General features: G+C 42.7%; 3 protein-coding genes across 4 annotated transcripts; 1 reads left to right on the top strand and 2 right to left on the bottom strand.

Annotated features, from left to right (window-relative positions):
* Positions 1-6,773: 6,773 nt before the first annotated feature.
* Positions 6,774-16,603, bottom strand: fam180a (family with sequence similarity 180 member A; the record flags this gene model as incomplete). The annotated part of the gene is made up of 3 exons (XM_083999875.1): positions 16,415-16,603; positions 7,384-7,481; positions 6,774-7,103 (listed from the first exon to the last, which is right to left on the bottom strand). The coding sequence occupies exons 1-3, from the start codon at positions 16,500-16,502 to the stop codon at positions 6,774-6,776; spliced, it is 516 nt and encodes a 171-aa protein (XP_083856001.1). The 5' UTR covers positions 16,503-16,603.
* A 6,433-nt stretch (positions 16,604-23,036) lies between these two features.
* Positions 23,037-26,503, top strand: LOC311006526 (dead end protein 1-like; the record flags this gene model as incomplete). Its single annotated transcript, XM_083999373.1, has 6 exons — positions 23,037-23,051; positions 23,715-23,820; positions 24,904-25,229; positions 25,442-25,574; positions 26,109-26,315; positions 26,424-26,503. 6 exons carry the CDS (start codon positions 23,037-23,039, stop codon positions 26,501-26,503), a joined length of 867 nt encoding a protein of 288 aa, XP_083855499.1.
* Positions 26,504-55,411: 28,908 nt separating this feature from the next.
* mtpn (myotrophin) lies at positions 55,412-70,531 on the bottom strand. Of its 2 annotated transcripts, XM_083999706.1 has the most exons (5): positions 70,152-70,531; positions 65,612-65,725; positions 64,629-64,712; positions 56,706-56,822; positions 55,412-56,088 (listed from the first exon to the last, which is right to left on the bottom strand). In XM_083999706.1, exons 1-4 carry the CDS (start codon positions 70,221-70,223, stop codon positions 56,736-56,738), a joined length of 357 nt encoding a protein of 118 aa, XP_083855832.1. In that variant the 5' UTR covers positions 70,224-70,531; the 3' UTR covers positions 55,412-56,088; positions 56,706-56,735. The 2 variants fall into 2 exon arrangements, with proteins under 2 accessions (XP_083855832.1, XP_083855831.1); XM_083999705.1 differs by having other exon boundaries at positions 55,412-56,822.
* Between the last annotated feature and the right edge of the window lie 1,558 nt (positions 70,532-72,089).

Genomic DNA, 72,089 nt, shown 5'->3' on the forward strand with positions numbered 1-72,089 from the left:
CAAAGTGTCTGTCTGCTGTGTGGCGGGTGTAGCTTTGCTGTCCAAGCTCCAAAGTGAAAGCATCTGCAGAGCCGCTTTGTGACTACACACATCTGTTTCTGCAAATCAGACTGTTGTAAACTGCAACTGGAGGGCAATGAATCTCTGTCGTCCTTGTTTTCTTATCATTTATTCCTCATAAACATATTTCCTTTCTGGAGACGCAAACAACACAACAAAACAAATTGTTGGGACAGCGTAAATACGGGGAAGTGATGACACGCTGTATCTCAACATTGGATATTCAAGGTGAGGACAAAGACATTTGCTTGCAGTTTATTACACCTCCAGAGTGTGTACAGATGATATACAAATCAGACGGCGAGGAGAAATGAGAGTGTAAGCAAAGTGTGAGTTAAGGGTTACGGCTCCCAGGGGCCTCGTGCACTTCTTCACAGTCAGTTTGACATCAAACACATAAAGGGCCAGGCAGGCAGGCAGGCAGGCAGCGTCTGGTGATGCAGCTACAGCTCGAGTCCTCACACAAACACGCGCGCACACACCCACACACAGAGGCAAACACACTGAGTTGCTCTCTGAAACACAAACACTGCTATTCCCCAATGTGGCGCTTTTGTTTCCTGAGCGTGTTGATGCTACAGCGCAGCATCCATTATAACCGAACCAAAATGGCTACAGTTAAAACAAAGCTGGCAGACCGATGAGCCTCGGAGTCACTTAATGATTAATTCTTATCTAAACAGGGGAATCTGCCAGAGAGCTGTACTGTACTGTGCTGTGCTGTGCTGCGCTGCGCCGAGTTCAATTCATTTACAGTCGAGTGTGTGACTCTCAGCCACCTGCTGTTGCTGTATCACTTACCGCCGATCGTGGGGTTCAACGGAAGCGAGGCTCGAGTATCAACAAACATTCATTTTCTGCAGCGGAAATCAAACGCTCCACTGTGTTTACGCGACGGATTATACCCACGAGCCGGCCTCTCAAGCCTAGGCTGTTTGCTCATTACTCAAAAACAGACTGGATCTGGTTCCACGGAGTCCCGCCAGGGTCTATCTTTGGCCCACACTTAGTTCTGAAATCAGTGTTAAGGATACGTTTTGCAGAGCTATATTAGGAGGAATTCTGGCTGTGGATTTTCTGCAGCCCACAATTCTGAATATCAGAGCGCTATGAAACTTTATACAAGGGTTTATGTCAAGAGCACGCCTGTTAATGTGGCCAACGGAGCTAACACATAGGGATTGGGTTACAAGGAATAAGGAATAAAACGGCTTAGTGGTTATGTGATGCAGTGTTGGGGATCATCGGTCTTTCAGTTACAGGGCGGTTGGGGTCAGCGAAACTTTGAACTACAGTGATTTAAGTCCCTTCTCTCGTCCACATCTGACGTTACATTTCATTAGCAAGGCTTGTATTTGAGCCTGTCGGGAGACATTTGGCTGAATCTGTTGTAGCTCGAGACAACACACACATCTGAAGCACAATATGATCCTCTGCTGTCGTTTTTCTGCCTGTTAATCCTACATGTCTTCAATAAATAACAAGGCAAAAGAACTATGCGGGGAACATGAGATGGAAAATACCATTTGTCACAGCCAACATGTCCAGTAACAGTGACGAGTTAAAATGTGAATTTACTGCTGCCCTGGCTTCCTGCCAAGTGGGTACAATGCTGTTTACTGCAAGAAGGAGGACAGGCCGACGGGATACCTCCAATTTTGTACTGCCTACTATATAACACTGCTTTAAGGGATAGTTCAGCTTTTTTGAAGTGGGGTTGTATGAGGTACAAATGGCCATTAAGTATAATATCTGCAGTAGAAAGGTCTCTGCCCCCCCACATTGAGAAATACCGGCGCATTGTTCTGCACCGAGGGAATGAATGGGAATGAGGGGAATTAATCTGCCTATTTTCACCATACAACCCCACTTCAAAAAAGCTGAACTATCCCTTTACACCAGATTTTAAAGCAGCATTAATCGATTTACTTTTGGCCACTTGCAGGCAGCAGGAGGAACTCTTTAGAATAAGAGGCCAAAAAGGCTACAAAAGCAGAGGAAACTGAAAAAGCTTGTTGACAACTCTCTGTGGGGTTTGAGTCATTTAACCCATTATTAATATCAGAATATTGACAAGTGCAGCTTTAAAATAATCCCCATGTTGACTGACTGGATGATTAAGACAAGTCGTTTCCTCTAAATGAAAGAGATTTTGTGAGAGTCTGTGAGATAAGGCGCTGACATAATCTCACCGAGGACATCGTCCACACACAGCAGCGTTATCAATCACTCAAGACACGGTCATTATCAGGCTTCCACGGACCGCCGCTGGCAGCTCCACCTGTGGAAGGGCGGCACCGAGCCAAATCAAATTACAGACCCGAGGAACTCTGCAGAAAAACACCATACCACAACTCCCATGTGAATCCTGCACCTCCTTATATATAACAATGTCCGATAAGCATTCGGGAGGATAAGAGAGCACTGTCCTGTAGCCCATGGCCTGACAACTTTTTCCCATTGCCTTATCAAAAACTGTTATTACTCCCAACAAATCGATTTGGTGGGAAAGCTAAAAAAAAAAAATATCTCAGAGCTGGTATTGTTGTGAGAACTGACCTAAAGGAGATTAAATAAACAGGGTATTGATGAAAACATTGACGATTTGAATTCTTCCAGGACAAAAACAGTCCAGACTAGACTGTTTTCCTCCCTTTCATTCACACTTTTGGGATTTGTCTCAAAGCTGAAATACAGTGTCGATTCGTGGAGGCTGCAGAGAGCAGGCTGACTGCCCTCGCTCACACTGTGTAATTGGCTCCCTGACACAGCAAGATATTCCACTCCCTCACAAAAAATACATCCCACCTCCGTCCATCCATCCATCCATCTATCCATCCATCCCCTCTGCTGCTTGGCTCAGCTACTATTATTCACGCTACATTAGCCACATTAGAATAACAGGGCTTCAAGAATGACCATAACTTGCTTCTAAAGTTGTGGTTTCAACCGATGAACTGCTATAATGATAAATCCATAACCTCTAAAAAAGAAAAAAGAAAAATCCAGATACCAGACCAGTGAGGGGTGCTGTCAGTTAAACTGGCATTAGTGATGCCAAGAAAAGCTGCAAACTGGAATGACACTGGCTGATGGGTACACGCTACACCTCTTCCTGTTTGTGGCTGCAGCTCATAAATCACCTCCGAACCCGCAAATCTTACATCTGGAGCTGTTGAGTCACAGCTCTTCATGCTGTGTGTTTCGTTTCTGCTTATAATGACAGTGATTTGGTCTCATAACGAAAAAAAGCCCTTGTTTCCTTATGAAAGCTACATTTTTCCACATGTACATTTCGTGTCAGGAGATCTTCAAAGAGGAGAGTCTGCCATGTACGGGCTGTTGCTGATTTCTGCCAGAGGAATGTTTTTAATGGTGTGGTCGCGGTGTTTGATGCCCGGGTTTGAAATCCTGAATTATTTTCTCATAATATCCGGGGAGAACGTGCCAAGTTATACTGCAAGTCATCTGATGGAAACACACAGGCAAAATCCATCATGGCAGGTTGCCGTGCGCTCGTTTCTGAACCACATGGCCGAGGTATTGAGTTGTTTAATTTGCAGCAGAGACGGCGAGTACGCATGTGACACATTGTGACGTCCCACCGGTCCCTTTCTGTCGGTATAGAGTCAAGATCTGAAGCCTGAAAAGATGCCTGACATCTGTGGTTGTGGTGGTGGTGGTGGGGAAACGCATATGCAGCTGATAAGCTCGAGTTAAAACAACTGGGTGTTCAGCTGGAGGTCATCATGAAATATTTCCACCAGGAGAGACACATTCCAGCGCTGACAAGATTCAGCTCCAATTAAACCACCTCAAACACAAACACACGCCAGACATGAGAAGAAGGAGAAAAATGAAATCAAATTAGAAACGCCACGCTCGCTGTTGCCCTTCGTGTCGGTGCAACGTAAATACATTGTAATGAGTTCAAGAGGTCTTAACGAAATCTTACAGCATCCACACATGCACATGGCCTGGAGCTGGAACCAGACAGTATTATGATTTACACGAACTGTACTGTTACTTTAAGTCCCCTTGGAGCTGTTATTCCTCCCGATATCTGCACAAAATCCATAACAAACCATGACTCATAACATGAGTGGGAATCAAACAGCAGAGTTTGGAAATGCTGCCACCTAGTGACATGAGAGTGAGGCTGATGATTGATGATAAGCACAGGTTTTAGACACAGATGCTTGGTGCAAAGCTACATTACAAATATATTGTTCCATAAGAAAAACAGCTATGGTGGAAAGGTCAGGTAGATTACAGGAAACAGACACTTGAATGGTCTCCCTGCAGATGGAAATCCTGCTTGTTTGTCATATTATTAGATGGAGAGCATTTTATGTTGTGTAGCTCATTATATAATGATTCAAGGCTTTTATGTTCTGCAAGGCTGGATGTATAACCACAGCAGCTGCACCTTATTGGCTTCCTGTATTCACACTAGTAATTATTAACTATGAATCATTCCATATTAATTATGTTTGTCCTAGACGTTACATTTATTGCATGCATTTTTATCATGGTCTGCTTGCAATGTATGTATTGTCTGAAGGCTATTATTGATTATTATCACCTAATTAACCTTTTCATCTCAGGTTATATTGCAGGGTATGATATTACTGGATGTTCTCATGCGGAGATGATGCAGTTATACAGTTCATACTGTAAAAAAAAACAGTAATGAGCTGAGATGAAGATTTAGAGGTGATTTAAAGTTGTAGAAGCTGTGAGGTTTTAGATGAAGAGCCCTGACGCAGCAGTTCTGTCTGCAGCCACTTGGTGCTGCTCTGTCAACATGCTTCACACAGCAGAGGGCTTATTATCACACGCCATTTACTGTAGGGCTGATATACCTTAAAAAAAAGGGATAAAATATTGGAGAGTCATTTTTCATGAAGGACACTGATACTCCACGATCACAGAGGAGGAGATGGAGATAAAGAGAAGCAGCACGATTCAATTAGTGAGTCATTTTTGAAAACTTTGAGACACTGATTTCTTTGCTAGTTGATTGTAGGTATAGAACAAAAAAAAATGTAGGAAAATATTCACAAGATCTGACCTTTACACACATAAATTGTTTCATACCAAAGGCAACAGTCATACAATATAATACTCACCCTACACTAAGCAGGCATCCAAATCTGAGAGTTTGACGAAGGTTTTCAACGTGGGAACTCTTGAACGGACGTCAGTGTTGTCGGACTCGATGCATCACTTTGCTGGAAACGACAAACAGTGGGTGATCAAGCCTCCCAAAGCTAATTGACTTAAGGAGGGAAAACAACACAGACCAGACTTGTACTTTATATCTACTCTAAGATAAGTGAACGGCTTGAAGGCCTATTACAGCGGGTATCTGATTCCCAGAAATGAGGATGGGGTGTGGGGGGGTGGGGCTCCTATCAGACATTTCACAATTCACTCAAATGAGCAATCAGACGTATTGAAGTGCACGCATTCTTAAATATAAATCTATGGTTTTCATTCAAAGGGCCTTAAACGAGCTAAGCAAGCTTTTTAAAAGGCTGAGCAAACAATTTAACGCCTAAAGGTGCTTGATGACAGCAAACACAGTCAGCACAAGGGGTTTGGGGGGGGTGGGTGGGTAGGTAGGGGGGAGATGGAGCAAGCAACCTGACGCACTGTTTATACACTGATTCCGCATATTTCTCCTTCGTAAAAGTAGGTCAAAGATCATTACACAAATTGAACAACGGCGATTTCCACACTTGCAGCATCAAGAGCTCACTTTGTGCAAGAATGCCAGTTTATTACACTTGATGAAGATGTCAAGCTTGGATGCTTTTGTTGGTGTTTATCCAATTTCCACACAATGAGCAAAAATAAGCAAAAATCAAAAGACATGACGTTCCAGTTACAATCAGGTCAAAGAGGAAAAGAGAAAAGATTTACCCACCTCCGGGGGCCGAGAGGAGCTGTAACATTAATAACGCAGTTAAATCAAATTGTTTCAAGCCTGCAGATCTATTGTAGGTAAGAAAATAAACACACAGGAAGTGGAGCAAGTGCTGAAAAAAATAAAAATTTATTTGCAGATGGTGGTGAGGAAATGATTCCAGAAAACAAACAAATGAATAATCTTCAGATCTTAAATCAGGGGTCATTTCTTAGTGGCTGCAGAGCCAGTGAGCCGTTAATGTAGTAAATTGATCTTCGTGTTATACCCACCAAAAAGTAGTGGAGTGTAAAACTGGAAAAGCTTCAAGGGACAACAAGGAGTTTTGGAAAAGCGAAGTGTTTTCACACTACATTTATGAGCCTCCGCGCGCACCGTAAAATTCTTTGACTGGCGCAAGACAGACTCATGTTTTCATTCATCAAGAATTAAAGTCAGAGGTTCAAAGACGATCAGATACTGTCGTAGTCCCGACCATAAACGGCGATTTGGCGGTGTTATTCTCATGACTAAGGACACGCTGGTCGGCTCGCCCAGCATTTCCGCCACCACTAATAATAACAAAATAACGATAGAGACAAAACGATATATTTATCGAAAATTGGCCCATTAACAAGTGTGGGTAACGTAGATTCATCCACATTAATATGAGACTTTTTTTATTGTCGCGGAATTTTTCGCTCTGCCGATGGAGAAACTCCTCGTTGTCCCTTTTAGTCATGAACTGTGTTAAAATGTAATCTGGACAACTGTAAACAAAATATCATCTTCTGACTCTTCCTCAGGACGGGTTGAGGTCCTTCTGCACGGCTCTGAACAGCTGGACGGCCGCGTCCGTCCACGCCTCTCTCTGATGCTGGCTGCTGATGCCGGCCAGCGTCTGGGCGGCGTACACCAGGGTCAGCACCGTCCGCTCAAAGTCCTGCCAGCTCAGAGGCCGCCGGCGCCGGGCGAGCTCGGCCGTCAGGCGGCGGATGTCCGAGAGGCTCTTGGGCAGGACGTCCTCGCAGATAACCTCCAGCTTCTCCACGTTCCTCAGGGAGGCCAGCTCCTCGTCTGGGATCAGCATGGCGTGTTCATCACCTTCTATCTGCATCCCAGCCAGCAGAATCTGGGAGATAGAACCGGCAAAACATCATCTATAATCTACCAAAGAGCTATTTACTTCACCCCATGAATCATGAGACATTTCTTCACTGTCAGCAACACATATTTCTGCAAATGATTAGCAGGGGAGCACAGTGTTTTCATTTCTGTTTAACCAGCAGTTTAAATGTGTGATTTGGATGGCTCCTCTGCACATTCCCATCATATTTAAATTGGTTTCCAGTGTAGAATCACTGTGTCATGAACTACTTGAACTCTGCTGAACTCACAGTCCCCAAACTTACCTCAAAAAGCAGCTTGACGTCATCCACCGAGCGCTGGAACGTGGGGTTGATCAGCGAGTACGTCCCACGCTTTATTCTATAGGCTGACGGATACAGAGCTGGAACACATGAGAGGAGGAAATCGGATTAGAGGATCTCCCTGCTCTCCCAGAAATTAGGCACCGCTATTATCCAACGTATGCATGATGTGGGTGGGCCAGAGGTTAAGTAAACACAGATTCATTACTGCTCAAATATTGTGGAGGTGGGAGAGGATCTGGCTCCAGCTGCGCGAAACGGTAATTGGTCTTCGACCTGCTCCTACTGTATATTTACAAGGGGCAGTGGCCGGTGCATACAGAGGTGAAAGATACCCAGAGATACCAGAGGAGAAGTCTAATGTGTCGGGCAAACCCAGGAGGCCCCCCGTAATCAGAGGTGTGCAGATACAGGGAGCTGGAATGAGACCCCTCGCTCCCAGCAGGAGGGAACAGTCTCTGCTTCCTCATCTCTATGATAAAACACCATGGAATTCATATTTTACCGCAGGTGATAAACCAGAGGCCATTCCTCATGGTAACACACCTCTTATTCAGAGGTGGAAAGTAACTGAGTATATTTACTCAAATAATGCACTTCTGTACAATTTTAACCCTCCTGTTGTCCTTCTGTTTCATTCCTCCATCCTTCCTTCTTTCCACAATCCTTTTCCCCTCCCTTCCTTACCTCCGTCCTTACTTTTTCTTGATCCAATTGACCTGATCTGTGCCCTATACCTCCATCTTTCTTTCCTTCCTTCTTTCCCTTCTCCTTTCCTTGAACGAATCTGTTCCCTCCCTCCATCTTTCTTTACTTCCTTTTTCCCTTCCTTCTTTCCACAATCCTTTTCCCTCCCTTCCTTCCTTCCTTGAATGAATCTGTTCCCTCCCTCCATATTTCTTTCCTTCCCTTTTCCTTTCCCCCGTCCTTACTTCTTCCTTCCTTTTTGACCCAATCTGTTCCCTCCCTCCTTCTATCTTTCCTTCCTTTTCCCCTTCCTTCTTTCCTCCCATCTTTCCCTTTGTCCTTCCTTCTTCCTTGACCCAGGAGGACAACAAGAGGGTTAAGGTCATGGCTCTTTACTATGTATATATCTTCTTATACTTTTACATTTGAACAGGGAAAAAAAATCTGCACATCTCTAGCTGCTTACTGCAAACCAATCAATACAGTTAAAGATAAGCCCACAGCCTATAGAGTTTACCTTTAAAGCTGCGTTGAGGCTGTAAACACAACACCGTGTTACCTATCTTCACATCCAGCGCTTGTTTGGTGTCATGTTTCTTCCATTAGCTCTGTAGAGCACTTCACCAACTCCTTATTTCCTCCTGAAAACATCGGCCTGCTGCGTCTGCAAATGAGCTTAATTAAAGCAGCGCAAGCGAACCGATGTGCGGGGCCATAAAAACCAAAACAATTAGCTTAAAGACACTAAAATGCTCTGTAGATTAGAGGGGAACTGCACGCTTGGGTTTTTAATCCTCCGTAGGGTTCGTCACTACGGTACCTACAGTCATTTCAACCACTGTTAATTAAAAAAGTTTCCTGCAGCTTTAATGTATAGTGAAGTTTCACCCAATGGCTTTTTACTTAAAGGAATTTTTACACCAGATGCCTCTCGACTATACTGTAGTGTCAAAATATTTTTTTTTACAACTAAACATGGGACGATTTCACCTCAAATATCACCAGGAGTTGAAAGGAAAGAATAAAGAGCGAGTTGTTGGGTGCAATAATCCAAGTTAAATTTCATTCTCACAAATCACCTAAAGTCTGAGTTCATAAGTTTAATGTTCTCAGTCCACCTGGTCCACATCATTTGTTCTTTTTGGACTTTAAGGGAAAATAATAGCCTTTCCATGAGATAGCCTAGATTTTGTTTATTATTCCTATTCATTCTTCAATGTTGGGCGGCTCTCATTTGAGCAATCTCCTCATCAGAGCCCTTTTACTTGTATTTGTATCATGAAATCTGCATCAGATCTAAAAACGCATGGCCCATTTAACACACTGAAACTCTGTATATTCAGCACATGAGAACCTACAGAAATGAGACACAAAAGCATAAAGACAAATTTTGGCATTAACTTATCTTTTGTTTCTTGGGCCTACAATGCAAAAGTATGATAAAGGTTAAACCGGCGGGACAAAGCTGTGTCAAAAGGAATGATTTATAACCTCTAACACCTTATTTTCATTTTCATTTTTCCATAACAGCCATGTGTGATAGTGAGCAGATATTCTCACTGGTAATGGAAAGTCATTTGGAGGTCAAGTGAAAAAATAAAGAAATAAAGAAATGGGGGTTATACAAGGATGCAGAGAAACCTAATTCACGTTTTCCCCTATAATACCACTATTGCTGCCCAGACTGTTTAAATATGTTCACATAATGATTTCCTCTTATTGTCTGAGACTCCAAGAGCAGTTTGGTGGCACCACTTCAGGAGAGTGAAGTGAAAAGCAAATTTGATTAGAGCTGAAATGGGATTCACAGCATAATGGAGTAAGGTAAAACTTCCTCTGAGCTTCTCCAGAAATCTTGCTCCTTTTCTTTTTTCCACTGCTTCACTTACTCTGTTGCCATCCAGCGCTTGGCTCGGCCCATCAGCCAACACACAGATCACACACACACGTATATACAGATCTTAATGAGGTATATAGTATAAACACTGGGCTTCATCCGAGTTTGGATCAAATCCTCTCTCTACCCTACAGCGGCATCTACACAGCGCTGCCTCGCCAATTCTGCAGTAATGATCGGCACCGTTGCCCACCGCCTCGCTGGCCAGATACATTTAGCTTTATAGCATTTGTGAGGCCAGCCAAAGCCACATGCACTGGCTGATCTCCCCATGTACCTGCCTCCTGCTTGGGTGACTGCCAGTCTCAGCTCTGGCTTCTCCTTTGCAATCCAGCCACCATTCAGAACGTAAAGAAAATCTGCAGCTCAGTGTTCCTGTGTTGCAATAATGAAGCCAACTCATTTGGTATATCTGTGTAATCCCCGGCATATTATCTCAAACCTTTCACCTCATTAACCCGGACACATCCAAAGAGGGCCAAAGAGAGGATTTCTTTTTTTGAATACAAAAGACCAGGAGGCCACGGGTCTCTCAAAGCATCAAGTGAAGAAGATCATCACATGGGTTTGATCCAAAATTGGCCACGATGACGTACCGATGTGAGGGCGCCAACCCATCGCTCAGAGAGAGAACAGTGCGTGAGCTGGATGCTGAAAATGTCTAAAAGAATACATTCGTCAAAGTAACGTTAAACGAAATGAAATTTATATTCGGTGGAAAATCCTCTGCAGCCAATTTTCGTCAGTGCTGACACAGGGAAGACTGTGCAATATGAGCCAGTCAAAGATCGACCTCTTGACCTCCAAAACCGCTTCATTGGTTGCTTCATTTAGGGTTATTATCCTGCTTAACACTGAAACTTCCAGTGAATCTGAAGACGAAGACTATCCCTGTGTTCCTCTGCATTCACCCTGTTGCTTCCATCAGTGGTGAAACCATCAATAAATGCCAGTGTGCCGGTCCCATTGGCAGCCGAACATGCCCAGGCCTTAAGAAATATGTTTGACAGATGAAGTGGCAGCGTTGGGTCACGAGTTGTTTCTTTTTCTCCTCACTTTTCCTCTTTCCGTCATTTTGACAGATGTTAATTTTTTTTCCTTCATTTCGTTGGCTCAAAGACCTTTGTTCCAGAACTCCTCTGGTTTCTGTTTGTGGGTTTCTGGTCTTTCTTTTGTTGTTGGTGTTGAGGTTTACCAGCCAGTTTGCATCATGCGGTAAATTTTCTGAGGTTCTGGTCATAAAGTCTTGTCTTTCATGTCAACAAAAAAACATCCTTTCTTATTGACTCTTCAGGCAGTTGTAAAACACCACTCAAATTCTTTTATTCTCATCCAGATGAATAATGCTCCTGCTAGTTTCCTTGTGCCCAATCCCTTTCCCAACTGTTGATTGTGGTGAACCAGCTACCTTTGCCATTTTGAGCCTTATCATAATCCATGTTGCACCTACTCCACCTCAGTCAGCCTGAACCTATACGTCAACTCTTTTTGTGCATGAACTAACACGCCCAGCTGCCTGAGAAACATTCAGCAGCCAAGTGTCCAATTATTTCTGAACCCTTACAGTTTGAGCGCCGTGTGTTAAACGGGTTATATCTCAGTCCCTCATTTGCTTCCATACTGCTGTAAACCTACTCAAATTAAAGCAGACTTGGCACTTTACTTCAAATTGAGCTGCTGCACGGAGCCAGGAGAACAAAAAAATGAGTGCAACTGTCCAAATTCTTACAGTCTGGGCTGTATTTCTTACAGAAAGCTGAAGCAAGTGAATGTTAGCAGCCTTAATCCTCACTACACTCTGCTGGGACACTGGTGAACGGCTTCTGAGCAGCTGCATCATCATCTGGTGTGGGAACTGTAATGCAGCTGATGGCACGACCCTGGGAAAGATGAGTGAGGACAGCAGGGAGAATCATCAGAGGGACTCTTCTTCTTCTCGCCCTGCCCACGGATTGTTCGTCCTCTCCGCCGGCCGAGAGCCGATGTAAGAGCATCAAAGCTAAAACACCTCCAGGATGTATAACAGCTTTTATGCCAGGCTGTTCAGCAGCCGAGTACTGGTCTCAAAGACATCACATAAACTTAAATACACAAATCACAACTTCACCTTCGCACTCTGGATATTTTAGCTTCTTTATGGTACATCATTTGTTTGTTTTCTAACACCAACTATAGCATCATTCTAGCTGGGAGAAGTTCTCTCATTTGCGTTATGTGGCTAAAACAACAAATAGGCTACATGTGAATATACTGAATGTACCATTTCAGACAGAGGCTGTTGGTTTAATTACCTTCAATTTAACACTTTTACCAAGTTTTCTTTTATGTATTCAAATACACTTAAAGGGGAATTTCCGGTTTTTACAATCTGGACCTTATTTCTAGCATAAAATACAATCATTTACTCACCCAGATAACTTTGGTGTCATTACAAGTCCTTCCGACGAAATTAGATCCAGCCGAGAGCCGTGCATATCCATATGATGCAAGTCTACAGGACAGCGGAATGCAGCCTCTAAATAACACATTATCTGCCGCGAAACTCGTTCATTTTACCAATATTTTGTTATGATACGCTAGTGCTATTCCCCTCTGAGTCCGTGGTTACCTGTTATCAACATCCGGGGTCTGTAGGTTGACCTACTAACCTCTGACCTGGATGATGTCATCTATGAGCGCCGCACGGCTCATTCTGATAATAACGATTCCACTTTGGCATTCGGGTCAATTTTTAGCGTAACTAGCAAGAGCTTTAGTAAGTCCAGGTTTTGGAGAGGAAGCCTGTGGAAGCTGAACTTCCAACGTCCAGCTGGTCATTTTGTTCTGACAATTCGGAAACACGCAGATACATACGAACCATAGTACCAGTTAGCAGTAGCAACTTTCAGGTAAACAATCTGCGCTGCGCGGCGAAATGAACGGGTTTCGCGGCAGATAATGTGTTATTTAGAGTCTGGATTCCGCTGCCCTGTATTCTTGCATTCTGTGGATACGCGGCTCTCGGCTGGATCTCATTTCGTCGGAAGGACTCGTAATGATACCAAAGTTATCTGGGTGAGTAAATTATTGTATTTTATGCTAGAAATAAGGTCCAGATTGTAAAAAACTGAAATTTCCCTTTAATATTCTGACTGTATCTCAGTATGGCAACATACAGTGCACCATAAATGGACGCAATTTTGACTATGTAACAGAAGAAGAGGAACTCATGAAACTGGCAACTGTAGATGGACACGTTGTTGGGGCCTAATTTCCATGTTGCACAACATCTAAGTCCATTTAAAAAAAGGAGATAGCATTTGGACAACAATCACGCACCTAAGTTATGATCGTTATTACGGATAAGTGCACAATGGAAATGTTTGATTTGGGACGACACTACCCTGTTGAGTATCTGATTTGAGACAGCACTGGTCTGAAATTAAGCATCCACGTTTGTTTGGTTTTTAGTCGCCTGCATATTTCTTTAGCCACATCTGATATATCAGATTTCATTAGTCCTTTAACACTTGGGTGCTGACCTAACCTCTTTTTATAAGTTGGACAGTAGTAATAACAATGCTGATTTGACAACAATGCAGCATCAGCTCGGTAGAATGAGATCGCTTCCTATTAGCTCTTGAAATATAAGCAACAGACAAACATTAGCATTAACTTAAACCTTCATCCAATGGCTGCAACTGATTTCCCATATGCAGAGTAGAAAAGATTTGTTACGTTGAGTATTTCAAATTAAACTTTTAACACGTTAATGGAAGGAGACAATTAATTTCTACATTTCATCTGATTGATCTTTCTCTCTTTTTTCGGGGGTTTAATATTTGATGTAGAGATTCTTCTTCTTCGCAGCTTCCTTGCTCTCCCCACTGCTCGCTCAAAGCCTGTTCATCCGTCTTGTTTCCCCTCCCTCCTCCCATGCTCCAAACAATCAGCACAGGCTTCCCCCCAGTGTCATTATGCACAGGCAGGGAACTTGTAATCTCCCGCTAACTGCTTGCAAGGAGATGAGGGAACAACAAAGATCCATTAATTAGGCGGGGTAAATGGTACTCCTGGCTAAAGGGATGTCTTGATGAGAAAGAGAGAGAGACAGAGAAAGAGAGAGGGAGGAAGAGAGAGGGGAAAACAAACAAAAAACAAAATGGACGCATGGATCCCTCCGGCGTATGGCGAAAGGGGGCGAAAAGGACACAAGAGAGAATAAAATCTTTTCCCAGATAGCTCAACTGATGCTTAGCTTTTCACTGTGCCTACAAACGATTCTTTAAATCAAAAACAAATTACAATATTCTCACAATTCAGATACAAAATCTACCATATAAACACAGACTCCACCATCAATACTCCCACTCTGAAACCCAATCTATGAGCCACTAAGCTGTAATAAAAGGTGCTTAGTATTTCCAAGGGAGGACGAGTTAGGGTTGGACACTGTGGATATTGGACTACTGGAGACACTAGAGATGCTGGAGAAAGGTCACATTGACTGTTTGCAATTTTTATGGGTTCACAGTCGCCCTCCAGGGAGAATATCTCACAGTGACTAAAGAGGGATCCTCGAACTTCACCCATTACCAACAATTGACTTGTTTTTATTTTTTGCACCCTTGCAAATTACCTAGATAAAAAAAGTTTTCAAGGCTCTCTGGCAGTGGTGTCATATATACGTGGTATGAAAACTGCAGCATTTGCCAGAGGATATGTAATGATGTAGTTTCGTGAAAGATTTTGGACTGAAACAAGTGTTTTTTTTTTAGGGGGGGGGGATTGTGTCGGAGATCGGTCAGTAAATTCAACACTTGTGTCACAGTATCGCGCCCAGAGAAACATTTGATTGGTTATGTCACATGAGTAATTGCCTATCAATACAGACAAGCTCAGGTTCACTTAAAGTCCTTTAACCTAAAAAGTTTTCTTTTATTCTTTCAAACAAAGGCATAAAATACTAAAATATTGTTCCAGGTTGCTGGAGGACTATTATTGCTGGCAGATTTTATATTTGTTTTGGACATTTCTTGCTTTTATTCTACAGCAGTGTGGAGCAGGAGAGAAATGCAGGGACAGAGAGAAGGGGAATGACATGCAGTAAAACGTCCAGCTGGCCGGGAATCAAACCGGAGACTTGCTGCTCAGAAAATGGTATTGTATTATTTTGATTGGGAAAGTTTCTGAAGCAGTTTGAGAAACACTGTTGCTATATGACAGACAAAAAAAAAATCCAACATTATATTTTCATATTCGCATACTTTTGTAACACTTTCTTTTCCATTTTTGTCACAGTAATAATACAGACAGTCTGCTCACTTCCACTGCTGCCTCATTGGTATTCATGTTGTAGCTTTGGCACCGTGTTGACCCAACTGGCCCGCCGTACTAATAGGACTGACTAATATTTTTTATATTAACACCAGGTCAAACAATTACATGTAACACAAGACGGATCAGCTGTGGTGACGAGCCCTCAGATAATTAGTACTTAACTCTGCAGCTCCCCTCAGCTCCATGATGTTTTCTACCACCCGACAGCTTCTTGTTCTTCTTGTTTTGGTTGTATTAACCGTTCTCTCATCAATACCAGTGTCTAGCTGCAGAAGACAGATCAATAATAACCGACCATACTATACATACCTATATTAACCTACCACACACAACCTCTTCACACCAATACAGCAGATAGCGACTATAGCTGCTACACAGTGGAGCATTTAGCAGCTAAATGAGACGAGATGTTTCCTAGTGCTAGTAAAGTAAAGTCTGGACATGGGGTGCCAGAACCACATAAGGATCTTAATGTTGCTAATGAATACTTATGTTCCACTTATAGCTGCTTCAACTGCTCCAATGTGGCCAAGAAAAGACAAACCAAACCAACAAAAGAACCAAAGAAACCCACAAAAACCCTCAACTTTGAATATAACATACCAATAGGGCACTTAACATGGAAACAATAGTCAAATTAACAGAAATATTTGACACTTTGATTTCCAACTGTGCCTTAGTGTTTCTAAAAATCCTTTCTGTGGGCCTGCTCCTGTCACAGGTTTAAGCATCATATGACTTCTCCCCCAAACCAAAAAAGAAACAACAGTGAAGCTATGCACGTGTTCAGAAAGGAATTTCCTCAGCTGGTGCATCCAGTATCAACAGGCGGCTTTTCGCTGGAAAATGATCTGTTGATGCCTTTCATGTCGCAATGTTCCCAATATCTCTGGAAGATAAACACATTCTTCCACGGCAGCAGCACAGACGCGCCCCGAGATTAAACCGTCACGATTGTTTACTTTCCATTTTCTAATTGGGTTGTGTATATTTTAAAAATGACATTTGCGGAAATAAGAGAGATATTTTTAAGTACAGGAATGATGTTGACAGTGTTGGCCTGTGGAAAGATAAAGTTAAGTGGAGCAGATGTGGTTCAGGTCCACCTACCTCTCCTGTGGTGGTGCTGAGTGGCTGCCAGGTGGACGGACAGGTAAACAACGGTGAGTAAAGCCGACCACTGTGTCATGTTGACCATCCTCACACACACACACACACACACACAAACACACAACAGGTTCACTCACTCACACTGCCCGACACACACTCCCCTTCCCGTCAAGCTCCGTCTCTGTTGCGGTCACAGTCATGAGTCGAACATCGCGGAGGTGGGTGAAAACTGTCGGGCTGTGGAGTGTCGGCATCTCACTCATGCAATAGTTTCAACATGCAGGATCATTCCTTCATTCACTGTGTTCATCTTCCTGCTCCCCTCCTCTCTCCCTCCCTCCCTCACTCCATCCTCTCTCCTTTGCTTTCTTTTTCCTTTTTTCCCCCCCACTCTCTGTGTGTGTGTGTGTTCTCGTCTCAGGCCAAGCCGTCTGGTGCTCTCATCTGGAAATCATCAGGATTTGGGGAGGGCCTGCCCTCTTGGCTGGACTCTCCTCACAGCTACTGCCTGACTGCTCCACTGGCTGACTGTTTCACTGAATCTCCAACTGAGTGGATAACTAGAGCTCTGAACAACCGACCGACTGACTGACTGGATGTGCATAAAGGCCAGAACCACGAGCCAGAACCAAAACCAGTGCTGGCACAACAGCAGAACAGTCTCTTCTGGTGGCTTGATGAGGCGTCTTTATCGGCTTAAAGGATAATTCTGGTTTTCTTTGTACCCGTTGGGTTTATTTTGGTGCCGTTTACCATAATTTGCATCGCATAAGTGCTGCTTGTCAGATGCTAAGATTTGAGAATGCAGCAATATTGGTACAAAAGAGTCGAACCGGCGCCAAGAAACGAGCCGACCGACAGGTTGTAAACAAACAAACCAACAGTTTAGCCAGATTATCTGCATCTTCACTTTGAGGGAAACTAAAGCTGCCAATAATCCTTCACTATACAAGGAAATCGATGTGTACACACAGCTATGTTAAACACTGTTGGACCTGCCAGTCCTACTATAAACTGTCACTTCCTGAATATTTTTCCAGAGAATTTGGCTGAATTTCAGTGACTTAGGTAGAGTTTATATCCAACAGTAAAAGATATTTGATCTACATTTTATAGGTTAGACTCAATAAATTTAAATGCTGCTACTTTTGCCCAATATAATAATAATGAAAGCATAAAGAATTTCCCCATAAGATTTAATCCCACGCAGAATGTAGAGAGGCAATATATAAAATATGACAAGATTGTACCATTTGTAGCTGAATATCACAAAGGACCACATTCATATTGGACCCATAGTTAATATGCTTCTTAAATACATAAACACAACTTCATTTTTATAGTGTTTTAGCTGCCAAATATCAACCATGATTTATATAATCATATTCTCTCCTTCATCTTAACTATCCATTAGCAGCCATGTGGAGACATTATAGAAAGAAATTATATAAAAAGATGTTGGCATCATGAGCACCACTGCTGTACACGTCATCATTACACAATCCTGTCTTCAATCTCTCGGCACCATCTGTGTGATATATGATAATACAGGGATCTTATATATTTATTTGCCTGCAGCTACTTTTTGATTTGTTTTGTTGTCGAGCTCAGAACTTCCTCTCTACTTATTTTGTATATGATGGTCTCTTATTGCCAATTACAGCAGTATAAAGCCACAGATCAACTGATGCCTCAGGCTGTGTATTTTCCTTTCCCTTGTAGTTTTATTTTGCATTTATTGTGTGAATACGATGGACTCTTATGCTCTGTACTTTTTAAATGTCTTTTAATGCTTTTTTAAATCTGCGCCCTTATAAGTATTGGGTCTATCTAATTGAAGTCAAAGTCAGATTTCGCCAGTGGAGACAATACAGTTTTGTATCGATACACCTATCATCTTTGTGTCTTGTTTGAAAACTGCGAAACCCAATTTCCAGATATCATCCCATATCAATTTTTTTTGTCAAGAAGTCGAGTATTTCTGTTGCTGTGTGTAACGGGACCTAGACATTTTGGATAACACTTTCACCACTGTTGTCTGCATCTAATCTGACGTTTGTGTCAAACCTGGAGTTTCTGATAGTTCTGCATTCATGGAACAAAGTCCTGACTGAAAAGACAGAAACCCAAAGTGAGAAAGACGCAGACAAACAGTCAACGACGACGCGAGGACCACTCGAAGCGTCTCGACTCAAGGCTGTCGAGCCTCATTCTTTCTCGACTTAACGCGCTCGCCTCTTACGCTCCTTGTTGTCACTGAGTATGTACGATAGACAGACACTCAGTCCCTGTTGTGTTGCCAAGGCGTATAAGGGAATGTGGAGGTGCACTGGCTTTCATATGGCTTGCTGTCTTGGCTCAGCCTCTGAGGTTGCATCTGTTGAAATAAAATCCAGATTGTGTGAAATAAAAAAAAAGGAGAGACACTCATACCCAATCAGTAGATTAGAGAGCAACAATTAATTATTCAAACAGAAGCTGCAGATACCAAACTTAATGTTTATTCTCACAGTGTAACACTGATAAGAGCCCACTTTTTCTTATCAGCACTATGCCGCAGGAATAAACAATGAACTGTGCTATCTGTTGTTGTTGTCGTCCACTTCTTCTTTTTTTTGTATTTTTGGGAAAAAGAAAACCACTAGCTTTTGTCAACCAAATATTCCCTGTTGTCAAGTGGGTCCACATCTTGCATCATAAACGGTGGCACGAGACGAGTGGCGCTTTCATTTCATTTCAGGCGGTGATAAAAAATGTTGAGTGGACACGTGGGAGCCCTAACTCTCTATCTGGATACTCTCCGAACAATTCAATGTCTCTGTGTGGGGGAAAAAGTTGCTGCATTCATGTTCTCTGTTTTTATTCTCTAAAAATGTGATGGTAGTAAAAAAACAACAACAACAAAGAAAAAACTAAAAGTGAGGAGCAGGAGAGAGGAAATCTTTAAGAGATAACAAAACAAAACATGGCCGCTCTGTCTGCTTGATGAGGAAACATAAAAGATAATCTTGTTAATCTAGTGACATTTAAAGGTTTGATTAATCTACACAGAGCTGCATGGCTTTAATTTATGGATTTTCCTTTCTGTCGCCATATGTTTGATTAAATATCTGTGCGTATAGCAGATGGGCACACAAGGTATAATGCCCTTCTCTCTCTCTCTCTCTCTCTTTGTTTTGCAGCCTGTGTAACATAAAACACATTTGCATGGATGAAGAAGCTGCAGGCACACCTCGGTAGACGAGCTGTAATTCTTGCCTTGTGTGAGTAACACGTAAGGTGAATGCAGATGGGATCTGAGTGGCAAAAAGCACAAGCCAAATAATAAAAAAAAACTTGTCTTTGTGTTTGCCTGCAGGTGCAGAGATCCAGCTACTGTAAAACAAGAAAAATGCTACCAACCCCTTGAGTGTGTGAGGTTATAAACACACAGATGCACTGGGCTCCAAGAAAAGAAAAAAGAAAAAAAAACATTTTCCTGTTGTAACCATGAGGGGGCAGTGTTACGACACACACTTATCCTGAGTGATCCACAACAAGTGAGCACAACTTATTCAAGATCCTGCAGTGATTCTTTTCTCTTTTGGTGATGCTGTGTGAATTTAGAAATAATTGAATTCTATTCAGATAAGGTCTGGCAATGTGAACGCAGCCACTTAAACACAGATCAAAAGCTTGTTTGGGTTCAGACCAGGTGGGGGCCCTCGAGACATACTTTGGTTTAATTGCTTCTGTGCTGTAAATCACTAACAAATGCCTCAAATATGCAAATTGACATGAGGCAGGACACTGTACATCTGAACTTGCTTTATAGTCAAATTGCCATCACATGCAAAAAGTCTGCAGCTGTAGTTTTATCCCACAATGCTGCGAGTGGGAATAATACTGTAGGTAAACACCTGACCTGATTGTGCAAATACAGAAATGCTGAGATTTGTATTGCTTTGGTTTTGTATTTCCTCCCAGCCGAAGAACTGTGACTCGTTGTTTTAAGGAATGTCTTAAAGTTAAAGCCACGTTATAATATACTGATTATTGTCTTTGACAGACTGCAGCAACTTAAGTCTGCTGCAGACTCTATATAAAACACTTCCATCCTGGAGGATAGCCTTTAGCTATAAGCTGCGAGTCGTATGTTCAGTGCTCTTTCTATACTGCAGTCTGTGTTGAGCCAAGCCAAGACATTTAAGAGGTTAGGCCTCAGAGTTTTTAATTATTCTTAATCCCCAACCAAAGCTCTGCTGAAAAGCTGTCTGCCTTCCTCATGTGTTTCATCATGAATGAGAGTCTGTTCTTGTTTCCACAAGGTTGCAAAGAGGTAAACATGAAACAAAAATACCAAGGCAAGACAAAAAAAAAAAAAAAATCATGCAAATGAATGAAGGGGAGGGATGCAAAAGAGAATAGTTTGCAGTATCATGAGGTACATGATGACTTCTTTGTCCTTCAGAAAGCTGGCCCTAAGTGAGAAATCTGTGAGAAAAGTTTGCAAACAGTTAGGAAATGAACCCTTTGCAAGTTTAAACCCAACTCCGTCTATTGATTGACCATAGTTAGTGGCAGCATGGCAGCCGTCGCAGCGAGCGAGGCCAGTGTGAGAATAGGCTGTCTAGCACATCTCTTCCTCGCTGGCAGGAGGCACATCACGCATCAAAACAACTCAACAAAATACTGAGTGTGTGAGTGTTCAACCACAATGCCTAATCACCATACCTCAAGCAGAATAATTACCTCAACTGTCCATCACACCTCTGCAAACAATTTCATCAAGGCTCATCTGAATAAAAGCACAGTCACAGCGGCCCAGCTCCGAGTCTTTAAATGAAGCTGGCATGTCTTGGACAGCCGCATTATCATGCTTGGCCCTGGTGGGTGCCGAGTGTCTCCAATCCCCCCTACCAAAAAAAAAAGACTATCTACTCGTCTGCCTGAAATCTACACTACAGCCTGCAGAGGAGACAGCTACAGCAGCATTCTGGTCTGAAATTGAATAGGCCACCTGTCTCATTACTGAGGCATCTAGTATTTATTACCACACAATATCGTAATCAGTCATCAGAGTAAATAATGCTCTGTAACTTGTGAAATTAATAAGTTGTGTTTGTAAAGCCCATTTAGCTAATTTCCTCTTTTGCTCTCCTGTTTATGCTTTTTGACCAATTCATTTATAATGACCCGGTTTACACAGTCTACATGTCAGCTACTGATATAATGTGCAAATGAAGATAAATAACTTTCTTCCCACTGTAAAATTACGGTCACATTCAGCAGCAAGAATAAATACTTTCAGTAAATATCCCAAATTGAGAAACACATGGACCTTGTCTTCACTGCATTTTATTGAACGAAAGCGCTCTGCTCAAAGCCCCTTACTAACTTCTGTTGCTTTCAACCCAATCACATCAAAAGGAGATGACATTTGCCCAGTAGTCATGGATATGCAAACTTGACAACTTGAGCTTGGAGCCCACTGCAGGTTGATTTCCCAGCTGAGCGAAGCTGGCAATTGGACCAAAACCCTCAGGTCCTATATAGGAATAACCTGCATCGCAATTTTGTTATGCTCAAAGTTAGAAGTTGGAAATATTAGGCCACTAAAACAACGTAAAAAAACTGAAACTGTGGTTCCTGCATCTGTAACTAATCTTTAGATCAAGTCTAATCTAAATCGCTATAATCCGTCAGTTGATGGCTAGATGTGCTGATATAATATTACTATTGAAGGCTCGATACAAGTTTTATCAATATAAGCTGTAGCCTACCTCATTAGATTGGTTAGTCTCTGTAATATAGATAAGTTCATGTTGCACTAATGATAAGCGGAATAATAGCTACTATTCATCAATAACCACAAATATTTCACCAGAAGAACCAAAATGGTGGCTTTGATCTTACCTGTAGAAGGTTCTATTGGTCCGGTTGTGCGTCATTTCCTCCATTTCTTGGTTTCTTTTAGTCTGCAAGAGCCCACAGATCACATAAATCTGACTTTTTAACGTGAAAGTCTACCAAATTATAAATATCGTCATGAAAATCCATGACTGACGAAAGAAACTGTTTAATCAAGCTGTCTCTGCTTTTTTCTTCCTTATTTTCTTCCTTCGATGGTGTTTGATGGCAGTTGGCATCCAAACTGTTGCATTACTGTCACCAACAGGTTATTTCACTCACTTTATTCACATTTCTCTATATTATTCCTGCTACTATCATTTTCATTAGTTTAATTGGCACAAAATGGCGACCTAGCTAGCCTACCTGTAACGATTGGATCCGATTTCACTGTTTCACTCCGGGAAGTCCTTTATTGGCTTGGTATGTTTCCGGTTCAGTTATTACGAAGCATATGATTGGCTGAGTGTCACGCACAGGTCACGCTCATCTCTGGCCTTTACGCGAACTTTTCCAGTCGGGACTCTTCGGCTGTCTGTCTCCTCCCCCTCCTCCTTCCTTCGGAACATATCGGGTGTTTCCGCTAGTCAGAGCAGGTTGGGGGAAGGGGGCGGCTGCAGGTGCGTCGTGAGAGACCATTCCTCCGCGTTTATATACTTTTTAACAGGTGAACTACATTTATCCTGCCTTTGCACAGGCGACACCGGCAAAAATATTCACTGTTACCGCCAGAATGGACGTGTCGGGGGTGAGTAGGCTACAGTTAAGCACGGTGCATTTTCGTACTTTTCACTCAGACAAACCTACAGTAAATAAACCCACTCCAGCAAAGTAGCCGGAGAAACGGTAGATGCAAACATTTGTTTATTACGACTTACCACTGCAAATGAAACCGTGTTTGCATTTTTTTTTTTTTTTTTACATTCCAACCCAACCTGTGTAATTACTGCAAAACAAAAACAACAACAAAAACAATCAACGTATCTGCTACGCATCAACTGTAATGCTGCATCAGTGAAGTGACGCTCAATATCTGTGTTTTAACTGAGGCTATAATAATAAGAAAAAAATATATTTTGGAAGAAGTCTTTACAAGAAATAAAAACTTCTCAGCTGTGTTGGGACTAGGATGATTTTTTAATGATCTCCCCTGCCTTTGAGAACAATGTTTCACAGAGTACAGATGAGGCTGGGATACACAAAAACCACATTGAACAAGACGTGGATAAAATACTGATATATAAACCCAACTGTTGTTAGAATGAGCTATTTGAGTTTACATAATTTGGAATAAATGGGTGAAAACAGGGCGAAGAACCGCTGGTTTTATTTGTTCATCTGTGCTGTTATTATTTGCCAGAGCGTTGTTGTCACTGAGGAGATGATGTTCCCACATTGTCTTTGCTGTCAGGTGCTGAATCTTGAGCGAGTGAAGGCGCTGGAAATCTGGCTGAAAACAACCAACACAAAACTGACTCAAGTCAACGGCCAGAGGAAGTACGGAGGCCCGCCTGAGGGTGAGGCAGGCTGCAGCAGCTCAGCTCCAACACAACTGTCTTTACACAACAGTAGCTACTACACTACAATGACATCAGGAGGGAAGTTAGGAGTGCAATTAAAGTTGTATGTTTAATTATTAGTTATTTATAATATAATTAATAAATGAGTTCATTAGTAGCAGAAAATAGTGACATTTACAGTCTTGTTAATTAGAGAGAAGCTGCAAATGATCTTCATGCTTACAGAGCAGGAGAAAAAAACAACCTCCAATATGTAATATCTAAGAAATTTAGTAATTCGTATTATTACTATTATTATAAATACATTAAATCATGTCAAAGTGATGCTGTAAAAGTGAGACATTTAAGTACAACTGCTGTGCTTGTTGCAACAAAAGAGTTTCAGTGTGAAAAACTAATTAATAATGGAAAGAGGCAAATGTTAAGTTTCAGTAAGTTCTTACCTTTGAAAATAAAATGCCGTCATCGTCCTTGACCACAATGTTCCTGTGGTTATCACAAAGTTGGTGTACACACCATGTGAGGGAAAGGGAACATGAATTTTAATCTCTTCGCCATGAATGGAGTGAATAAAGTGAGAGTGAATGAACAGTATCTTTTCAACTGATTCCTCTTGAGTGACTTGAAGCAACAGAAAGTGTTAACACAGCTTTTTAAATTTTTAAGCAATCTTACACAACATAAAAGGTCATGTCAGTTCATTTGTCTTGTATGATTGCAAGTTATTTACAGTAATAAAGACTTTTTAAAAGATAAGATTCTACATAGTCTATACAATTAACAATCTTGACCTCTGCACATGTGTTTTTAATGTGGATTTGTCAGTTAAACTGCATCAAAATCCAGAATAAATGAATAAATATTTACAGCAGTCTGTTCTGTGTGAGATTTTGAGGCCAAAATGAACGTTTTGTGTCCAGAATTGAGTTGAGACTTGTTAGTAAAAGCAGTTAATTGTTGGTTATCATGTCTTCAGCCTCAAATTTTATATCAATGTTTGTGCAAGTAAAATGTTTCACGTGATCTGATGAGAGTGTGATAGATGCAGCGGATGATCAGGTGACATCCCTCTGTCCTCAGGATGGGACGGTCCCACCCCGGGAGCCCGCTGCGAGGTCTTCATCAGCCAGATCCCACGGGACGCCTACGAGGACCTGCTGATCCCCCTGTTCGGCTCCGTGGGGCCGCTCTGGGAGTTCAGGCTGATGATGAACTTCAGCGGGCAGAACCGCGGCTTCGCCTACGCCAAATACAGCTCGTCGGCGGTGGCTGCCAAAGCCGTCCGCCTGCTGCACGGCCACGTGCTGGGGCCCGGCTTCCGCCTCAGCGTGTGCCACAGCACGGAGAAGAGAAACCTCTGCATCGAAGGCCTCCCTGCCACCACAATGCAGGGACACCTCTTCCAGGTAGAGTGGCAGCATGACATGAACATGAACATACATACACTAGTAAAACTAAGCCAGTCTGATGCAACAGTTCTGTAATAAATCATCCCTTCATGATGCTTTTTATGTTCTGGCTGAGTCAATTTCACAAAGAGCCGGCTTAAATCACAGTAAGACGTCTAAAACCACCTGTTGCGTGATGCTCTAGTCTTGAGCTGATGATGCTTTTCCAGGTGCTGCGTGTGCTGGCCGAGGGCGTGGAGAGAGTGTCGCTGAAGACCGGGCTCGGTATAGAGGGGGTGTCGGCTATAGTGGGCTTCTCGTCTCACCACGCTGCCTCTATGGCCAAAAAGATCCTGGTGGAAGGTAACGGAGCTCCTCATCACTCTTTAAAGGTCCAGTGTGTAATAATGGGCAAGGTTTATTGGCAAAATCTGAATATACTACCCATGAATACATTAGTATAAGTGTATAATCGCTATAAAATAGAATATGTTTGGTTTTTGTAGCTATATAATTCTTCTTTTATATATAATAGCAAGGGTCTTGCTTTAGAGAGTGTCGCGATCTTGCGCCGCCATGTTTGTACGGCAGCCTGAATGAAAAATCCAGCCAGCCAGAGAGCACGTTTCACAAGTTTTGCGTTCATAAATAAACCAACGAAGAGGAAGGAGGAGGAAACAGCAGATATATCGTAAATGGTTTAGATCTTCACCTTATGAGTGAAAAGTGAAGGATGAGTGCGAGCGAGTGAGCGCTGCAAACTAGACTCTGAACACTGGATATCACGGTTTTACCCGCATATTACACACTGGACCTTTAATCCTCCTACCTTTTATTTTGTGTAACTTCCTGAAAGCTTATGGTTTGTCCTTCCCTTGTCTTTTTCTTTCTTCCCAGCATTCAAGAAACAGTTTGCGCTGGCCGTCTCCGTCAAGTGGCAGTCGACGGTGAAGCCGAGCCAGGACAAGCCGCAGAAATCCTCGAAGAGCCTCCTGGCGACGCCCCTGAAGCAGCCGCGCCACATCCCGATCCCTCCCCAGCCCTCTGTCCTCCCCGCCCGGCCTCCACGCCGTCCATCCGCTCCCCCCGGGTTCCTGCAGTTCAGTGGGAGCCCACGGCGACCTCACCCTCCCTGCTCCTCCACCTTTCCCTCTTCCTCTCCCTCCTCCTCCTCCCCCTCCCAGGGACGTCTACTGTCTGCTGCTCCCACAGTGATGCTCCTGCCTGAGGCCGGCGAGGTGACGGGGGTCGGTCCAGCTCCTCCACAGTCATTCTTTTCCTTCTATCACTAAATCACTGTGACAAAAAATATGAAACTTTATTCTGAATAATGTTCTGCAGATTTCTAACGGTTTGTTCTCGGCGTGAGTTGTTAAAGTAAATGTGTTAATATGCATGTTATGTTTTATATTCAAATAAAAACACTCAGTTGTTTCTTCTTCTTCTAAATGACTGTGTTGTTTGAATGCAGCATCACTGAGTGGGCAAATACACTTGGAGTCTTTTTTTCATGATCACAGCTCATTTTTATTCCTCTGTTTTTCTCTACGGTGAACACTTCTCCTCAGTGCTTATCGGCCCGTTTTTTGGAGGCCTCTGAAATCTAAGAGTAAAAGCATCCATTTTTCACTATTTGTTTTCCATGAATCACCTTTCATTCAGTTTTCAATGTATGGCATTTGAAACCCACAATGCGCTGAAAGAGCTCCTTTTTCTTGTCGGTGCTGGTAGCAGTCAGGGCTCCAGCACTACTGGAAGCTTCATGATGAATAGAAGCTGCCATCATTCTTCCCTGCTTTTGAAACTGCTGGTGGAGGAAAAAATAGGACATTGTAGTGGTATTGGGGACACGAGTCTCTCTTGACAAAAAACAGATTCTCTCTCAAGCCCCAGAGGGTTTAAGCTGGAGTCAGATCGCATCAGACTCAGTTTCTGAATAATGAGCATCAGGTGTGTTCAGGTTTAAAGATACAGGCATCACCTGTTGATTCATTTGGGAACAATATATGTAAAAGATAAGATATTATAATAATTATACACTGCCCGTCACACACTCTAATATTTTGTTGGGCCGCCTTTGGCTATGATTACAGCATGCATTTGCTGTGGCATCGTTTCAATAAGCTTCTGCAATGTCACAACATTTATTTCCGTCCAGAGTTGCATTAATTTTTCAAAGATTCTCATTGAGGTTAAGGTCTGGACTCTGTGGTCACATTGGACCACATTTCTTCCTTCAAGATGATGTTTCCTCACTATCCTTCCAGTTTTTAATAATGCGTTGGACAGTTCCAGTCCAATTTTAGTAGTCTCAGTGATCTCCTTAGATGTTTTATTTGCTTGATGCCAATAATTTGACCCTTCTGAAACAGATTATACATCTTCTCCACGACCACAGGATGTGTCTTCTAAGAAATGAGACTGCATCAGTTAGGGTTAAATAAGTTGTTTCCAGATGAAACATAATCATCCAAGCAGTAATTATCCAATGGGAAGCTCTTACCTATTAGCTTAGTTAAACCCAAGTGGGGACTTTTTGGACAGACAGTGTATTAATCCCTTTGCTTCAGTTGATGCAGTAGTGTCTGTTATTCATACAGTATCTTCCCGTTTCCTGCAAATCAAAAACATTTAAACTGACATCTTAATTTGACTCCACAACCGTAACATCACACAGTCCCACCTGTGGTCCTCTGACTCCATCTCCTTGTGCTTATAAAACCTGGTTCTGACTCAGGAAGAAGTTCTCGATTGCAGGCCCAACTTTTTTAGCAGGGAGTGGAGGCTGTTGTTCGAAGCCTCGGGTCAAAATACTGAAGGTGTGTTTTGAAAGTGAAGATTTAAATCACGCTCCCTCAATGTTCATAATGCATGACACGTTGGGTATTCATTGATGTGGGGAAAAAGCTAAGCAGCACTAATTGCTTGACTTTTTACCTAAATCAAAATTTACCAAGGCCTTTAAGGCTTTTTAAGGGATTCTGAAAAACTTAGAAAGTTGAGGCTGTTTAGAGCTAATGATGATGTTTTATTGATGATCAGCCACAGCTGGTGAGGATTTAGTGTTCAGCTCTAGGGTAGGTACTCCAGCGAGGTACATCCTTGAAAAGCGGCTGGGTTAGAACCCCAGCTGCCACTAACTTCTGCCTAATAACTAGAATAATGATAGATATATATACTTCATTTCCTGTGTAATCACTGCGCCGCTCATACTTGACGTGCGTCGGCGGGATCCTGCGACGTTAATGGAAGGCGCGCATGGAGTCGTGATGAGAGCAACGAACACGTGGGCAGAGCGGTAACATCTGTCACCGTGATCATGACCGATGCATGAATTGGATTCTGCGATTTCCAGTTGCCATCATCAGCTGCCTCGTGAGTAATGATGAGGGTGTGTATGCCGGGGACCCATCATCAGCGCCTCCGCATTAACACACCCCAGAGAGGGAGTTGTCACGACTCGAGCCAGAGGCGCCAAAAGCACACACACTGAAAGCTATGAGATATGTTTCCTTTTGTTTGTGATGTTTTATATTCAAGAGGTTGGCAGCAGGAGGACAGTAATGTGATCCAGGTTCTGCTTGTTTTGGTGTTATCTTTTTACCTTTTCTCTTGGGTATATGTGAACACAATTTTGATACGGCACTGTAAGTATCAGAAATATGTCGGGAGAGCAGACCGGAGATAGTTCTGCTTTCATCTCGGTTCAGTTTCATGACATGGGGTGGGTAGGGTAGAGATACTTCACTGATTAAAACTTGACATCTTGTCGGTCAGAGACTTTGAAAGCTTTTGGTGGAAAAATTCTTTGCCTTGGTTTTTGATGTTTAATTCAGACAGATCTTCCATATCCTCAAAGGGACATGGAGGAAAATACTGGTCAATATGCACGCACACCTAAGGCCTTTATAAATTATATATGCATATTTAAATGTATCCATCATTCATATCAAACAGGTTATTCAACTTATTGGAGGGGTGAGTACCAGAAGTCAATTTTAAAAGTCGATGAAGGAGAGTGCAAAAGTTCCATGCATTTAGGTAGAGACGCAAAATGATATTGTGCAGATGAGTGCAAGGAAGAGGACAGACAAGATGTAAACAAGAGGAAGTACTGGGCTTCCTGGTGAGTTCTAAACTCAGTTGGAGTCTGAGCTGTTAAGCTATTCAAGCAAACAAATATAGAATGCAAAAACAGTTTCCCCATGTCCTTTCTCGGGCCCTGGAAAGATCTGCATGCATGCCATGAAAAATAAAACAGGCATTTTATTTTGGTAACGCACAAGACTTGAGACAGTGCATCTGCATCGTTCTTTATCCGACACCTGTGCCTCTCGTGGCAGCTAGCCTCCTCCTCAGCCTCGGGGGACAAAAAACTTCCCTGCACCTGGTTCACAGAACAAAGCTGCTGCCCTGTGAGACATCATGAATGAAAGATGGAGAGCACAGGACCCAGGATGAACCCTGCCAAATGAGGTCAGCTCCAGGTCTGTGTGGAGGGGGGCTGGGGGTTGATGTTGTGTATTTTTATTTGTGTGAGCTGGGAGACAGAGGCGGGAGGTGAGTTTGGGGCAGTGGGTTGAGGTGTTCGCTCTTGCCCCCCCCCCCCCCCCCCCCCCTCCCCTCCACCCCCGAGCCCTGAAATGGAGAGCTGTGCAACACATCAAAGCATCTGCAGAACCAGGCTGTGGACAGCTAATGGCAGGATCAGACTGTGGCTGTCTGCTGACGGTGCAGTATTTCAGTGGGAACAGGTGCCTGGCACTAAATAAGCCTGACAAAGGAGGGCGAGGAGGAAGAAGAAAATGCATCAGTGTCATTTCCTAACTTTCTCCATTAGGATACTGGCAAGAGGTTACACAGTTGTGCTTGTACCATTGTGAATTACCACAGATAAGACAAGAAACTGTTCAGATGTTGCTGTGTGCATGTGTGGGAATCAGTCTGTGGCAGTTCAAGGAGATGTTACCAAGACGAGTCAGTTTCCTGTATCTGTGTCACGTGGGTTTCACCACTATACCCTGCCTCTTTAGGAGACAAGCAGCAGGTCTTGAGTCTGTGGACAGATCATGGTCGATTCTTTCGCCTCATACTCACTAAAGTTTTCACAAGCCACATCTCTTCCAAACATTTCGACACTAAAATAGCAAATTTCAGACGGACAAAACAGGGTAAAATGAACTTTGTTCAAGTAGTGTATGTCACTGTCTCAACAACACACAGATTTGGCACAGATCTCAGAGGTAACGTCAACTAACAACCGCACTTGTTTTCGTAATGATAAATATGACTGTTAGCTGTGTAAATATTAAATGTTATCATAAGAAAATATACTTTATTTACGGTAACTATTTTGATATTTTACTGTAATGGAGCTACACCGTGCTACAACATTTCACTTTTAGCAAATGGCTCCAAACAAAAGTGTGAAATGGCTAATTTAAGATAACGTCAAGTGCAAGATGACAAAACCCATTTGTTACATCTGCTAGCGAAACCATTACCAAGTAGCAGCCGATTTAGCTATTTTACAGTGTATTACCATTAACAGTTAGCCTATAGCACCAATCTCAAGGACAAATTGCGAGTTCAGCACCAATAATTTCTTGTCCAGGGTTGTGTCCAGCTTTGGAAAGCTACGCCAATATTGACTTGGGTTCTTGTATTAGCTACTTATTGCTATCACATTAACAGTCAGTCCTGTCATTTTCTGATATGAGTCACTGTAGCATCCAGCCTGCCATGATACTCTGTTACTACTACTCAGTTGGGTGTAAACAGTATAATGCTAATGTTGGCAATGTAGCAATAGAAAAACTTTAATGTTATAGTTTTAGTGTTAAGGATTTTTAGCAGTCGTGGTCAATGGTAATCCCAAAGTTTATGAATGAAACTTTGTGAGAAGAGGACAAAAGGTGATGTCGATGTACATGTGATATGCATAAATGTACCGCAGGGGATTGTTGTCAGAGCAGAATGAATGATACAAATATCCATCACATGCTCTCACTCGAAATCCAATTTCAGCAGGCAACCTTATCAATATTATTGATAAGAAGGCATGTTTCATTAAAAACATATCAAACTAGAATGTCAGTTAGTGCACACATGCACCAAGGCCAAACAATCCTACATGCCTGACAGCTCCAGGTTTTACATAAAGATCCATACATTAGAAATTGAGTAGAAATTGACAAATATGTCAAAAAAGGCGGATCTCTCACTGATGAAGAGGATCATTAAAAAAGGTCCTCGATCTTCCCCTTTGACTCTAGGGCACAGAAATTTAATGAGTTTGCCACTGGGCCACGCCCCATCTCTGTGAAAAGTTTGGCACAAATTGGTTCTGTACTTCCCCTATAATCTCTCTGACATTCAATCAAACAAACAGTCAAGAGTGAAAACATAACCTCCATGTCAGAGTCAATAAGGTGGATTTGTGGCGACCTATCAATTTTTACGTTGTCGATAATATATAAACAACAAGAGGGACGTGACTGGATGGAGACTTCATCTTCACATCAGATTTCATGTAACGTATATATGGAGGGATGGATGGAGCTCAGCATGAACCTGCCTTTCGATCTTCATTGTGTTTCTGTCTTTGTGACTGTCACACAGCCACAAAGGAAACCAAATCCAAATCTCTCCCTTGTTAAAATCTCACACTTCTCTCACCCCCCCTCCCCTCCCCAATCCTCTCAAAGCTGTCTACCGCAGTGCAAAGTGCCTTGTTAGATCAGATCTGTTGCCGGCTCTTCCTGCAATACCCCCGACTCACAAAGTCTGGATTATACAATTAAACTCTACATTTTTGCATTTCAAAGCTTAAGCTCTTCATCAAAGTGCAAACAACACACGCAGCTCAGTTTCATGAAAATAAGAGGACTTAAAACACGCCTACACACGGCACAACATGTGCACATGTGACGAAACATACACCCTCATCAGAAATGCAAACGACTGGCTATTAGTTTGTGACAGTTGTGTGTCCATGAGCCATCCCTCTCCTCTCTGTTTTTTCTTCTCAGGATGTTTACCGTTAATGCGATTCATCCCTCTCCTCTGCTGTCTCATTCATTCGTCTCATTAGCTGTACCGCTGCAAAGTCAGCCTCTCAAAGCTTTCTCCATCAAGGGCTTTTCCTTTTCGGAGCAGACTCGCTCTGCTCGCTTTGCTCACTCCCTCACATCCTCAGGACCAGTCAGTGACAGCAAATAGCCCCGGATCTGCCTCGCTACTCAGCTACAGCTCTGCCTTTAAAAAAAGCGAGGAGCTCCCGTTGTTATGTCCAAAAGTTAGGTCTTGATTCCCGTTGCGGTAAATGCCTTTTTTCCTCTCGGGCTTGTTAAGGGGGAAAACTGGGACCACCCAATGGAGCAGTTACATGTCCAAATGTCATAAACCAACAGTTACATCTTTACTCTGGACTCAGACTTTGCCAATGAATCAGTGAGAGCTAAGAAGACTTTTCAGTGTATTTGCAAAGACAAATTTCACTTGGTTTGTTTGGGGCGACTGGGGCTCAGTAGGGAGACATGATCCACTAATTGGACATGTTGGTGGTTTCAACCTCTGGCTCCTCCTGTCCAGATGTCTAAGTGTCTTTTGCAGAGATACTGAACCCCAAATTGCCCCTGATGGCTGCGCTACTGGTGTCTACAAGTGTGAGTATGAATGAATTAACTCTGAGTGGTTGATAAGAGCAGAGAAGTGCAGTGGAGTCCATGTATTGTTTCAGTCAGTTGCTGTGTTTGCGCTGCAGTGGCTCTTTGCATGTAAAGGCTGCAGGATGCTTTGAACAAAAACCCCTGTAAGATTGCTGCACAGCATGTGAAACCCCTTCTCCACATTTATATAAAGTCAAAAATGGGGAACTTTTCTACTGTTTTCTGAGGCTGAGAATCGGAGAAGCCAGTTCATTTCACACTGTTTTTCCAGATGTGCAGAAGTGAGAAGCAGATGACGTCTCCTGCTTTTCACTCTTTATTCATTTCCTTCCCTCACCACCTCTGAGTTCGATACCACGAGTGCCCGTTAGGAGACTGCGCCTCTTTTTGACTGCAGGAATTTTTCCTTGGAACCAGGAACTATGTGCATTTTGACCACAGGAATCAGGGTCTAAATTTAGTTTGGGGGGCCCAAATAAGTCCATAGTCAGAGGGTTTGTACTCTCCAAGGGTTTGAGAACTTTGAGATGTGTGGTCTACAGTGCCGAACATTCCTGCAGCATTTCATTTCACTCACCATGTTTAAAAGCCTGCAGCTGCATAAAAACCTTTTGTTTTATTCAAAACAGTTTTTTTTTCTTCACTTTTTTTTAATCGTGATTTGAAACATAGTCCCAGAAGAAAGCGTGCAATAGCTGGACCAACGATGAGATCATATCTTGATATAATGATAATTGAAATCGGCAACCTGCATTTACCTCTATTGCTTTTCTATATGTCATTTGCCTGATTTACCTGGGCAATGGGCCACGGAAAACTTGAAGGTCTTAAAGGAAAGTACCTGGAACTTAATGTTCAGTTCAGTTCAGTTCAGTTCAGTTTATTAGGTCCTGAAGGGAATTCCACAGGCATTTCGTCTCCGTGATGCACCTAAAGACAGAACTGGCAACATGGGGAAGACACACGAGATAACATACTGATAAACACGGGTAATCACAAAGGTGGAGAAACAGGAGGGAAGGTGATAAAAAAAAATCAACCCTAAGAAAGACGATGTAACATGAATGTGAGCCTCACACCTCCACATCAGCATGAGAGAGAAGAAGTGAATCTTCTGAAGAAGCAGTGGTAAGTCTCTGCTGATGCCCCCTCACTGTCTCAGGATGTACAATACAAAGCCGCATCAAGTCTAATGAATGTGGTGCCACTGCTCTTGTGGTTTGGGTGTAATTACAGCTGCTACCATATTCTTAAGTGAATGTTTTTGGCTCTGAGGTATCAGCAAAGTGATAACATGGAGGGGGGGAAATGCTGGAGATCAGGATGCCCTCAAGTGCTCTCTACTCTCTACTTCTTAAACAGTCTGTACGCTGTCTCCATGATGTCGTCTCCTCAAAACACTGATGATCCAAAATGATTTTAAGTGCAGTCGTGAGGCTTAAGCTTCCTCATTCTGAATTTGCGCCTTCAGCATTTTACTTTTCCGTTTACTTGTGGAGAAAATGGCAGCAGAACAAAGGAAACGACTTTACACACTCCCCAAAAATTGGACTTTATTCAATCAAAATCCTCAAACTGTTGAAGCCACATATTTTATTTTCAGGATAATCTTTTGGATTCATTTTAATCTCTCCGTGCCCCAACTTCACGTACTAACCCAGACTGTGAAAAAAAAAGCCCTGCCCTAGATGTCTCTCCTCCCCAGCAGTCATTTCTGTTATTTATCTCCTCCTGCTCTCTATCTGTCCATCTTGCCTACTCATAACTTATTCCATTATGTCTCTCCGATTTCCTCCCGCTCTGATTCCCCGAGCCCCTCCCTCCTTTTTTTTTTTTTTTTGCTGTCTTTGTCTCTTTTTTTTCTTTCGTTTTCCTGACACTTTCCGCCTCCTTTAATCCTTCCTCTCGGTGTTAAGATGTGAGGTTTCTCACACTTGTAGCCTCAAGGTCAGTTTTCTGCTATCATCACAGACAACTCCTGGGTGGCAGTGACCCGGCCTTGAGCGCAGCCGTGTGGTTACACTCAGCAACACGCCGCGGATGCACATGCAGGTCAGGACTCCTGCCTATTATTCAGTTTTTTTTTCGGGGTGTGCATGCGTCAGTCCTGTTTGTTTATTTGTTAATCATCATTTGTCCTCTAACTGTCACACCTCCCACCTTCCCCTTGAGGTTGCGTTCAGGGCCCCTGCGGCAATGACTGTTCTGACCCCGGCACCCGGGCTACAGTCATCATCAGCACCACCACAGCTGCTGCGCATACTCATCCCTCATCTACATGTGTGCAGTCACGCCACAGGCCAGGGAGTTTTTGCGAGCTGGTGGAGAATTTTCTACCAATCCATGCGAGCGCTTCGGTTTGTGAATACACACAACCGGGCCACCAGTTGGGGGTGTATAGATTTTTTTTGTCTCTTCCTCTGCAGATACTCCCCCCACCACCACCACCACACCACCCGCCTCCGGTGCTCAGGGGAACACTGGCCGTGGCAGTCTGCTGGCGCGCCGGGGCGGCCATTGATCACTTCTCGCACTGTAAACAAACAAAGTCCCCCCATCATCCCTCACTGCATCTCAGAGCCAGCGACAGACTGCAGGACGCAGCCTGGCAACGGCGGGGCATATTATTACCCAGCTGAGGTTTGCTCTGGACTGATAACACTTTACTTCAGTATATAAATAAATCACATGGGGAATATTTATTAAATCCAAAGGCATTATCAGCAGCACTGAGTCCGGCACACACACAGCTTCCCAATCCCAGATGGGAGAAAGATATTAGAGGTTAGAGAGGTAAACCAACAACGCTTCTTTATATATATATGAGTCTGGTCTGGTAAATGAAGCTGGGAGTGTTCGGCGCTGCATCTGAAGTTATGAGTTGTGTTTACTTTCCGTGGGTTGCAGATCACGACCTGCACTCCAGCAGAGGTTGGATTTTTTTATGAACTTTTTTTTTTTGTTTATCTCCTGCATCAGGTGCGTTGTGAGAAAACCTTTGAATTTTAAAGAGTTTGCGCTCGAGGAAAAGATCTCCTGATGACATCACAAGATCCACACCGTTGTCGCCTCACGATGTGCGGTCGGTCGACCTCTGTGGCCTCTTCCTCCGCTACCTTCTTCTCTCATTGTTCACAAACCCGCCAGCCATTCATTCAAGCCTCCCACCTATGGGTATAGACAAAACCCCCCAAAGAGCCCCCCCAACCCCACCCCCCACGCATACACTTTGTATGAAACACAAATATTTAATTACGCCGGGCTCAAAGGTAGAAACTCCAACAGCGGCCCTGTAATTCAAACACCTCCACTCATGAGGACGAATTAGCATCAAACTTTTGTGAAACTTTCTCCAAGACTGGAGTGGAACCACTGAAGAACAAAAACACTGTGTGTAATTAAACTCCAAGTAGCTGCAGCTAATTAAGAACTGTACGATCGGTTTACCCTGACGACACGATGCAAACGCTTTCTTTTATAAAAACCGAACAATAACAGGAGCTCTATTTCTGGGATCGAGGAATACGACGTTTCTTTATTTTTCCACTGTTTCCTGATTACAAATGATGTGACAATGTTCTTTGTATGCTCAATTGCTTCCTGGGTGGCTTATTTTCTCCTTTCACAGCGATGTCTCCGGCGCCATCGAGACGACTCAGCCTTGCAGAGAAAGAGAGAGAGAGAGAAAAAAAAGGGAGAACAGGCGTTGTACTATTCACATTATTTGCACTTGCTACTCTTTTGCGTTTGACAACATAATTTCCAAAGCCGGGGCCCTGTGCAATTAAAAGCCACCGGCGGCTGACAGCAGAAAGTGTATGTGTGTGTGTGTGTGTGTGTGGGGGGGGGTCTTGTGTAGCAGGAATCACAACAGGAGCTCAACCAAAGGTGTTTTCAGAGAGGAGCTGTCCCGGTGTTTTGGCGGCGGCGGTGGCAGGACTGCAGGGCGGTTCGTGGAGATCAGGTAAAGTTTTGCAATCTCAGCAGGACGCAGCGGAAACGACATGATGAACCCGAAATTATCCCTTCGACTGGAAATTTCTTTTCATTAGCAGAAGATGGTGGCACCAGGGGCTCAGAAAACAAGGCGAGGTGTGGTGAAAAGTTTTCTTATTGAATGAGTTATTTACCTTTATGACCTAAATTTTAAACTTTTCAAGTGTTTTAATTAGAAGAAAAGTTTATTCAATGTGCTTAGGAGTAAAGCCTATTATTAATGCTTCTGCATCAAGTCGACGGTGTATCTCCATGTCTGCGCCGTAGCCTGACGTGCACCTCCCAAAAATTGCATACATGCATTGAGGCGATGCAGACCGCAAGGGGGTTCCATCGACGCAGAACTTCAAAAGGTGCACAACAGCAGTGAGGCACCGGCGTGGTTACGCCGTGGAGTTGACGCAGAAGCATAAACCAGGCTTCAGTAACAAGTCCTCCAACGTGAACCACCACGTAGGTCCTTGCGGAAGTCGGTCAGGGTCACTGGACACACAAGGACTGGACACAAAATGCAGACTCTCAGGCAAAACAGGTAGGGGAAACAGAAGGATTTTATTTAACTTTCAGAAGGAACCAATGGAACAAGCAGGGGAAAACCACACAGGGCGTGGATGTAGAGCATCAACACAGGCATGGACAACAGATGATCCAACAAAGATGAAGGGAAAACACTGAGGTTAAGTAGCTACAACAGGAAACGAGACACAGGTGGTGCAATCAGACACAGGTGAGACACATGAGGTAATCACAGCAGGGTGCACAGGAAGACACGACACCGAACTTGTGTAGATGGAAATTAGTGTTCTCGCTAAATCTGGTGCAGCCATCTTTTTATTTCTTTGAATAATCAATGTCACTGCACGCTGTCCTGCGATAAACTAAATAAACTCAACTAAACTAAACTTCAAAATAAAACAAGAACTCAACAGAGAAGGAAAGACACGGACTATAAGAGTTTTCTCGGTTGCCCCCGGTTACTACAATTATGCACGTTAAAAGAACCCGGTATGGTTTAGAAAAACACAATTGTTTCATTCAAAATAAGTACTTCCTCAACAATTAACAAACAAATCTTTGTTGTCAAGTAATTTCCAACCATTTCATACAGCCTCCTTCTTACATGTTTTACTTTTACTCTTCAGATATTGTTTCATCTTATCAAGATTTCTTCAGCACTTTCTTCACTAAATTCAGCATTGTTTCAACAATTTATTCAGCTCATTCAGCTTTCAGCGTTCACCCGTATTTCCTTCAGGAAATGCATTCTCTAGTTCACATATTAAACATCTTTTGTTTAAGTCCTGTGTTTTACCCTCCTATATGCAGACTTTTTCGCTCTCTATTTTACGTCCTGTTATAATTACTGAGGTCACTAGGTGTCACTTTATAACAAAACATAAATATGGGTCGTAATAAGCTGCTAAACAAACGTCCTCTGGGCTTTTTCTAAGTAACTGTGCCCCAAGCAGGAAGCGTTGTAAATGGGGCAGATGCTGTTGACCTGTCATGATGTATAGAGTCTGGAAACACAGACTGAATACATCACATCACATCACAACACAACGGGGACGCAGCTGAAGAGAAAGTGTACCACTGTGAATGAAACAACAGCAGGACAGTTCGATTTATTCTCCAGGTCAGATGACTTAGTTATCAGCTGACAGATAACGTCCCCCGTGTGGGTTGGTGGAGGAGCTATTTAGATAAAACCCTCACATACAATACATACACATGTGCTCCATACACTGTGACACGTGCTCACACATACACACACATACACAGGTCTGATGACTGTGAGCGCGGGTGCACGAGACCGGAGGGAAACAACTGTCACCTGCGATGCGCGTTTAGTCTGAATAATTGTCTCCCTGCATCTATTTTTATGGTAATGCGCGCAACCCCCTTCTGTGTGTTCAACATAAATCAAAAATATTATTTTCACTTTTTAATGAAGAAAAATTACCAACTTGTGGCTGCACAGCTTGTTAGACAAACAAAATGACTGGAGTTCCCGTTGGGCAACGTGGCTCCAACCTTTCCAAACGAGCTCTCCGACACGCGCAATCAATAATTGTCAGCGCTCGTTCCACTATTAGAGTGAGTGTGGCTTCCGACTGGTTCAAACTTTACGCCATTTTCCTGCCAGTCCTTCCTGCTCCACTGCTGCAGATTAATCAGGTTTTTGTGTGCTAAAAGTGCCACTCTTAAATTATTGAACTGCAAACTCTTAGGTCTGTTTTTCCCCCCTGCAAGATCCATGTTGCCGCTGTCTGGCTCATTATGCATGAGCTGCTAAAACCCTGCATCATTAACACTGTGTGTTTTCACATTTGGAAAAAAATCTACAGCAGGATTTATTTACTTCAATGCAGATCCACGCTCTCGCTTCAGCAGCATCTCAACAATCCTGCACAAGACAGTCAGCCCTGAAATAATATAAATTACAATATTTCACCCCCTTGAGCGCCGGCTCGTGGCGCAGCACAAAATGAATGTAATAGCATTTTCATTAGCATGTTTTATTTGTTTATTGGCAGTTTTTGAGAAGATGCAATATTTTTTTAATTACGTGAAGGCAGCGAACGGCAGCTTGGGTTGTAAAACATCTCAAGAAATGAAAAGGGAAGCAGTGAGGCGTCAAAAACTAAACAGTCTGTAGATCAAGTTTGGGGGCCACGGTGTTAAATCATCCCACTGTCAATAAAGCAGCTTTTTTGAAGCCTGTTAACTGTTGTCTTTGTTCTTTATTATAGATTTTTTTTATATATACTAAAGCTGTCATGACTTTCAAAACTTCCTCTAAGTAAATTTATCTTCCTCAACACTTGACTGAGGTGATGCCTGCTGCTGCTTAACGCTGCCCCTCACAATAGAGCATAATTGGGCCGATTCTGGGTCTGATTAGTCTACTATTCTTAAAAAATCAGTTTCTGTCATTAAAGTGATATGCCAACATTTTTTTTTGTGTCTTGCCTCACTCCCGAGTCCATGACAAGCAGATAGACACCATCCTTTCGACTGTGCGTGCAGTAACAAGGGAGATAGAGCTGTTGATGAAGCCTCTTATGAGAGGTGAAACGTCTTCCCAGACAAATAACTAAGTCCAGTTGCTTTCGATTTAACCTCCTTTGAGATCGGTCTGTTTAGAGTGTCTCTGATGACTTTAGGTGGAGGCAGGCTAACTCTACCTATACACTTCCAGCGTTTGAGCTAAGCTAATTATGGGCGATATGGGCTCTCCCTCGTTACTGCACGCACAGTCGAAAGGATGGTGTCTATCTGCTTGTCATGGACTCTGGAGTGAGGCAAGACATGTAAAAAAAAAAGAAAAAATGTTGGCGTATCCCTTTAAGTTTGCCGCGTTGTTGTTAAAATGGGGGAAGGATTGAACAATGTGCACCAGGCCGAGAAGTTTGGCAGTGGAGCAATAAACACATTGTCTAACAACCTGCTCTGTGGAGTTAATAGAAAAAGTCTGAGGGGTGACTGTGGTCAGCTGAGCAGTATACAAAGGATTAATTGAAAATAATGAAAAGTCAAATATAAAAAGGGGCAAATAATCCTAATGAGATACAAAGGCACTTTGCCCGTGTTAAATCTGACCTACCTTCCAATTACCTCCATCTCACTTCACAGCTGCCAAAAAATCCTATCACACACTCGTCCTTAGTTTTAACCTCTGTATGAGTGCGATCGGAGCAAAACTTCACTGAGTAAACAGAGAGACAAACTCCATCTCCTTCAGACTGATGTTCTAACCTCAGGACCTTCTTCTTCTTCCTCTTCCTTCTTTTCTAAACAAGAGGCTGTTCAGCTCTGTTTGCTAATTTGTATAAACCCAAACTTGAACCGCTTGAAAAGGGAAGAATAAATAAAAGCCTAAGCGCCGAACAAAGCCAAGGGAAAGTCAAAAAGCTCGCCTGAGGGGGTGAGAAGTGGGAAGAAGAGTCATAACTCAGACAAATCTCGACGGCAAAAATCAAACTCATTATCGTCATTATCACACAGACGTCCCTCGGGAATAAAACATCCACGAGTCTGCCCGGTGAAGAGAGAAAAATGCTGCTTTTCTACAGCTTCACAGACTAGTTATCCACTGATAAATATCTGTGCATCCACTAGTGCAGTGCAAACAGGAACTGCCAACAGCTATTTCAGCATACTATTAACTCATTGAGTGCCGCGCTCCTTTCCAAAGTTTTAGTCAAGTGTACCGGCAATTTAGACCATTTTTGACTTTTTATGTAGAGCCACAGTGTATTCTATATTATTGCCACCAACACATACTGTGGCTCAATTGAAAGGTTTAACTTAATGCTTCAAGTGGCCACAAACCGTTTGTTTCTACGTGCCTCTGTTCCTGAGAAAAGTCAAGCTAAACATGGCTGGGTTTCACCAAAATCCCTCCTTTTTTTCTAGAAAAGGAGATAGAGCGTCTTTTATGAAAGGTGCGCTGTTTGTGTCTGTCGCTCTTCTCACACTCGCATTTCTGGATCAAAGGGCTCGTATAAGATAAATATATACAACAATGGTTGTTCTATTCATAAAACCACCATCAGGGGGGGGGGGCGCCACTAAACAACAATAACACAGACGCACCGTGCCGTGTCACAGCTTCTCCCCGCGGAACGTGAGGGTCAGTCGGCCACCGCGGCTCGGGAAGACCGGTCCCGCCGGTGGTCGCGGTCCTTCTGTGGTACGGGTCGGTGATGCCGGTCTGCTTTGGCCCAGAGACCATCAGATTTTACCGCGGGAGGACTTTGGGGAGGACACGGTGTTGCTCCAGCTGAAGACCGGGCGGACTGTCGGCTGAGAGCTTCCTGTTTCTGCTCCGAGCAGCTCGAGCAGCTGGAGCAGCAGCGCGGGTGAGAGCAGAGCAGCAGCGGAGCAGCTGCGCTGCATCTGCATGCAGAACTCGTTTGCAGAAGCCGAGTTATGATAAAAACTTCCAGATCATGAGCTGTCATGTGACTTTGATCGTCATCTATTTCAGTTCTCCTCGTCGTAGAGTCCCCAAATTTACATATAACGTATTAAAGTGTCTATTTTCATAATTTAAAAAAAAAGCAAAAAACGTAAAATTACGTTGTTGGCACTCAACGCATGGGAACGAAAAACGAGAAATTACGTGGTTGGCACTCAATGAGTTAAATAAGAAACAAAGTGTAAATAAACAAAACATTTTCAGATATAGAAAGAGCCTGCTTATAGTGTAGAAAAAGGGATTAAAAGTGATAACATTTCATTCTGAGGAGGACCTGTATCTATAGGATTCGTCCTCTGGGGAGTTCGGTCCATTCATTAGATGCGGTTTCCCTTTGACATCTGCTGCTGTTACTTCCCCAACATCTTAGACAGAGGAAACAGAGCAGCTCAAAGTTTCTCCTCCCCCTCCTTTCACTTCTTTCCCTCTGACTCATCACCTGAAGGCCACCTGTTCTCTCTCCAGGTTCTCCTGAATCACTCCTTGTGTCAGCATTTTATCCCACTGTTGCATTTGACCTTTGAAGGTCTCACATCTTTCTTTTCTTACTCCCTCATTACATCAGAAACATCTGTGTCCTGCTGCGACAGATGATAAGAAGTTGAATGCACTTTTTTTTTGTGTGTGCAAATTTCTTCATTAATTTTCCCAAATCAAATCATTTAACATACACTTTACGACGCTCGCAGTCGATACTGAGCGGTGTTTTTCGCACATTAAACCTGCAATCACCTTGTTGTTTGAGTAATTAAAGCAATTCAATCAAAACAAAGGCCTGATTGAGTTACAGCTACAAACACATTGATTCAGAAGTTTACCAGTCTGCTGCCATTTCTTGGGAGTAAAAACAACAAACAGGTTTTTGACTTGGAAAAAAAAAATCACATGGCTAATTATTTTCTACAACTGCTGCCACAGTTTGTAGTCCTCTGTGCAGCTGCTATCTCTTCATTTAGTCATCTTAAAGTCTATTTTTAAAACAAGACGCCTCCTCCTCTTCCTCCCGCTGCCGTCTTCTCTTCACTTGTGTTTTTATCTCATCTCAAAAGAATAGAGTGGTTTTGTGGGAGATTGAAACTGGTCTCCATCTTTTTCTTTTTTTCCCCCTTCTTTCTGCTCTTCTGAAAATGTATCTTTCCTCCACAACACTCCTCAAATTAAATGAGACGTTGGCATCCTATAGGCGACGGCGTCGTCCCATCTGTCCCGAGCTGTGTTGAGGTTTCAGTGCAATTTGTTTGGACACGATCTGGGGGGAAATGGCGGCTGGGAGAGGTGATGGTGGAGCTAAATGGCCTGGTTGCAGTGATAAATGTGACACGTGCACGTCAGAGCGAAGGCAGGGCGGGGACATGATGGCGATAAGGTCTAATCGGTCTTGTGGAAAGGAAAGAAAGCTGATCACATGTCAGCTTCAGCAGCCTATAGCGCTGGGTAATGTAACATGTTATCAGGGGTCAGGAATCTGCATGTTCCCATCAATGTCACATGTCCACATCATGCTTCATAATGGAGGTCAGCAGCATAAATAAGAGAACATGTCATTATATTAACCTTGGCACTTTCATTCAAGTGTGCATTAGCTTAGCAAAGGTCCCTGGGATGGATCCTGCATGGGCATTAATGAAACGTGCTAAATAAAATCTGGGAAAACATAAAACCTTCCCCTGCTGCTCAGCTTCGCCTTCTTCTTGTAAGAGATAAAAGCCCAGATGGTGGGACCATGAGGAATTATTGTCAAGTTATTTTAGAAACCAATCATCTTGAAGGAGAGGGATGGTTGGGAAAATAAAGAGTCTCATCCCTTCTGTTGGTGCTGGTCTTAGCGGAGGTGCTGCACCAAAGTTAACTAAAGTTAACAGCAACACTGAGAAGGAAAAGTCATTAAAAAGGTAAAAGGTCATCTGCTCTGCTGCTTGTTCTTACAGTTGGAGTAAAATAATGACAAAAAAGACTTCTGTCGTAGCCAATTAGTCAAATATCAGAACAGGAAATGTGAATGAGGATCTTCTGTCATCAATCCTCAGAAGTTCAATCTGATTAAAGTTTCTCATCAGCCTCAAACACCGCTCATCAATCCTCAAACGCTCAGATTAAATGGGATGTAAACTGACTTTCTGCTTCTTCACTCTTTTTATTTTATTACTCTGGTCTCATGTTTCCGTATTGACAGACCATGTATTTCCGTTGCCAGGGAAATACATGATCTAGAGAGCACGGTCAATCACAATTTTAAGAGTCTGTTGGGAAAAAAATGTCACATCAAATCAGCGTTAATCACCCCTACAGTATGTAATAGATAACAAAAATTGTATGAAATCTGAACAAGTTTCAAATGTATTAATTATTAGGAATTTTAAAATATTTAAATACTATATGGAATTTCATATGGAAAACCTTGCAATTTTCTAAGTACTGAAAAAGAAAACTAAATAATTTCCAACACAGCTGCCCATGGTGTTCAGTGGGCGGGACTCTCAATCAACCATCACAAGCCAGAACGAGATATGAGCACACTGTTAATTGGTGTACCCTCCCCAATCCTTATTGGTTTCTTTTCTAAATGTATTATGTTAAGTGTTTAAGTCATTATATAAAGTCCTGCTTTAACTGCTTAAAAATAGCAAATTATACAGTACTTACAGTTGAATTTAATTATCCTTACAATAAAGAACTAATCTATTATGTATGTGCGGGCTTTGCTGATAATAGTTGGTAACAGTGGTTCTGAGACGTTGTTGCAAATTGTCCACTGGTTGTTTTAAACTTAATTATGAGTCATTGTTGTGGAGTTAACCCTGTCGAAGCCCGGTGGCCCCAAGCTGTTGTCAACCTTGCCTGTTCACAAGCTCCACTTTTGAATAACAATAAAACCTTTTCAACTGTGATTGCAGCAAGGTGAATAACAAAAAAGAAAAAGAAAAAGTGACACAGTTTCCCAGGTGATACATAAACCTTCAACAGTCCCATGTGACCTCTGACTCTGGCCCATTTATTACACCACAGACTAATTCTATGTTGCTTTCAAGTGTGTCACACGTTTGCACTTGAAGACTGACAACATAACATATAATCAAAAAAAGTCAGCATGTGTTCTAAAAGGCTTGATGTCAAATGATCTCCCACAATGCAATGCACCAAAAGAAATAATAGGAGCTGCATAACATGGAAACAAATTGAGGATGGTGGTGAGGAACTAGGAATATACTACTGTATGTGTTAAACTCGTCAGATGCAGTTCATTCCATTTAAAGTGAATTTATTCTACAAACTAAACTCTATCCAATAAGTAAATTTCCCACAGTAATGATTCAAAATATCAATATCCTGCGTACACAATACATAGCGTTCACTTAAACCGGTCCACTCACACTCATTATAGAGAAGGTGTAAGGATTAAATCTTTATTCATAGCATTTGGAGCCGCACTGTTCAACATTCAAAGTCCATCGAGCCTCAAGGTTCATTTTCAAAAGCAGCACCTCTATATTTTCAGCACGATCTTGTCGGCGCCTTTGCATTTCAAGTCCTTTTTTCACTGTGGCTCCTTCTCCACAATGAGTGAATTAGCATTGCGTCTCTTTATGCCGCTTCTCCGTTCTTTCAAACAAACTTTTTCCCTCAATTTTTTCTTTTTCTTTTTTTTTTTTTACACTCCCACATAATTCATATAGCAAGGACAATGAAACACTTCGACCATTTGAAGTGAGAGAGTTTGCGCTTTTATTTTTTTTTGTCTTGAGCTCAGTCTTTGATTGCATCTTTAAACAAAGTCGTTTTACGGTTTTTGTGAGAGAAAGTTCGTCTTCCCAGTCGTGCCTGAACAGTATTTAAAGAGAAAAGAACAAACACATTCTCAGAAGTACATTTCTAATTTGCATCTATTAAAAAGTGATTAGCGGTTTGGTTAGCCACCAGTCCTACACTAATAACACTCTGAAGCCTTAGCGACGATAACAAGAGCAAAAAACACTACGATTAAAAACTGCAACTCTTTTTTTAAATGAAAGAACTACACACATAACAGTATGAACGAAAACTAAAGTAAACACATTTACTCTATTGGCACCACACCAAACCTGAGGCTCCATGTTAAGCAGATGTGCGATGAAACAGCTGAGGCGACTTTAATTGCCAAGCGACAACACATTTGATTCCTACCCCGTAGACAACCTCTCCCCATCCGTCGCTTACAACTGGCGGACCTTTTTTTTTTTTGCACATCCAGCTGCAGTTGGTTCTCTCTTGTTCCTCCAACATCCATTAAAGTGCAAGATTGCAATAAAGACAAACAGGGAAGCGAGGATGCGGCATTGATATTCATAAAGTGTACAGTAAAAGAATAAGGTACTGAAGAGGTTAATAGAGTGCACATAATCTATTCCACTCAAAAGACTGCAATTGAATTACCCTCCCAGCCCGGAGGAGAAACTCAACTCCCAGTGAAAGAACAAAAGGTAAAATTAAGGCGCACAGGTATTTGCACCGTTGTCACTTTGCACAAAGACCATCGGAGTGGGTAAATACTCTACTTCCTCCTTTTTAATTACCCCTCCCCAGTTTCTGCCATCAATTGGGCCTGACACTGTAATTCCAGTCCACCCATTTGGCATCTTGCTACAACACCCATGATATCTCCGTATTGTGGTTCCCTCTAATTCCAGCGGTGAGTAAGAGAAAGAGAAGACAGATGCAAACAAGCATGATCAGCCCCCTACTCCTCCCCGAGAGGCCTGTGCTGATGGTTTAAACAAGTGCCCCGGCTGCCAGTAGCCATTAGCCGCTGCAGCTACTTCCAGCTCTGACAGAGCATGGGGATGTTTAGGACTCAGAGATAATTTGAAAAAAGCTCTATAATTGGCTGCAATCTGTCTGACAGCTTTGAGAGGACGCGCCCGGGGGCCCCGTATATCGATGAATCGTCCTGATTTGAGGCTGGATCCTCCTCGCTACTGTCTGCCGGCCGGCAGTGTGGGGCTCTGTTTCAGCAGTCTAATGGTCGTTGCTGGAAGTTGCTTGATCCTCAACTCCCTTTGAACTTGAGAGGTTTTCGGAGCAAAGGGTGTGCAAGGGGGTGGTGGTGGTAGTGGGTGGGTTGGTGGCAGTTCTCTGACTTTTTAACAGGAATTAATGATTGACTGTAGGACATGAGAGCCATCAATTTAGTGAAATTACATGGTTTAAAGGAGACATATGATGCCCCTTTTCCACAAATTAAAATAGTTCCCCGGTGTCCTAAAGACATGTCTGTGACATGCGGTGGTCAAAATACCCCAAGGATCAAACAGCTCTTTTCGTCTGTTCAGAACGGCTGGTTTCAGTGCCTGTCCCTTTAAATGCAAATTAGCCACTGCTTGCCCTGCCCCATACCGTCTACCGGTCCCAGGTAGGGGTAGGGTTATTCAAATTTGAAAACTAATTACATCGTTGAATGACAACTGAGGGAACAGCTCATAAACTACATCGATTTCAAGCCTGCACATTACAGATTTTTTTGGCAATTCTCGCATTTTGGGGTCCGGAAGGCAAGACAAACATCCAAAATATATGTTAAAGAGCCTTCAAAAAGTGATATTTCCATAATATGTCCCCTTTAAGAAGATGAAAGTCTACAGTGGGTCACTATCAAAAAGTAACTAGACAGACTGTGCTATAGACTAGCTATTTAGTGTGCTAACCTTGGTTGAATAAAGTCACAATGTTTCCTGGTAATGCTAACACTGGATATATAAAAATAGCTAAACATACAAAAAGCTCCAGTTGATTTTGGTTTCCCACTTATCTCAACTAATCTGTATCCATGTAGTTTCGATGCATAGGTATTGGGAGGTCAAACACTTCCCAGAATGGTTGTGTAACATTTGATGTTGAGCTTGGATTGAAAGGAAGCTATCTTATGAAGTGCAGATGTTCACATAGACAAAGCAACTGTCCCTGAACAAAAGTACAGGACCCACACTTTGGCAGGGGAGGATAAACCTGCCCCCGAACTGAACTGAACTGAAATTAAATTAAATGAAAGACCAGGTCCAGCAGCAACGTCACCTTTCCAATCTTGTGGATTACCCCAAGACCAGAGACCAATGGGTGTTAGAGAGAGTTAGTATCTGTCATGATGTGGTGTCACTGGCGCAGAGAATGATCAGATAAACGAGTAAACGCTATCTCAGCGCCGCCATGACATGACAACAGAGAGTCCACTGCAGCTTCACTCTGCCTCCTCCTCCTCCTGTCCAGCGTAACCTCACTCTTGGCCATTCAAACCTCGGCCTCGCCTCACAATAAAAATAGTCGGCTTTATTAACAGAGTAACCATGATAAACAACACGCTGCTGACTGCGTAATGACTTGATCAATGCTTTGACGCACAGCCCGTCGGAGGCTGCCAGGAGGATTCACTGCCCGTCTTTGGTTGTCTGCATAAAACGAATAACAAAACTCTGGATGCTCGCGCACTGATCAAGCTGTTTTCTCTCACCCCTGAGGGCAGCGTATAAAGCTTTACAAATTTTGGTGAAAGAACCCTCCTCTCTGTTGTGTACATGTTGATTCTTCACAACAAAGAGATGCCTTTGTTGTCTTTGTCAGAGTCCCATTAAAGGAGTTTTTATCCTCTGAGATTCTTAAGGATTGCTGCTCTTTCCTAGACCACGATGGTCCTTAGGGACGGCGCTCTTTCTCGCATGTTGCTACATGTCCTCACAAGGTCTTTAGTGTCTCCTTCATTGTACTGCTGCTGCTTTGTGTCCAAACAATAAAGCACACAGCCCCATTGACACAGTATGAAGGGCTGTCATCAGTAATGACAGTGTCTAAACAGGGAGTAGAACAACCTACAGCTTGTGTGTCCTTCTTATCCAGGCTCCCATTAAGACAGCAGAGGATGGAGACGTGACTGTCATGGAACGACAAGGAAGAAAGATGACCATAATGCACGGCGGCATGGCAGATGCCGACATTAGTCAAAGGGGTCGACATAAGTGGAGACATCAGGGCCCGTCGTAATAGACTCGGTCTTAGCCTCAAGTGCTACCTGTACCATTAGTCACACGGTTCCCTCCATCACTCTGCCGCAGACAGACAAACAGCGCCTTGAGAAAGTAAATGAATCGATGGGAAAAACAAAGATCTTTCAAAGATTTCACGGCACCACGGGCTACGGAGCGACTCGCACTCCATCTGAGCGCTGGGAGAGTACGCCGTCCTCATTCATCGTGAGGAAGAGGAATGGCTGACAACAGAACAGAAGTCCTTCTTAAGTTAAGTCTTTGTGAGAGGATGAGCTGCAGGAAGTTGGCAGGGGAAGCTCAGAACTTTTGTAAAACACTCAAGCTGGTGGGATGTGTGGTGTTTGTTGATGTGAACGACGAGCAACAATGTCCAGGTTACGAGGGAGGTGGCGGTGATGTAACGCTGTCAACCTGCATTGCGGACACCAGACACATCAGATGATCGGACTGATGGTGTTTACACCAAAGCCTCGACCTGCCATCAGCGTGTCACAGCAGAAACCAATACTCGGACCTCGTGGCGCTTTCGTGACAGGAGTGTAACCCGACCACTTTAGCCTAATCTTTTCTGCTTTGACCTGACAGGAGTGGAGCTCAGGACACAGTCTGTCACAGCCTGTAGCCTCTGCTTCCTCAGCATGTCTGTCCCCAGTCATCAGATCATCCTTTAAATCGTATGCGCTGCCATTCGGACATGTCACAGACAGTCAGTCAACACCGTGGTCCTGTCTGCAAACTTCATGCAAGTGAAACAAAGTCTTAAGGTGTGAGCAGAGCACTGAGGGGGTAAAAAAAAGGACTTTTCACATTGACAAAATCAAACATCTTGCACATTTCATCAGAGCATTGATTGGAGCATTAACCTGCTACATGGAGCAGGTTGTCTTCTACTTTTCAATCGATTACAGAATCTCAGCAATTACCTCCAAGTTTTCAGACGTTCACTGGAAATATGATGAACTCATTTAATCAGAACGATCAGAGAAAATGACTCTGGATCAGTTCAATGTCTATCAACTCAGTATTATCACTGATGGTGTATTTTATTTAATGTTTCTATGAGCTGGGTGGATGTCTTTGGCAGCCTGCTCAGACATATCCCTGTTAGAAACCATTATCATCCTTGATCACATCACATGAGACAAACTAGGCGCCAAAACAGACACCTGTTTTTTAAAACTCCATCTGGCTCTGCGGAGAAGTTCAGAAATAGATTTCTGTGGAAAATAAAATAGGAACTCTTTTTTTTCCCTTCTTTTTACAGAATTGCTGGAACAAAAATCGTCAAAATGAGGCGGCAGCGGCAGCAGCTTCATCGCCGTCCTCTGACAAATTACCCCGGCTGTCCCCCCGTGCTCGGCGGCACAGCACAACACAACCATGGGCTGTCAGCCACGACTGCATTCGTCGTGCTCAGCCGTCATGACGGTAATAATGAATCTGCTTTTATTTCCAATTATAAATGTTCCTAATAGCGCTGCCGTGGTGGCATCGATTCCTGCCGCAAATGGCCGCTCGCCTGAGAACATTTGCACTGAGGCGTCCAGGGGGATTTGGATGGAGCTCATCGCACACTGGCTCCGAGTACAAACAAAGAGGGACTGATAAGTAAACAGCCCGTAAGAGATTTATACTTATGCATACGTGTGCGAGCACATCAGAGCACAACTGCCTGCTTTTAAATGTCTGCCGCCGCCGCTGATGCCTTCACTGGACTTTGGCAACACTGATAATGATGTAAATCTCCATCTTTTCTTTTTTTTCCAGAGGTAAGGAGGTGTGGAAAGGATGAGCAGAGGGAGGGAGAGACCCATATTGCTGCTTTTACTTGACAGCTGTAAGGGCCTGGCTATGAAAATTCAAAAAACGCAAGAGAGCTTCTTCTATTGAGGACAAACCTCCATCCCATAATCCACCAATCTCATCCCACTCAGGCAGCAAACACACACAGATAGTAAACCGGTCCATATACTGTACAGTGACGTATTGTTTTCGCAAACTTCCCGCAGACAGCACTGTGCTTTAGTCCAGCAGGCCGCTGCTCATACATCATATCTAGCATATATATTTATACACAGCACGCATAATCACATGCTAAACTTTACTTAGCTTAGCTGTAAACATTTATACTCAACCGGCGTCCGATCCTTACTCATAAAACGCCTGGTTCACCTCTAAGACAGACAGACATAAACTATTTTAATGAGCAGGCCGTTAGATAAATGTTTTTAATTCACAATACAGTAACGTCCCCTCTGCCACGGCTCCTCCCGATGCTAATCCATCATTTAACCACCACCAGCCCTCGCCAATGCCCCGTGGACTTAAAGCTACACTATTAAATATAAAAACAAACAGTTGGCTTCTTGGCGGCCGCGCAGGTTTACAGCCAATTTGCGTCCACTTAGACTGGGCGCCATGCAGAGAATATATAGCACCTGTGGATGGAGGCTCTGGTTTGTTTTTGCAGAGGTTTATCTACATGTACCGCACACCAGCAAGTTGATTTCTTTTTATAAGAGGAGTGTTTTGAAAACCATTGAGCGAACTGACATGAAATTAACAGTGAACCGTGACTGTGAATGTCAAGTTTAATGACATTAAAATGAGCTTTTAAAAGGTGGGATTCATAACCTGACGACCCTTAAATGTCGCCGACCCCCCCACTCCCTCGGCTAAACATAACTCCCCAAAACAACAACACCACCATGCATAAATGACCTACATCCAAACGGTCCAATCAAAACACACATCCGTCATCAGTCATGTTCAAATTGCCATCGTCGGCCTCCTTTTTGATTTAACGGTTGATTTCACGCTCGGCTTACCACCAGGTCACGTGACCGCTGAACTACAACTAGGGAAATAAGTTATAGATTTGTTGAAAATCAGTCATAAGCTCAACTAATGCACCAGACAAGGAGTCAATAATAGATTAGAGCGAGAGAGACAAAAAGAGGGGAGGGGAGAGATACCCAAAAGGCAATCAGAAGTCCATATTAATTATGCTAATGATTTGGATTTGCTACTTCATTAACCACCATTTTGAGCTGGTTGATCACAAGGGTAGCTCCGCATGAAGTCTCTGTAGCAACTGTGTGGAAAAAAAAAAAGAACAGATGAGATGCAAAAAGGCTGTGTGTGAGTGTGTGTGTGCGTGTGTGTGCATACATCTGTGGGCATGCATGTATGTGGGCACACATTGTGCTAATTACTGCATCTGGTAATTACTGTAGAGACACTCAGCAATCAATTAGGTTCTAATACAAAAATGTGTGTGTGTGTGTGTGTGTGTGTGGGGAGAGGGGGTGGGGGGGTTCAGCTCTGTATGGATTTTATCTGATTTTATAGTAAGTGGCATGTTTTCAGTTTTTATATTTTGGAAAAATTAAGTAAAAAAACAAGACAAAAAAACATTGCATAATTATTATTATTTTTTATATTCCCTCAAATTCTGGAGATCATATCCCGCAGTTTTCTTCAGAGAACAGCAGGTGGGAGCAGAGTTCAGCTGAAGTTGTGCATCTCAAAAAGTCTGACAAGGCCAAAGAGATGTTGTGATGTCTTAGGAAAATATGATTGTGCGTTTATTTTTTCATGGGGGGAGGCAAAAGAAATACAAAGTGATCTGCACTGCACATGATCAGTGCAGTGTAAACACGATGCTGCACTAATGATCCTCCTGCAGGATTTATCCAGGGAGCCTGTTACGGACTGTGAAAAAGGCAATTCACTCACTAAATGAAAATGTATTGCAGTAGAATCATCGCACATTTATCATCAGCTTGAATCCCAGGCAGACATGCACATTATTCGCCGTCTCGACAAAGACGAAGGGGAAGGAACGGGTCCTTTATATTCAAAGAATGTCACTGTCAGCCGTTAGCGGAGCTCCGGTTTTCTCTGGGTTGTTCACTTTGAAAGTAATTTCAATGAGCAGAAATGAGAAGGTATAGGGCTGATGGTTGGAGACAGGGTGGAGGGTGGGTTGGTGGGGCCGAGGCTGTCAAAACGCGGCCGAGTCATTTCATCCTGATGTTTGCCCACGCTGCTGAAATAATTGATTTGTCTTTTGTTCTCTGGCGTGAGAACACAAACGTGGCGAGTGGCCCAGAGAGAGAGGAGGCATGAGTGTGTCTGATTAATAACGGAGCACTGCAGCGTTCACCACTTCACCACCGTCCGTCCTCCTCGTCTCGTCTCTGCCACGTCTCAAGTCTTCTGCGGCCTCCCTCTGTGGACGAGCTCGTCTTGACAGGACCTGATGCAACTCGCCCTTCGCCGCCGCACGCCGCCACGGCTCGGTTACACGCTTCAATCGATTCCTCCCACTCGCCTCTGCCTCTGTAGACTTCCGGCAGGTCCATCACCGTTAACCACAGCGTTCGCATAACTTTATTTGAAAGGTTTCCAAAGATTTCAAATATGTCGAGTTGAATTGGAGCGAAATGAGAATGAAAATGACTCAACAGGAGAACTAGAGTTATAGAATTTCATTTTTGATATTCAACTGAAGTGTGGTGTGGCCTTAAAGTGATGGTATGTCTTATTTGACGTTTACCTCTACAACAGATTCAGATCGGTGCACTCAGAAGCTCAGCAATGTGCTGCTGTGGGCGTGGCCATTGTATGAAGTATTGTATGAGCTATATTTCTAATTAACTTATCTGCTTTATCTTGCCGTCAAATAGTCCTTTCCATTGGAGGTACAGTTTGCGAATCATTAAAGGTGTTCAGAAATGGCCGTTCGTCCTGTTTGTCGCGTCTCCTTCCACGAGTTTACCCGAGTAAGGAAAACGAATTTGATTGGTCGTTATCGAGCGGGCGGGATATTAAATGTTTAGGCGAGACTGAGCTCGGTGTGTGTGTGTCTCAGACGTTTGATTGACGGATGACGAATCCAATATCAGTGGCTGATGAATCGTGAGCAACGTGACGCATAATCCGTGCGCCTGCATTATCCAATGCGAAAAAAAAACTAGCCCACTTTCATCCCGGATTTACTCGAAAATAGAATTTTGCACAAAGTTTGGCCTACATCGTCTGATAGATGAGTTATTATTACACTAATGTTAAGACCCATTTGGGCTCAAATTCATTTTTCTTTTCTGAACACCTTTAAACAACTGACTTCTTACACACAAACTCAACTAGGGTGATTTTTGAGTATTATAAATCTAATACATCCAAAACATTTAATCAAGATTTATTGCACGAGTGTCCGTAGTTATTCATAATTTAATCACTACTTAATCTCACATATTTTATTAGTTTAAAATCTTACCTTAAAAGGGATATTTTGCATTTCCTTTTAAATGGCCAAATACACTTTGCTTTATGCGAATCTAACTAAATTATACATTAACCAAAATGACAGACATTGACTGGAAAACCTCAAAGGCTTCATTGCATTTGGCATTAAAAGTATGTTCAAATAATAAAGATGCCAGAGAAGTAACCGTTAGCAGAGACAGTTTCCATTGGATTAATTTAATTTCTGGCAACTGATCCAAACTGTCGGTCGGGCCAAAAAACAATATAACAGAACGTACATTAATCAGCCATTATTATGGTGTTAACTTGAACAGCCACAGTATTTTTGGGGTGATGGCCTCGCTGCTGCTTCTGACACCAATAAGACCTGGTACCTCACATAACCTCATCATCACACTCCACTGTTTTCTGGACGGTTTATGTGAACTACAAGGTCACCCAGCTTGTTAACAATCTACGGAGCAGAACCACTATAGTTGCTCCTCACAATAACACTGCTGCTGCTCTGGTGTTTTTCAGATTTGAGGAGAGGTTTTGACCCAACATGACCCCCGAGACACGTCTTGTTTTCGGCGCTGCAGCACCTGCCCGTGTCCAATTTTAGCTAAAAGGGCAATTTTAATAACTTCATTACAACTTTCCGCCAGTGTTTGCAATGATTTTACCTCGCGAGTCACGATTTAGATTTGTGATGTGGTGGCATATCAAAAATTACCGGATGAAACCGACTATTACAATACCAGATATGATTGCTCTAATTTCCCGTGGATAGAGCAGAGCTGCTTTTCTGCAATGTTGTGATGGAAGATGGAGCTTATTTGAATCCAGACAAACCTAGTGGGAGTCAAAGTCAGTCTGTGATTCATAATGGAACAGCTCGAGGCAGAAGATTTGTACGACAACAAAGATTAGACACTGCTGTTTTTTTTATTTTTTGTTTGGGATGGAGTTGCTGAAATCACAGATACTGATTAGATCGCCCAGGGCTACGAGAAAATACCAAAGGTAGAGTTTGTCAAACAGCACGGCATCCTTTCTACTGGAAAATTACCCGTTGCTCACGTATTCATGTGATAATCTGGTAGAGGATGTATCATTTCAGAAATACTTGACCAGCAGGCAAAATCATAACATACACTTAAATAATATTGGTTATGTGTTGATAGTGTTGAATATCAATGCTTTTATTGTGGAGGACTCAACTTTTAATGGAAAAATTTAAAAAAAGTTTTAAAGAAAATACTTTCAGAATAAGATTTTTTTTTTTATAGATATTTTTATTTCATTTTTTACAGACTTTTTGTCACAACAAAGTCAGCAAGAGCATTTTTTTGTGTGTCCATTATATTGTAGCAATTCATTTGAAAGCAACCGAGAGAGGACAGCGACCGTTTCATAGCAGTAAAAGCAGAGGCAGTTTTGACATGCAGCGAAAACAGGCAGGGCTTCTAACCAAAATCCAAGGCAAGGGGAATATTAACGGGCCCCCACCATCCAGTTTTCAACTCCAACTCCCCCCTCCCCTCATTCAGAGCCCCCTCAGTTACAAAATACACAGAGAAGCTGCAACAAAAAAAGATGAATCCTTTGCTCTGAAATCTCACTCTAGGGCTGACAAAATTAACCAATTTCTAAAACTCCTCATCCTATTATTACGTGAATATCGCCTCAAAATAAAAAAGGGATTCAGTAACATATTTTTCAAAATTGCAACATTCAAGTCTTCCTAGTTAGCCAGCATGGTGATTGGTCAAAGAATACACAATATCTTTTTATGCATTACCAACATAATAACCTTTTTTTTTTTTTTTTTTGTCAAAAAACACCATTTGATATGTAAGTGATACAGGGCCAAGTAGAAAAGGAAAATATGGACTGGCCTCTGGACCTCTCTCACCAACCATTTCCAAAATTTCAGTATTGGACCGGAGGGACAGTTTGGTCTGTTCAAAAAAAAAAAAGAGCAATCAAAGTAGAGGAAGAGGCCACACACAATGAAAGGTTAATATAATGAAACTTTACAACCTTTCTTTCAAACCTACCTAGTATAGTACAGTGTAGTTACTGTTCATGAGATTGAGCCCTGGCCATACAATACTCATAGTGAAGTTGTAAAAAATATTAACACACTATTCATTACCATTTGATTACTTAACGGTTTTACAGAGACAACTGCAAAATGAGAGGTGTGTGTTTAAGTGCTAAGCTTTTGCATTTACATTATAGAGTTTGATTTCTAGTCTTGCAGTGTTTCAGGATTCCAGGTATGAGAGCGCTCCCCTAATGATGGGTCCCTAAGAGAGACGATAACTGACAAGTCCTTCTGTTAAATGGCTACAAACAGAGGGTAAGAGAAGAGAAAAATCCTATCCCAATAAACTTGGGGGAGAAAAGAAAAAAAAGAAAAGAAAAAAATGAAAGGAAAATCACCAGACAGACAAAATGAGCCTCCAACAAACAGACAAAAGCAGTGTTAAGACAGAGGTTGATAAGGGTAAAAGGGGTGAGTCCATCTTCTGTCAGGGGACCACTGCCTCCATCTGTCTGTCCGTTCACCCACCTGTCCAGCCACCTCCCACACCGCTGCGTCTCACTTGAGCAGGGCCTTCATGTGTTCGCTCTCGGCAGCTTCAAAGGCACTCATGCCGTCCGGTCCTTTCCGGTCCTTGTCAGCACCCTGTGGAGAGAGGAGGACATGAATATTAAATATGCTTAGTGGGTTCGTCCAAGACTTACTCGCATCTGGTCAGGGGTTAGAGTGAGGCGCATCCTTTGAGCAAGGTTTTCTTAATCCCTTGGAAACAAATAGTCACAGCTATTAAGGAGGCGCCAAACTAATTAAAACCTCTTCATACAAATAGGGACACATGTTGTTGACTGATTATGGATGATTTTTTTGTGGTTCTTTTTATCGGTGTTTGCTGCAGGTTGTTGGCGGCCTGAGTACACTACAAACCTAAGTAGACTGAACCACTGGAACGATCAGTATCACCCATGGATCATCCAATCTCACTCATAGATAGTTGGATTATTATTGGTGGCATGGTTGCAGATCCTGAGGGGGACGATTTCTGAATTTCTGAAGAATAATTTGTCCCCCCATTAAAAATAACCCTGAATTACTCAAAATTGAACAAATGTACAGGTAATACTCAGAAAATTAGAATATCGTGAAAAAGTTCATTCACTTCCCCATGATTGCGAACTGTACTGAACCAGACAGAGAGCTTTTAAAGGCTCAGGAACCCTTTGCAGGTGTTTTGGATTAATTGGCTGACAATTTGAGCTACAACATTGAACTTTTTCACGATATTCAAATTTTTTGAGATTCTGATTTCGGGGTTTTCATAAGCTGTAAGCCATAATAATCAAAATTGTAACAAATAAAAGCTTGAAATATCTTGCAATGCCCGTTATGAGTCTAAATAATATATTCATTTCACCTTTTAAGTTGAATTACTTAAATGAATGAACGTTTTCACGATATTCTAATTTTCTGAGTATTACCTGTATTTTCAGAAATTCACATCTAAAAAGAAATTATTGAAATGGTGGAACAAATAATGTTTGACAAATATACAAATTTCTGACTGCACATTCCATCTCTGGTCTCCTCCACTACAATGCAAAAGAATGGGTAGTTTCTTACACAGACACTGATGACATCAGCAGGCTTAAAAAAAATACGACCCCCTCAATCTTAGGGCTTCACATTTTGATATTCATCCATATCAATTAATCATGCATAAAGTCCCATACATTGGGAGAAAAGGAAGATGGTGAGAAGAATTGGGGATCTGGGAGGGTCCTTCTTGAACAGCTTCCCTGGTATTTTACTAAAACAAAGTGAAACTTCTGTCACTTCTATTTTCTGACAATTCAGTCACTGAGCACTCGGCCTGTCAGCCTATCTTTATCCAGACGGCACATGCAAAACAAAGTAACAGACGGGCGAGGCACAAATCCATTTGAGCTCTGGGGGATGACAGAGTGAATGTGAAAGAGATGGGAGTGGACGCAATCATTTGGATTACTAAGGACAAAGAAGAAACGTTTAAAAAAAATAAAGGGATCAGACAGGGAACGTGTTGAATGCACATGTAGTGACAACAGATTTAATGGGTGACGGAGGAGTTGAGGGGCATGTAGTGGAGAAACGTCCCTTTGTTTGGCCTGCCAACTTTAGCCTCTTAGCAAAGGGCTTACAGAGCCAAGGCAGAGAGAGTCTATTGTTGCATGGAGAAGCAGGGCATCAAAAAACAATGTGACCCAGTTCAAGTGCCCCTGCAGTGCGAGGATGGTTGTCTGGGTGCAAATTCCATGCCACGGGAGCAGCCGAGCGCATCTCAAGCAGGAGAGATTTACCAGGGCTGAGCGGGTAACCCGTCAGATCTACATCTCTAATTGGTCAGGAGACGACAGACAAAAAGTTCGGAGCAAGTTTTTGTCAATTCATAACATGCTTCGCATCTCTGAGACGTGTGCACCTGTCAACAGTCTGGTTATGCTCGAGCCATGTTGTGTAACGTTTTTAACCCTGATGACTCTGCCGATTCTTATTCCCTGAGTGTTTTAAACTTCCTGGAGTCTCCCCTGAAAGATCTGCATATCGTTACCAAACATCAGGTGTTCTGCAAGTAGTCTGAGTCTGCCAAGAGCGCTCATAAATCTCAACAAACATCCTTGTGTGGCAGAGATTCAAATCCAGGAAAAATGAGCACAGTGTGAAACGTAAGGCAAGCTTTGGAGCTCACGTCTTCAAACTTGAGATAAAAATAAATGATCGTCCTCTCTTATTTTATCTGCAAATGCACAGAGGGTTCCTTCAGTGTAATTCATCTTGTCAGATACAGGTCAGGTTCTCCGGGAGGAAAAACCTGAATCCTTCTCCTTCTTCTGATAATGTTTTAATGTTTCTCTGATATGAACTATTGTTCTCTTTAGTCCGTACAAACACGGCTCGATCAAAGCATCAATAGTAATAAAGTATTTGTTGTGTCAGTTTAACTTTTCAAGCAGCTGCTGACACGCCCGGATCAGGTATATGATAACCAATCATGGAGCTCTCTGCTCCACTGCATACAAGGGGAAAAGGGGAGAAGACGGGAAGACAGAACGTAGCCTCCACCCTTCGTCTTCTTCTTCTTCGTCTTGGTGCTCTGGGGAAGTCATTAGTAGCTGGTTCAAGACCAGACCAGGTAGTAGTCCACTCTGCAGGCCTCATTTAGAAGGCAGGGAGCAGCATTACACCTTGACTTTAGCCCTTTCAACATCAATAAAGTGTCTGTATGGGAGCCAACAAGTCATCCATCTGACAAACACAATTATATACAGTGGGTATAGTCCTGCTTCTGAAGTAAAATAGTCTCATAATGATCATTCCCTTATGGTCATCACTCTTACGGTCCCCCCTAAAAAAAAAAAAAAAAGTAGTGTAGGTGGGGGCAACACATAGATTCTCCCAGTGGGCATTTATGGCAGAGTTACAATAATAGCTCTGGCTCTTCCTCCTGCCTGTTACTGCCTCTCAGGATCCACCGTGAAATCCCCAATGGCCGTCCAGCTCAGTGGCATCCTCCTGACACCACTTACAGTAATGAGCTTTCTCCAACTTGAATAATGACCCCTTATGAACGCCTCACTGTCCAAACATTATCCAGTCAACGAGAAGCCAGTGGCCAAGTGAGAGACAGCCTAATGAATAAGAATAGACTCCCGGGGTGTCTCTCCAGTCAAACTTAGATGCATCATCATCCTGGATTATGGAGCCATACAAAGCAGCATTGGGTCAGTAATGTAATGCCGCTGACCTGCCAACTGTCCATTAAGTTTTCATTACACCATCGCTGAACGGAACTGAAAGGTCTCCCATGCTAAGTCTTCAAATATTGGGCCAGAACATCACTCCACATCTATTTGAAATGCACTGCTCCGATCGGACTATTGACCCGCTGGCAGCAGTCAAACATTACTACCGACCCGTTAGAGGGCAAATTCTATCTACGCCAACGAGATTGTGCATTGGAGCGGGCTGTCGGCTAGGGTTCTGGCTGAAATGGAGAAACCTGCTTCTGTAAAAGTCATCTAGGCCGACCGGAGTTTGAAAGTTGCAAGGCTCTTTTGCTTACAGTTGCCAAAATGATTCAGCATCAATTGTAATAATTCAGTCTCCAAGCAAAAAACATTCTGATAATTTACAGTTACAGCTTCACAATTAAAGATTTGATGTTTTCTTTCTTACGGGTAGTAGTAAGAGCTGAGTATATTGTGTTTTGGAGCTCCTAGAAGTTACACTGGGTAATATCTTTTATTATTTTCTGATGTATACACGTATCAAGAAATCAATAAAAAAATATATTATTCTGCAGATTTGCCATGTGGAAAGAATCAGAGCTCTTACGGCTGCACTTTGTATTGTGTTGAAAGTATTTTATTTGAACAATCCCTGCACAAAAGACAAATTAAGTTTGTGAAAGTTTGTTTTTTTAATATTGCCTTTGTGTGAGAGGTACAAAGTTTCTATACTACACAACTGGAATCTCGTTTTAATCACCATTCGTATCACTTTGAACAACTTTTCTAAAGCAAAAGTGCTACTTTCCTGATCTTAGTTATTTGTGTAGCATTATCCAGACAAGACAATGTACCGAAGCTACGGCTACAGGAGCACAAAACAAAACACGGGGGGATTTAAGTTAAGTTGGCAAAGTCCAAGGGATGATGGTGATGACACCTTCGAGGCTGTTTTATTTTTGAATTCGTGCTTGTGGACAAAAAAGGGGCCTCTGCCTCTAGTGTATGAAGAACACACAATAATAGGGAGGAAACCTAACAGGGTCAGGTTGAAAAGAAAAAAGCAACAAATGGGAACTGACTTGGCAAAAAAAAAAGAAAAGCTGCATTTCTTCCCCAGTCAATGGTGCACACAGTTCCTCATAGAATAAAAGGATGTGTGTGTATTCATGTGTGTATGTGTATGCCCATGTGTGCCCTTTTATTGTTGATTTAAAATTAACTGGCCAGCCTCTCCGGGCTGCAGTCAGCACTCTTGGCCAGGATTGTGCGGCTGGGTCACCTACTGGGGTTAAAATGGCCTTTTTCGTAATTCATCGCCAACACCAGCATCTCGTGGCGTCTGGGGAACAGTCGGTCCATGTGAGGAGGGAACCTGTGGGTTGGTTCATATCTTCACCTCCCACTATAATCCCTGTTGAGATGAGCTACGGCTGCATATGATACCACAAACAAAGGCTTTTTTTAGGAGAGGGGTCCCCATAAGGGGCTTAAATGTTTCTATTGCACAGAGTGTACTTGCACAGCTGCCAGTTTCAGGTGTGGAGGAGCCTCTGGCTTTCAGGAGGACGCAGTGAGGCGATAGACACTGTAGCTAAGAAATAGAGAAAAAACATTGCAAGTCATTGCGTTTATTTATTAATGTTCTTTAAAAAGGACAGGATACTGGTTTTCATTGTGGTGCGACAGCGACATGTGACGATGAGATATTAAAAACTTGCAGATGTCAAAACGTGTCATTTGGCAGATTGCCTAGATGTGACTTTGAACTTCAGCCTACATTTCCTCATTTTTGGTAGAGCTGCATCCAAAGTGAGGCTGAGGCGTTACCACCAATTAAATGTATTTATTACTTATAGAAAACAGCTGATCACTTCTGCTGCTTTTCCACTAGCGCGGTACGGCACGGCTCTACTCAGTTTTTTTGCTTTTCCACTAGTACCTGGTACTTTTTTGCCCTCAGCCCTGGTTCCAAGTGAACCGAAGCGATACCAAACGTGACATCAGCCGACTGCCTTCCACTGATTGGCCAGAGCGCTGTCGAGCGTGACTTCCGACACGAAAATCAAACCCGCTAAATTTAAAAACACACCAACAACAGTGACCACTGATCTGTACTGAGACTGTTGTTATTCTTTCATGCGAGTTAAATGACTTCACGCTGTGGTCCGTAATCGAAGTGCAGACAAGTGTGTTTGGAGCTGACGAGAGGGTCGAAAAAAGAGAGAGAGAGACGACGACCCCCGCTGTGGAGGAACTATGAAGAACTCAGCTGTAATGGAAAAGCACCTAAACCAAGCCGTGCTGTGACTGTGTAGTGGAAAAGCGGCATTACAGACCAAAGACTAAAGACGAAGCCCAAACAAGCAGCATCAGAACAATTAAAATACCCAAACTACCAAGAACTTACCAAGTAGTAAAATTATTATTATCATTTTTTTTCTTATTGGCACTGGCTGCTTCCTTCAGTTTATCTTTGAGCCAACAGTCCTGACGGCCAGCTGAGTGCAGCGGGCCAGCTGCTGGCTGATAGATGCGTGGGGGCTGGGGCCAGTGGCTGTGGGGGATTAATACAGCCGATGCCAACAGGAATAAGTAAACAGTGGAGTACCACGCAAGTGTCTCTCAAAAACCTACTACCGGGTGTTTCCCGTACATAGACCACTATTTCCTTTTTAAAACGTCTGCTTCAGAGAGCATTGGAAAAACTGTGAAGTGATTGAAAACTCTGCCCGAGTGGTACGGAGATTGTAAAGAAGAAGAAGAAAAAAAAAAAACGACTCTACTCGGTGGTGTGGCTGAGCTTGTAAATGCCTCCTCCCCTCTTCCATTACTTTCGTTGAGCCAAGATGATGCTACCGTGAAACAACTCTGTAGAGGAGCTTTCATTTACCCTGCCTCATTTAGCCTGGCTGGGAACAAGACAGCTGCTTACTCACCCTCGTCCCTCAAATATCTCTCTCTCTCTCTCCGTCTCGCCTGCTCGTATACACATCTCGGCTTGCAGCAGACTTCCACTGTAAAGAATGCGAGCGAGCAGAAACTCAGTGACATCATGCTGCTCCTTTAAGCCGAAGGCGGTTTTCTCACTGTGGTGCTGACCTTGTGCCATTTACTACGTTTCAACCAAGAGTGAAAAACTAACTTGGTATTTTTAGCGCAGGATGTGCAACCTGAAATATTTGATTGACAGGCCAAGCAACAGATATGAAATCATTAATAATGTCAAGAAAGATTTTCAGCTGTAAAAAAAACAACCTTCTTACATCTTAAATGTTTAATGACTGAAGGGTGCCATAGAAACATAACTGTAGGAGGTGGTGAAAGACGACCTATTGTGGCCCTCCTCTGTGTGACATTCACTGTCCGCGGGGGCATCAGTTCCACTGCAGTCTGACTCATTTTGGCCACAGAGAAACAAAACTCCACCACCAGAGGAGCAGGTGATCTGTCATGTAGGTGTGTGCACTTGTGGGGTCAAACACTGACAGACTGTGCTGGAACTGCACTGGTGTGTTTTCTCCTGCTCTGCTGGATGAGGCTGATCCGATTGGACGTTTATTATGATATGCTTGTTATTCAGTTGTATTACAAGACAGCTGCGTTGTTTCTCTGCTCACAGCAGTGCCTGTGTGTCCATGTGAGTCTATCTGACAGGATGTAAGTTGTTGTGTTACCACGTGCAAACCACAACAGCAGACTCCACCAGAGGGACGGATACTGGCCCTCCATTATATACGTTCCCCTCAACTGCTGCTCTGATGATATTGGTTGAGAGTGCAGTCGAACACATCGATTCAAAATCTCCCATAGGTGTTGAGATCCGGCTGACGGGAGGTCATCACTTTTTCTTACTAATCAAACCATTCGCTGACCCCTTTGTAACCTGTGGTTGGGGGCACTGTTATCCTTGAAGAGATCACTCCCACCAGGATAGAAATAATTCATCACCCGGAACAACTTTGTGTGGATGTGCAGTGGCCCTTCCCTCTGAGTGGACTCAAAACAGAGCAGCAAAACGCAGCCCAAAGCGTCACACAGCCCCCGTCAGTGCAGAGGTCTCATCCGACCACATTTCTGTGGTTTTTGCACCACTGAACTCAAATGTTTCGCCTTTGCCAAAGATTTAGATGTCACTTTAGTCACTGTTGCTACTGCTGATTCTCCTACCTCCAGGCCTCAGCAATGCTTATATCTTTTCCTTTTGATACAAACACAGTTCTATCAGGCTCTATTGCAGGGTTTATCGCTGCCACAGTGCACAATTGGATGTTTAATTCTTAAATTGTACCGTGCGCTGCACATTCGTCATGTCTCTCCACTTGTTTACTCGGGTTTTTCCCTTCACTTTGTCACCTGCGCGCCGTTCCAGAGCTCAACAACAGGAGGATGGTGCAGAGATTTACATGGAAGACCCATGAATGACAGTGCTCAAAAAACACAAACACAAAAACAAGTGAACAGCAGCGATACTTGTGTGAACGAACGCCGTATGAACATTCCAGCACGGCCTCCACACGACTGTGTTAAAGGACCTATTGTCCAGTGAGTTACCTCATCAGCACTCGCGGAGCCTCTCTGACACATTAACATGCACCGATGGGTGAAGGACACCGGGGCAGATGCATAAGTATGTATGAATGAATGAATGAATGAATGAACGCATGCATGCTGGAATCAGAGTACCAACCTTTTCTAGCAGGACCTTGACACAGGAGACGTGACCCTCATAACAGGCGGCGAGCAGTGGAGTTAACCCGTGTTTGTCGGAAGCCTGTGAGGAGAGTGAAAGACATGAGTGGCAGACATAAAAAAATAAAAAAGGGGGAGATAAGCTCATATTAGTGGAGGAACATCCATCTTTTTTTAATAAAAAAAAAAATATATATATATATAAGAAAAAAACTCTGGTGAGAGAAGTTTAACTTACTTTCTTATCGTATCCAGAAATTAAGTGAAAGCACACTGCGCTTACACACTACATTTATCGCTCCATGTTCCTGTTATCAACAGAGAACTGCGTAAACAAAGCCAGACAAAGATCTATTTTTCAAGCAAGTTTTACTTTACATTGGATGTTGTGTGTGTGTTTAGCCGATCTAACATGCATCTTGCTAATGTGGCTGCCTGGAAGTAAATCGTTTCTCCGATGTTGGCTTCGCCCCCTTAATGGCCAAACATGTTCGAAGAGTTCCAAAGATTCATGCTGCTCTGCACAAACAATTCTACAGGTTATTGAACAGGCACACGAGACCTTTGGGGAAAAAAAAAAAAAAAAAAAAGCTGGAAATTACAGAGGAGCTCCATCCAAATCACAGAAGTTAATACTGATGGATGAGTAAGTGCCCTAGTGAATGGATACAGATCAATCTACTACAACAATAGCAGACTAACAGACTATTCAGGCTCAGGGTGTCAGTCAGGCTAAGTGTGAGGTCTGGCCATCCCAGAAAAAGCACATGACAACTGGTTTTTAACAGCGAGCCTGCTTTAGTTTAAACAAATTGATAGCAGTCCGATAACATCAACACTTTGACAGAGGGCGAAGGCGGTCCGTGTGTGTGTGTGTGTGTGTGTGTGTGTGTGGGGCTGCAGATACAGATGCTGTTTGCAGCCCTGGACAGCAGGCAAATTAATGCAAAAAGAAGGCGCTGTGGGTGTCGTGGCTCTTACATTGACATCAGCGCCCTGAGAAATGAGGAACTCCACCACATCTGTTTGCCCGTTGTCGGCGGCGTAGTGCAGAGGCTTCCTTCCACCGTCCAGGGTCCGGTTCGCATCCTCGGCCTGGGAGGAGAGAGAGAACCACGGCACATTTATGACAGAGCTGAAAGAAATAAACTCCATGCTGGTACAAGACGTCACTGTGCGTTAAAGGGGAGATCCGACAAGTCCCTTTTACTTCAAAACTGGAGCAATCACTGTTGCTTCATGCTCCCGATGAAACTTAGTGTCAGACCATTACGTGCACACCAGCCCTTCCCCTTCACTTCCCTACTGAGGTGCTGTTAAAGCTCAGACTGTCAACCTTGCAGTCAGGAGAAAAGACAGACACACACACATGCACTACCACCTTTTGTAATCCCCTTACCACACACACAGGACAGGAGTGTGTACCTCTACTGATAATACCCAGTAGGAGATGCATCAATCACAGTGGTGGCTGTCAGTTTTAACTTTCTTATAGACTGTACATGATTAAATTATTAACTGCACTAAGATTAAAGGTAGGGTTAGGGATCCTGGGAAAGCGGTTCTAGCAGGCCACAATTTGAAAATACATGAGTCAAAAGTCTGAGCCCCTTTCCTCAGACTTCTCTCTGAAGCCACAGCTCCAGAGCGCAGGAACACGCAACAAGGTAGAAGGTATCGCGCTCGCGCAATATCACCAATTGTTAATGTGAGCGACGCAGCTTTCCGCGGTACAGTCGTGTGTCACTGTGCAGCGTCACTAACTCCTCCAGCTTTTTCTCGTGGCTCATTCATGTGAAAGAAAACAACTAATACAGTGTTTCCCCAACAGTCACCCCCGCCCTCCCAACGGGACCCCCACCCAGCAATTCAAGTTGTATTTTTTTTTTTAATCCGCCATTTAGCCTCATGTTTATTTTAATCTAAAGGACCTATATACATTTAATGCGTTGCTATTGTTTCATTAGGCTACATTCATTACAATACATTTCTCCTCTTCTCTGCGACTGACGCCGAGTGGCCGCGCTCCGTGCATTCGGTTTCCTTTTTTCCCGTGCATGTCTGCGTTGCACCATTAAGTTTCATTCTTGCCTTGTTGCCTTACAATGATAGGAACCTCAGTCAGTACTAAATGTGCTTTTTTAAAAACTGAAGCAAATATTGTCTGTTACCTTTATCTTCTTCTCAGAGTACATCAGAATGCTTCATATACTTGTTAAAATCACAGCATTTTTCTGGGGGGGGGGGGGGGGGGGGGGGGTCAGACCCCCCTACAGGGGTTTAGTTACTCACCCTTTTCAACCCTTCTGAGTTTGCAGGTATGCATCTTCAGGTATATATGCACCTGCACCTGTGGACGCCTTCTTTCACTTTTGTGAAAAAGCATTTACCGTAATTAATTGGTTGCAATCGGAGTGTGAAGAGGATTTCAAACAATTTCGTAAGGAATGCTCCAAAATAGGATCTCCAACCCTACCTTTATGATTTCTGGGGAAAAAAACCCCACCATTAATTAGCTCAGGAATCTGTCCTTCATAGGAGAATATAGAGTAGAAGTTGCAGAGAGGCCCTAAAGGATACAGGTATATCTTGTTACACAAGACCCTCTTGTTAAACCACCTGAGCTGGGGATGACAGAGCTACCTTGGCTACCTGGTTGCTCTAGGGCCTCTATAACAGAAAATGTAATACAGCTGAGATGCCAATCAAAGGAAGGAATGGGAAATCAGACTGAGAGACACTGTGTGCTGTTAATACAATACTGAACAGACACGGATTTATACAAGTATTAATATGACACAGTTTAAATATTGACCTTCTCTAGTCCTAGACAGTACATTATGGTTAATAATACACATTTCTGAACACATCTACTCTGACTTCAGCTCTTTAGTGATTAATTATGGCTGAATTACTGTTATGTACCGTGGCTAAAGGACACATTAAAGGAAATACAGTACACTAGCATTTATGTTGTGTACACTTTGTCTCTATTGACTGTCACTGTAAATGACTCTAACAGAAATTAAATTATTTGCAAACATCAGCAAATATTCTTTATTCCGTCCTCGTTTCCTTTTTCCTGCGTTAGAATCTATGTGACCATATGCACACTAGCACCTGTTCGTGTCTGTAACTGCACCACTGACGGCCTCCGATTGCCACTCTCTCACTTGTATGCACAAACTCTACTGAAGGTCAAGTACAACACTCTGAGGACGATTCATTTTACACCCGTTCCCGCTGAAACCATTAGCAATGATGGATGTTGAACCTCGACCTCCTCTAATAGTGTTTAAATGCAGCCTCCAATGGCTGATGAAATTCAAATACTTTTCATTTGCGCTGTAGAACAGGGAGAGTTCACCGCAGTTGTTTATACCCAGACTTGTGTAGGTAATGAAATGATTATGAGTTACAATAAAACCATCAGAAATGAGAAAACACTGCTTGCGGATGGAAAAATTAATCCATAATAATAAGTACATTTGGAGAATCTCAAATGCAAGAGTCGAACTGTAATCACGACCTTTGATATATTATGTGTAATGATGGATTATAAATGAGATGATACCAATACAAAAGTTGGCCCCAACACGCAAGCGTATCTTGTACCTGGGCCAAAAATGATCAAGTATCAAACTATCAAGTTTTCTAGTCAAGTTTGAACAAGATAGTTCTGGTTTTTACATAGATGTCAACAGGCGGGGAACTATAGACCTATAAAAAAAAACAAAAAAAACAATCGCTGCACTTAGAAAGTTGCTTACGACTCCAAATCTGTCTGTGGATAAAGTGTGTGTGCTTTGAATTAACTGATAAGCACATGAGTGACGAGGGAAGTGGATTAAACTGGTTGAGTTTTGACACTTAATACCCATTAAAACGTGATACTACTGGAAACTCTGCAGGGGTTTAAGTGTTTGACAAACTATTGATCAACTATTGATGACAAACTGACATACTCTTCGTGCAGTTCAAAACTTAAACTGGGGAGTACTTTACACATGGGTGCAAAATAATAAAAGTGAATTGTGATTAAATCATTAACGTATTCAGCTGCTGTAAAGTCCTCAGGTCAGGGCTCCAGACTGCCCCTAAATGGAGGCATTTTGTCACTAAAATTAGTACATTTTTCATCCACTTGCACATGTGCAACCAGTAAATTTGCCTCTCTTTTTTTTTTAAACACTGGTGAAACATGGAAGTGGTGACTCAAAGAAGCTGGAATCTGTCATTACAGGTGGCAGGCCAACGTATGTGAGGAAAATGAAATGTGAATATTTGCTTTGCAAGTCGATTTACAGTGTGTGCCCCTAAATTTTCTGCGTGTGCCCCCAAAAAATTATATCAGGGCCACTGTGCTCCTAGTAAAAAAAAAAAAAAGTTAGTCTGAAGTCCTGCCTCAGGTATTGAGCTAAAAGTATGGTTATTTATGGAGAATGGGTGAATAAGAGTTGTGATATGCAATCAAGATTAGACAGCTGTTGTTTATAAGCCAGTATGATAAGTATGACGCTATTGTGAGTACAAGCAAAAATGGCCTCCTTCAGCAAAAGGCAAGCACAGGAGCTTTTAATCTTTCCACAAGAAGACAGTGACACTTCAGGCTCTGTGGTGAAATCAGGCCTCGCAGCCACTTAGGTGGACAGGGAAAGAGGTTTTATATCTTATTTTTCTCTCTCCAGTCTCCACCAAACATATAATACAGGCTGGGATGAGATGTTCCGCTAGATTTGCTGGAGCCGAGCCTCCAGCTGAGAAGACCCCCGCCCACCAACCTTAACCAGACAGACAGAGCCGGAGACTGGGCCCACCCGGTGTGGTGGGTTAGCTCGGTAGCATTTAGCTACACTGATCTGACAATGCGCTTGCAAAAAAAACAAACATACAAAAACTCGCCTTTGTAATAACACACATTGTCATATACCATAATAAACAAACTATTGTCACCGCTGCTGCTGACATAACAATGGACTCAGCTGTGTGTGCTCCCCACGTACCAGCTGATGCTATTGTTGTTAGCTGACCAACAGGTTGCTCTCTGCAGATAGAGGTTGAATTGGTTTCGTAATAAAAAAAGCAACAACAAAAAACATCACGCTAATAATATGCAATACAAATGATGAATCATACAAGGCCGGAGCAGCAGAGACAGTTAGCATGACAGCCAGTCAGTCAGCCTCTACGTTACCTGTTCTCCAGGTGAGAGTAGCACTGCTACGATGCTAACTATGCTAAGTAGGCGTTTCTTTTGGCTTTGTTAGATAATTAAACGCTAATAAATCGAGATACGTCGGCCCTGTAATGAAATGAAACGTCTTAAACGCTCAGTTAATGCCCCATAAATGCTGTTAATAATACTAATCTATAACCCCCATATATCTATTTGATGTTACATTGCCTCAAACTCCAGTCACCGTTAAGTTAGCTAGTTGAGCTAAACCGCCACTTGTCAAGTAAAAAATGTTGCACACAACTCGCTCGGTAAGTTAACGGGTCAAATCAGGGCTGTCCTTACCGTCTTCACTTTGCCTTTCACCTCGTCCAGGTCTCCGTTTTTCAAAGCCCACATCAGCTCTTTATCTCCCATCTTTATCTGTGTGTTTTTCTTCCCCCGGTGCTGCCTGCTTCCTCCCCTGTTGCTGTGCTGCAGCAGCAAAGCAGTTGTCAAGTTGGATGCTAATGCTAAGAGCCGGAGCTGCTGCTGTGGGGGAAAAAAAACTCTCTCTGCCGACAGCTCGACTGAATAACAACGCTGCTGTAACACTCCAGGAAGCGATTTTAGTGGGATTTGCCGAATAATTGGGATCCGCTGGGGGCAAAAATAGCTTCAAAAGAAGTTCTGAAAGGCAAAGTAACAGATAGGGATCCGCCTTTTTGCGAGCCAGAAGTGTTTCCGATGCCGTTACCCGGAAATCAACGTTTAAGTGGGGGGAAAGCTTGACGTTGCGTTTGGGGACCTACGGTGAAAACGAGTTGTTTCCACACTGGCTATACTTTTACATTCACAAATCTAAATTTTCAGGAAAGAAGCAGAAACCACATTTTCTGGAACTGCCTGCATATGTTAAACAATATATCTCCATTATATGTGATTGTGAAAATAAAAAAGCTGTTAAAACATGTGATCTCTGTAAGCTTTACAAAATATTCATTGAATAACTGTTTTCTCTTTTTCTCTCTCTCTCTTTGTTTATGATTGTATGTTTTTGTATTAATGTTGCATACACTTATCCTTGTTTGTATTCATCCGTGTCGTGTGTATACTCCTGTGTTGTTGCCAATAAAGCAGGGGGAACAAAAGAGTTGTTTCCACACTTTCACTGATTCTTATTGCAAAATCTCATGCCACACAAAATGTACTGTAATAAACTCCCTTCACAGAGTTAATGGTTATTAATGGTTTAACTGTTTATTTTACAGTTATTATCATTTTAAACGTCTATGCCATGAACGGTTGGTGGCTAATTGCTGACAGCGATGGAAATTCCTACCCTTATATGGGTCTTGAGTGCACCATTGCATTTCATTGTCAAAACAATGTCCAAAGCACTTTATTATCACCACATCAGTCCTCCAGTTCTGCTTTCCAGGGCACACCCAACGAGATAGTGCAAACTTTTTTTTATTTTCTTTCCTGTTCTTCACTGCCCAGTGCCCGGGGACATAACAACAAACACTGTGCATAAAATTCAGCACAATCAGAGACATTATGGTAATCATAACAATGAAATTAATTCCTTTACATAAGAAAAACATATAAATTGCATTATATAAAGATGCTATATTTGTTTTACGGTACGTCTAAAGGTAATAGCTGCAAAAGATACGGCAAACCATATTGACCGTAGTGACTTGTCACTTTACATGCCACATGCTTTACATGTCTGCTTGAGTCACACCACAGTAACACAGCTTCATGTGTATTTAAATAGCTGTGACCAAGGAGGTTTTAATGTTTGGTACACTTGAGTCACACACTTCCTTTTTTTATTTAGCTGGCTGTTAGGTTTGTGCAATAGCAATTTCACATTCACACAAGCGGAAATGCCTTTTCTTAAGTCACCTGTTGAGTGCTATTTTAATCACTTGGATTTTCAAATATAGTATTTATCACAAAGCGTTTTTATTATTTACCGTTCTCTTCAAAAACTGATGTAAAACACTTCGAACCAAGTCAGAAGAAATACAGACAAAGAGAATAAATAAATGCATTATAGGCTACAATCACCAGTCTCTATGCATGAAAAATGACATGATACATTTTTGGATTTAATCAAACATCCATTAATCCAAATAAAATCTAAGGTATTGATTTAGCACGTGAAAATGAAATGACATTTTATTGTTGTTTAGTCAATCTAAAGCCATGAGATGCTACAGAGCATGACAGCTGAGAGATTTGATTCAATAATTATTTCATGTTCATGCAAGCCTTGTGGATAAATCAATTTTT

Source organism: Trachurus trachurus, assembly GCF_905171665.1.
Source record: "Trachurus trachurus genome assembly, chromosome: 23".
Classification (NCBI taxonomy): Eukaryota; Metazoa; Chordata; class Actinopteri; order Carangiformes; family Carangidae; genus Trachurus; species Trachurus trachurus.

What these genes read in the sequence shown, in the direction of transcription:
- mtpn (XM_083999706.1), bottom strand. Translation starts at nt 70,223, where the DNA reads ATGGGAGATAAAGAGCTGATGTGGGCTTTGAAAAACGGAGACCTGGAC. An exon ending in CTCAGGGCGCTGATGTCAAT is followed by an intron (nt 64,713 to 65,611) that starts GTAAGAGCCACG and finishes CTCTCCTCACAG; the next exon opens with GCTTCCGACAAACACGGGTT. An exon ending in TCAAGGTCCTGCTAGAAAAG is followed by an intron (nt 56,823 to 64,628) that starts GTTGGTACTCTG and finishes CTCTCTCCACAG; the next exon opens with GGTGCTGACAAGGACCGGAA.